Raw genomic sequence first — 72,089 nt, forward strand, 5'->3', positions numbered from 1 at the left:
GAAGCAGAACTTGAGATAAAAATTTGAGTGCAAGTCGTTTATTTGAGAGGTGGTACCAGGAAATACCGAGAAAGAGGTGAGGAGCGAGGAAAGAAAGTTGTATCAAGACAGAGCCCACCGTAGGTGACTGAAGCTTGATGCTTTCTGGAACATTCTGGAAGCCAGGGTACAAAATGCCTTGCAGTTATTCCCTCTGAGGAGGTAGGGACACCAACACTGTCCTTTGGCTGAGGGCTGCTTTCGGAGGCGTGTGAATTGCTGAGACTGCTACCATTTCAATGGCCAACTGGTCTCCAGAGGCACAAAATCCCTCAGGCACAAAAAATGCAGGTGCCGCTGGCCTTGGATGTCAGCGTCATTGACAGAGGTGATGAGGACCTGGCTCTGACAGTGACGGGTACAGAGGGGCTGCCCACTCCACTTCCTTATCAGAGAGAGCTTTGCGTGTTTCTGTCCAAAAAAGGCCCTGACTCAAAAAACTCTGTATCATCTGCCTTCCTGTTTCAATGTCAAGAAAATAATGGAAGAAAATGTTAATGCGAGTCTATACTTTCCCAAGAATATAGTTTGGTCGCTTTTCTTGAATGGTCTTGGGGTAAATCTTTCAAATTGGTAAAAGGACATTTCGTTACCCACCCCCGCACCCCACTTTAGTAGATACTGTTCCATTCCTTTATCGTGGTTTCACTATTTTGATGTGAGATAAGATTAAATCACACAGCTTTTTTTCCCCTCTCTTGCCTATGCTATTATAATTCTATTTATTTTAATTAGAATTAAGTTTTTTATTGAAACTATTATCATTCTGTACTTTTATAAGCTGTGTTTAGGAACTTACAGAGTTTCCATTAAACTAGAAATAATTTCTTTCTTTCAGTCAAGATGCTGTTTGCCATCCAGGCTTGGGTCTGGTAGGTAAGAATTCATTTCAAAGGCCAGGTAAATGGATAATCATAACAAATGGAGCTAAATTGTATTGTTTGAAATTATTCCAGTTTTAGTACCTAAACATTGAACTTTTCACTTTATGTTTTTTTAATGATTACATTCATTGGTCTTTTTGCTCCATGTACTGGCTGCTAACACCACCACCACCACCACCACCGGTAGCTAGTGTTGGATAGGTCCGTGCTCTTTCCGAGTGTTGAAATCCCTCCTTTGTCTTCCCTGGTGGTGGTATCCAGGGCGAGTTGCTTTACCTTCATCAGCTTCTTCCTATGTAAAGTGGACATGATAATAAAACCCAGCTCATCGGTCCTTATATTTATTAAACAGACTTGGTGTCTATAAAATGCTTAGTCCGAAGCCTCTGACATAGGAAGGCACTTGATCACTGTCAGCTTTTTATTACAAAACACTGACACACATACGTTTTATTGATAAAGAAGTGATACTGTTGACTTGTGAGTCCGTATGTGCATCTGACCCTGAATTATCAAGTGACAGATTCATGACTTGAGTGTGTATGTAACACGGAGTTGATAAATAAATGTATATACACATAATATCTGTGAGTCATCTTCTCATCTTTAAGCCCACGGTCTTAATTTTGAAATGTCAATTATACATCAGCTTAATAGGTGCACATGGCAGTGTGTCTGAATGTCCTTTGACCTTCTCGATCAATATTGACCTAATTTCACCCTGAGTAGCTAGCTCTGTTTCCCTGCCTCGGTGTGCAAATGTCTGTGAATCTTCTGAAGGAAATGAAGTCATGGTAACGTCCAGAGAATGCAATGAGATGATTACTCGGAACCGAATCTCTTCCACCCTGTGCTCCATTACCTGCGTTCGTCACTGTGGCTCATCTCTGGCAGAACGGGGAATGGCTCTCCTGTTTAACTCTCAAGTGGTAGGAGGACAAAAAAAAAAAAAGCAATGATAGGAGTAGCTGACAGTGACTGAGAGCTCAGCGTGTGTGAGAACGTCATCGCAGCTTCCTCCACGGAGTCCGGGCCTTCATTCTTGCCGTCCCCAGCTGACAGATGAGCCGATCGGTGTGCGTGAGCACCCAGTGATGCTGAATAAACACATGGCAGTCCCAGCGGTCAGCTCTAGAGTTTGCCACTTAAAAAAAAATATTAACTTTCATTTTCGGGATAATTGCAGATGTACAAAAAAGTTGCAGAGATAGTTCGAGCCCGCCGTTTCACGGTTGCATTTTATTGCCTCTGAAGACTTAAGATTTTACCAAATCCTGTCAACGTTATCACCTCATCTAGCTTCCTACATGTAGCTCTGACATCAGTTAGAGCCTCCCGTTATCTTTATTCAAGGCCCTGTGAGATAATATATGCAGAATTTATTCTTTCATTCGATCAGCAATGATCGAGTCCCCTCTACGTGCCTTAAACAGAGGGTAGTGAGCGATGCAGTCCTGCTGTTTGTTTTTTGCAGAAGCGGACATTGCGCACTCACACGTGCAGTCAGCTGAGTATAAATTTACAGGAAGGGCGGGTCGCATCGGTTTCCCTCAGGAGGTAATGACTGAGCTGGTACTTCACTGGTGAGTGGGGACTAAATGTGAGAGGATGAGGGAGGAGGATTTACAGGCAGAGGGAACATCGACACAGTTTCTGGCATCTGCCCTCAGCTTTCCTTTGATGAGTGTCTCGCTTGGAAAAGTGAAAAAAAACTTTATTTCTTAGAATGCTCGTGCAGGTCCCTTTAAATTCTTCAACTCCCCCTTTTAGGTTTCCCCCGCTGTGATTTTCTCCTTGGCCCACATTCTCCTCCCCAGAATTAACCCGCCCGTATTACGTCTGAGCCCTGGACACGCTTCTGTAACTTCACGTGAAAGCTATTCTAATTATTTTCCTAGAAATACCAATCTCCTCTACTACACTGGTTGCTCCTCTAGAAATACATTTTATTTCTATTTTATCTCTCCAAATAATGAGAACATAGCATTTATGGAGCACCTACTATGCATCAGGCACTGGGCTGAAACTTCTCATGCCACGTTTTATTTATTCCTCAGGACGTATCTGTACGGTAGTATTATTTGCTCCCCATCATTCCTTTAGCAAACATTTATTGGGCACCAACCGTAGCGTTAGCCACCGTTCTAAACCAGAGTCAGCAAACTAGGGCCCATGAGCCAAATCTGGCCCTCTGCTTGTTTATGTAAATAAAGTTTTACTGGAACACAGCCATGCTCGTTTGTTTACATGTTGTCCGTGGCTGCTTTTTTTCTACAATGGCAGGGTTGAGTAGCTGTAGCAGAGACCTGTGGCATTCAAAGTCTTAATATTTACTATCTGGCCTTTTATAGAAAAAGTTTGCTGATCTCTGTTCTAGATACTGGGGATACTGGTGAAAAAAATAGACAAAGGTTTTGCCCTCTGGGGGCTTACATAGCGCTATGAAGCTAACAGCAGAGATTGCTAACGGTTCAATAAAACCATTCCTGGACAATAGCTGTACTACATTTCCTAGCCCCTCCTGCAGTAAGGGGTGGCCATGTGGCAGGTCCAGCCAATAGAATTTGAGTAGAAGTAATTTGGGCCACTTCTAGGCCTGGCGCATAAATATCTATATGTGATGATCTTCCGTGGTTCTTTTAAAAAAAGTTAAAAGTTTTTAAATTACAATTGACATACAATATTATATTAGTTTCAGGTATACAAAATAGTGATTAGACATTTATATAACTTGTGAAGTGATCACCCTGATAGACCTAGTACCCATCTGACACCACACATAATAATTATTACAATTTTACTGGCTCTATTCCCTCTGCCGTACTTTACATCCCCGTGCCTGTTTTTATAACTGACAATTTGTACTTCTGAATCTCTTCGCTTTTTTTGCTCAGCCTCCCAACCTCCTCCCATCTGGCAACCATCAATTTGTTCTCTGATCTGCGAGTCTGTTTCTATTTTGTTTATTTTGTATTTTAGATTCCATATATAGATGAAATCATACGGTATCTGTCTGACTTATTTCACTTAGTATAATACTCTCGAGGTCCAATCATGTTGTTGCAAATAGTGAGATTGCATTCTTCTTTAGAGCTGAGTAGTATTCCATTGGTGTACACATACCACATCTTCTTTATCTATTCCTCTACTGACGGATGCTCAGGGGGCTTCCACGCCTCGACTATTGTAAATAATGCTGCAGTGAACACAGGGGTGTGTATATCTTTTTGAATTAGTGTTTTGGATTTCTTCAGATAAATACCAAGAAGTGGAATTGCTGGGTCATACGGTAGTTCTAGCATGATTCTTCCTCTGGGGTGGAGAGGACCACTGTAAGCTGGAGGCCACCTCTTGAAGATGGCAGTACTCTCTCATTCTGGCCCTGAATGACAGCGTGAAGCCGAGATCCTTCCTCTCCCAACCACAGACACACCGATCTGGACCTACTGAGTACTGCTACGTCAGCAAGAAATGTGTCAATTGTGTTTGAGCATTTTCTATTTTTGGGCCAATTTGCACCATCACCTAACTCTAACATTAGTTAGAGTTGCTCTAACTAATGCAATTCTATTATTATCCCCATTTTAACATTCATTGACTAAGGTATATTCTCTTTCATCCAAAGAACTTAGGTGATAGACAGTTAAGGGTGTTTCAGTGATGTCGAAGATAACCTAGATTCCTTCTCTCTGGGGGTTCTGCCATCTCCTGGAGTGCTGCCCTTGACACCACCAAGCCTGGTTCGTGATTGCCACCTGCAGCAAGGGGTACACAGTTTGTATTTAAGTTCCACTCTTCATTTCCACTCCTATCCTCTTGGACAGTGTGAAGTCACATGGCCACATTAAGCTAAAAGAGAACCTGGGAAATGTATTCTCTATCTGGGTGGCTGTGGGCCCAGCTAACATGCCAGAACTTCTATCATTAAAAGGAAGAAAGGGAGATTGTCTCCTGGGAATGTTTAGCTGTCTTTCATACACACAATGATTACTCAGAACTTACAGCTGGTAGTAAATTAAGTCACTTATAGCCAAAAATCAGCAATTTATAAAAATATCTGTTTTTTTTTTTAATAAAAGAAATTGTGTTTAATTTGGAGGTATAGTATTAATAGCTCAGAGTCACTGAGTGTATTATAAGTAAGAATCTGGGTTGAAAGTTGTATATGTATATGTCTCTCCACTACAGGGAAAGTGTGTTGTAAGTGACATTTTGTAGCTGAGGAAGCTGAAGCTAAGGCTTAGGGAAGTCAAATGATTTATGTAACGTCTAAAAGTTAGGAAGAGACAGATCTGGGATTAAACCCAAGAGAGCTAGCTTCTAGAAGCTGCTTATTTGACTCCATACCCTTTACTGTCTCATCTACGAAGTGAGGATAAAAATCCCTACCTTATGGAGATAAAGTGTCAAATACTGACCTGGAAGAGGACACAAAACGGCTTGTTTATTTGTATTTTGGTAGTTTGTTTAAATATACTCAAATTTAAAGTAAAAAAATCTAAATTAAAAAATGTAAATTCATCCAATTTTAATATATGGCAGTTAAGTCTTAAAGAAAATTGTAAGTAAGAGTGCTTTTAAAACAAATCAAATGTATATAGAGTCAGTATTAGAAGTCCCTCTTCATCGATCTGTTGATACCCTCTGCCCAAATAACACCCATTTCTCTAGAGTGGGGCTTGGCAAAGTGTGACCTATTACCCACCGGCCAACCCCGGCTGCCCTCTCAACCTGCTTGTTTTTGTAAATAAATTTTATTGGGACCCAATCACACCTTTTCCCTTCACATCATTTAGCTTCTTTCACGCTGTAAGGGCAGAGTAGAGTAGTTGCACCAGAGACTGTGTGGCTCACCAAACTGGAAATATTTACGATCCGTCCCTTCACTTAAACAGTTAGCCAACCTCTGCTGTCGAGCTAACTGATGCTTACATTTCACGTCTGTTATTTCAGATTCTTTTTCAGGTTTTTGAATGCGTCCGAGTGTGTATGTATGCAATTATACGAACACATCCCTACACACAAACATACACATGTGCATGCATATATACACACATAAACACACATATATGTTTTTAGCTAAAGGGAGTCCTACTATGTATGATGATGTTCATAATATATCTTGGAGCATTTTCCACATCAGCACCTACGGAGTTACATCGTTATTTTGAGGAAAGCATGCATTTTACAGTATGGATGTACAACAATTTATTTGCTCATTCCTCTACTCCATTGATGAACACAAAGCTTGTTTCCAATTTCTGACAGCCATCTTGAATGAGTCGTCAAAATGTCTTTGAAAACCCAATTGTAGCCGTCATTCATTTAATTTGTATAACGTTAAGTCTTTGCAGCAGGGAGCCTAACTTCATTCCATGCTAGGATTTCTTACACACAGTTAACAGGACCAAAAATATATTCCGCGTTTCAGTTCTTAATTATGCATTATGCACCTAATTAAAATTCACATTGTCAGTAAAAGGTAAGGACTATATTAGATTGTGGTTGTTGGCATCGTGATTAATATACATTTAAGCTTTAGAAATCTGTTGTTACATTATGGTCGATATTCTAGAAAGAAACACGAAGCTTTAAAATGCATTTTGACAGAAGGAGATATGAACTCAGTGGAAGAAATCCAGCTTATTCCAGAACAGATGATAGCTATATATAATGAAAAATGGAGCCAAAAGTCACACCTTAATTTGCGTGTTGTTTGAAACAGGGAAGTTCTTTCTCTTTCTGAACATTAGAACTGTGCAAACCCAGAAGATGGAAAAAACACACGGCATCAAACTCTAGGATAACACTCACATACAATTTTCTATTTTACAAAGTCAAATACCCAAGTTTTACCAATCCGTGGGGCAGTTTAGGTGGGAGCACCTGCTTGGCTTCTTCCCCAAAGCTTTCCTTCCTCTGCGTGGTCACGTTTTCTTACGGAGAGTGTCAGTTTCCTTTTTTTTGACCCTAAAAAGTTTCCCTTTGTTCTGAGACCGATCTGTGGGCTTGACGTGAATTTTCCACTTTGTTTGGTGCGTTTCCATTTATAAGCCGTGTTTTTCTCACCTTCTCTGCTTCACGCTCAGTTTATTTCCCTGAAAAAAATCAAGAAAACGACTGTGAAAAGTTTGTTCACATTTTGAAGTGGCCTCAATTCCTGTACTTCCGTTCCCTCGAATCTGCCTCCCACAGCTATTGACCCTTCGCTTTCTCTTCCCGTTTCACCTTTGTTCACAGCGCATCTCAAAAAACCTTTACTTTGTGATTCCTAATGTTAACTTTGCTCCTTGTTTTTTGTTTTTGGTCTATCTGACCAGCAGCTTCTCTGTGACTGTCCTTCTACCTTGCGCAGTTTGGAGGGACAGATTTAGGTCGGAGGCAGAGCTCTCGTTTCTTTTTTCCTTTTCTCCCTTAGGAATCGGACCCCCACAGGTTATCCAGGCACATGTCCCGGAGAATAACGTGACGTATCCCAACGTTTTTTAAGGGTGACCACTTTCCGGCCAGTGGGGTGTAGGTAGAAGTGCTCTTGGCCACAATTCGGGAGTGTCTTTGCCCAGAGAGGCCACTGGCTGCGTGCTGGCTGGAGTGGGCTTGTGGTGGTTGCCTGTAGGGTGACTTACTTGGACTTGGACATGGAAGCTGTAGCTTTGGTAGATCTGATCACCAGAGACACAGGGGTAACGTGGGCACATCAGTACATGCCAGGAGATAAGTGCCAACGATACCGAAGACCGGGAAATATTACCTGACACTAGTGGAGAACAGAGTACAGCGACAGACGCAGACTCTGCTTCTTGATGTGATGACACTCCAAAAAGTCTCAGTCCTCGGAGGCTGCCCGAGGGGGAAAGAAGGAGAGAGAGAGAGAGTGAGAGAGCGAGCGAGGGAGAGCGAGCACCCAGAATCCTGAGTTGAGGGTGTTTAACCCAGAATGATGGCATTTACCTGGAAGTGACTCAGTTTTCTGCTATTAGGTAGATTGGGGACTTGAGAGAAAGAAAATTAAATCGAGTCACAGAAAAATAAAAAAATTATATCTCTTTGATACTCAAGTTTGTTTTCTGTGAAAATCAGATCCACGATGGACGTTTGGGCTCCAGCAGGCAACTGGGAGTCGTTGCTGAGTTTTCAGCACGACAGTGACATGGTCAGATTTGTGTTTTCTTCCAACCTCCTTTTTCTCAGAGGTTGTGGCCACGTGACGGTCACGGATCGCTTTCATTCCTCTCGTGGAGACGCTCGGCTGTCCTACATATGTCACTATATTTTTGCAGAGTCAGATAGTCTTTCCTGAATTATTTTCTATCGTCATCATTTGTGATCTCCACGATAGCCTGTCTTTATATATTTTCTTCAAAATAGGCTTCCAGTCAATTTCTGGAGAGCGTACTTAGATTCTCTTGGTCAAATTTAAGAACTGCAGCGGGCTCACTCACACACTCGACTGATGAGGAAGGCTGAAAAAATACAGTATGACTTTCATTTGAGAAATGAATTTTTAAAATATGTAGCCTTTCATCCATCTATCTTTTTTTTTTTTCAATTTTATTGTTAAAGTGATGGTGTAAGGATATTAAAGGACTTTTTAAAACAGGAAAAAAAAACATTAACAATGACTTCATTTAGGATTTTTGGTTGACAGTAATAGGAACTGAATTGAAACAATCTGAGATGGAGAAAAACATATGGGCTAAGTCACTGAAAAATCCAGGAATATGGCTAGTTTTAGAAAAGGCTCAATCTCGAGACTCATGACGTCTGTCCGGTATGAGCCTTTCTTTATTTCCTCATTCTCTCTTCCAATGTGTGGGCACCATGCTTGAGAGGACCAATCCTTTGAGCACCAAGAGAAGCAACTCCAGCCTCCTGTGCTATGATTTCGGCAACCCAGCCGAAGCAGGTCTTCTTTCTTAACGTTCAAAAAGAAAAAATTCAAGGACGTGATTCTCATTGGTCTGTTTGGGCTGATGCTTCTCTCTGATTGAATCCAAGGCAATGAAATGACCTGCGGGGGCCAGGACTAGGGCATGAGTCTTACTTTGAATTTGAGGGTGGGTTGACCCCTGGGACTCCGTGGATTAAAGTTAGTGGGAAGATAGCTCTCTCTCCTCCTCCCAGCCCCAAATCAGAGCATCCCATTCTCCAGACACGATGAGCACTTCTGTTCTCTGTGTCCCCTTTTGTCTATGCTCATAAACATCATGCCTTTATTTGGTTATACTTATAGAGGAGATCAGATGTCAGCAAACTACAGCCTAAGGGCCAAATATGGCCTGTTGCCTGTTGTTGTAAATAAAGTTTTATTAACACAGCCATGGCTATTCACTCACATATTGTCTATGGTTGTTTTCCTGCCACGACAGGCAGTTCAGTAGCTGTAACATAGACCATATGGTCTGTAAAACCTAAAAAAATATTTACTATCTGGTTTTTTACAAAAAGATATTGCCACCTGTGGTATATATTAGAATTGAAATTCTGCTTTTTCACTTAATGGTTTCTTATGAATAACTTCATGTTTTCAGGGTATTCATAATTATTATTATATATTTTGACCACAGAATACTCCCGTTGGGTTGAAGGACTCTCCTTTGTCTGTCCCAGGAAGAGAGAAATACTAAAAGTTTCCTATAGGGACCTCTGTCCTCTCGTGCATCTGAGCAAAAAAGCTCCTTTTAGGCGCTTGCTCCATGGTCCTGTAAGATTAATTCTATTGACGTCTTTACCAAATTGTAATTATATTTTCCCTGTAGAAAGTATCTTGAATTCAGAGTCAATGATTCCTTAAGCATCTTATCCCTGATGTCTAGCACAATTAATTAAGTTACCTATTACCTTTGAATTCATAACTTCTGCTGCTGGTGGTACAGATCAAATTCACCGCCTTACTTAAAACTTTCTGTGGTTATTCCATTGCTCTTAGAATAAGATAAAAAGTTCTTAACGTGATGTAGAGGTCTTGTGTAGTCTGGCTTTGACTTTCTTCTGCTCTGGCTTCTTGGCTGGAGTCATGCTGGCTTCATTTCTGTGCCTCAGTTCCCCCTGCTGCTTCCTGCCTCAGGGCCTTTGCACATGCTGTTCACGCTGTATGATCATTTCCCACTCAGACTTCATCCCATGGAAGTTGTCACTGGGATAGGGCCAGGGATCAAAACTTAAGACAGTGCGTAATTCTTCCTATTGCATATGTAACCCAAACATCTTCATACAAAGGCATGCACTCACCAAACATTTATGTATCACCAGGAACTGTTTCAGAGTTATCGGAATAGTGTAGCGGTAAATTAGACAGGTGTTGCCTTGACCACGTGGAGCTTATATCCAGTCGAGGCAACAGACAAGTAATCCATCAACTATAACAGAGGGTGACATACGAAGGGGCAGGAAAAGAGGAAGCAACGTGGGAGTCGAGGCGAGGGAAGCCCCCCGGCTCAGGAGCTCGGGGAAGACTCTCCAAGGCTGTGATGTTGAAGACGACACTAGAAAGATGCAGATTTAGCAAGTAAAGAGGGGTCGAGAAGAATGCGCTCAGTTGAGGCAGCAGCGTGTATAAGCCCCATATACGTGAGATCAGGGATGCGGAGAGGATTTCCGAGTTTGCCAGTGATGGAGGGACCCTCCGCCCCCACTCTCCCTCAGGTGGGAGGCAAGGCGGTCCACCGCTAGGCGAACTCAGAGCCTCGTCCTCGCCGTCACTCCCCAGCGTCTCACCCCCACGTTGAGCTTTCCTTTTGATCCTCCTACTCTGTGCTTTCACTAGAGTCGCTTCTTGGGTTTGAGGACTGGGCTAGATTCTGGATGAATATCTTATGCCTACTTCCTGCAAACAATGACTTAGATCAGGAGGAGTTGGCTAACTTTTTTTTTGTGATGGGCCGAAGAATAAATATTTTAAGCTTTTATGGCTGTGCGAGTCTTTGTCACAACTACTTAACTCCACCACTGGAGAGGAGCTGTGGACAGCATGTAAGTGAGTGGGAGTGGCTGTGTTCCATTAAATCTGTATTTTGAGAAACAGGTGGTACGCAGGATTTGGCCCAAGGATCATAATTTGCTGGCACCCGACTTAGATGATCAAGATATTTTCATATGGGTCTTGATTTACTATTTGGAAAAAAAATTTTATAGTAATGTTTTTCAGATTGTGCTCTATAGCCCCCTGGGGTTTTGATGAAATTGCATAAGAGTCTGAGGAGGTCATGGAAGGCTGAGGGGCAGCGAGAGGGAGGTCACTAACCCATGGCAATCGGCGTGTCCATGAACCTGACATTTTGAGACGCCTGCCTTTGGGATCAGACCTTTCTATATGCATGATTATGAAAACCTAAATGTGGTGGTAAAAAAATGGTGATTTTTTTTCCCCCACAGGAAAATTGAGTTTTTGTGAATAAGCATTTATCATTTCTACAAGGACAAAGTCCCAAAGAGGTCGCTTTCTAGTTCAAAGAAGCAGGAAGATCGGAATTTAGTTTGGCCGTGACTTTTTTGTTTCAAGAGAAAATGATGGCTCTTGTAATGACTCAATTTACTTTTTAGTCAAACCAACCAAGCGATAAGGTTTGGGGTGAAGGTCAAATTCTCATTTTTCTTCTCCGTGAAGGATGCTATTCTAATGACCTTCTTGGGGGCCTTTGCGATGTTCTCTCCGGTAGGGCTTCTTCCTCACTCCCGCTGCGATTAGGAGCATCATCTCCCTCTTCCCTTCTGGCTGTCCCCCGGTCGTACCTCCAGCCTCCGGTTCATAAACTCTTCCCCGACTCCACACTCCAAGTTCGTGGCACCCTCTCGTTATTCTTTCACTTTATAGTGCCTACCGCCACCTCTGTTCCAACCGAGAGCATAAGGGGTGATCTGTTCTGTACCCGTCTCCCCTATCATTGTAAGCACTACCTTGGCGGGGCCATATCTATGTGGTTCACCAGCGCACCGCTGCCGTGGATGCAGAGACGGTGATCAGTAAGAATCCGTCGAATGAAATTAGTATTCGTGTCATTTCACTGGTGTGGCATCGTAAAGAAAAGAGAATGGCACAAATGATTTCGAGAAACAGTCCCACAGTCATGCCAGTTAGGGACAGCTTCTGCCACCGATGACAGACCATGGACAAATAGTGACTCAAACTGTAAGCCCTTTATGGTTTATCGTAGAAGATGCTGTTGAACTATTGAAATCCCTCCTACCATCATGTCTCTCTGCCACCCCCTACACACGCCGTGTTCTTGTACAGGTCGCTGGCTCATGACTCAAAGCAGGATTCTCCGCCTCAGCCTTCTCCAGACTGGGCCCTGGACGCCCGCAGGGGTCACCTGCTCGTTAACACGCTCTGGGTCAGTTTCCTTCCCTTCCCTCTTTACCTTTCCACTCCCCTGCTGCTACCTGGGTTCTCTTCCCTGTAAATTATTCCCACTCCAATACTTGTCTCAGACTGGGCTTCTGAAGGAACCCAGCATAAAATATTTCCTTAATGAGAAGCCTGGTGGTGGACAGTGCTGGGGGATGGTTAACTCAGCAGCTCAGCAAGGTCATTGAGTGCCCAGACCATTCTGTCCTCCCTTCATTCCCTCCTCAGCAGGTGGCTTCTCATCTTCAGGTATGTCCCTTCATGATTGCAAGATGGTCGGTACAGCTGCAGCTAACACATTGTCACGTGAGCACCCAAAGTTGGGATGGAGATAAGAGGAGAAGCAGCAGGTGAAAACGGTCTTTCCTCAGGTGCTTCTTTCCTTGAAACAAGGAAAACATCTTTCTCAGGAGATACTCTCTTTGTGTCTCATCAGCCAGAACTGGATCACATGACCGGCACTTGCTGCAAAGGAGGCTGGGAAGATGACTCACTGGTCTTTCCAGTCTGTGCAGTGGGAGGCGGGTGACCACATTGGGAACAGGCATGCATAGCCACGACGTGCATTTTCCTCTTTTAAAACAGTCTCGTCACAATGGGTGATAAGATTGCTAATCGATTCGTGACTTCGGAAAGGGACTACAACACCAAATGTACCTCCAGAAAGTGATTTTAATCTGTCCGTGGCTGAAAAAGTTTAAATTTTACAGCAAAAGTCTGAAATCTCTGTAAACGACAGAGATGAAAAGGTCTACATTTAAATCTGTTTCCTTAACAGATGGCTTCCAGAGGGAGCTGAGATCAGAATTCACTTTCTGGGCTCAGCCACTCTCCTTAAAGCTGGTCGTGTGGTTTATGACATCAGCAGAGCCCCAGAGTGAATTACAGCTTATCCTTGTATTCACTGTGGTGCCATCTATTATGCCGCTGTGTGTAATGTTGATTAGGAAGGTGTCTTTGATAGCTCAGTGGAGGAAGAAGCACTCTGGTTAGAGAGCTGAATCACAATAATGGTTAAAGACAAAGGTACATAAAGAGAGGATTGGACATTATGGGCCTTTTGCATTTTTTGTGTGTCGGTAAGTGAGAGAGAAGAATAGGATTAGATGGAATCATTAAAAAAGGACACACTCCACGTCCGTGAACAAAGACTTTCCTTTTTCCTCCCCTCCCTCTGATAATTCCTACTTGAGATTCACGCTTCTCCTAAATAAAATCCTGCCATCAACTCGAAGCTGGGCGCTATACACACATTTAACCAACAATTTTTGAGTCTCGAAAAAAGGAGCGATCCATCACTCCTAGCCTCTGAAATGAAGGTCACAGGTCAGAGTTCACTACGACACTACCGAAGGGTTGGTCAGAATCGGTTTTCTCCATTGGAATGTTACTGGGTTAGATAGTGCTTGTAACAGCCATTGGTTGTAGCTGGGATATTTTGTGGATAATAAAATTCTCCTAGAAATGTTATTTGTCAACGTTATTTGAACTGAAAGAGTTGAAGAGATTTAAATAATTGATGTAAAGACAAGCTTCTTCCATAAAATATACACAGCGCTTCTTAAACTTTAGGGTATACCAGATGCCCAGATCTTTTGTAAACTTGCTGAATCAGAGTCTTAGAGGGTGGGGCAGTGATGTCTGTAGTTTTAACAAGCTCTTAGAGGGTGGGGAAGTGATGTCTGTAGTTTTAACAAGCTCTTCCGATGCATCACACCAATGTGCCATACTATTGCCATGGAGCTTCTTTTAAAAAGCCCTAATAATATCCTAGATGCATTTACCAGTTGCTGTGCTAGGCCTTAGGGATTGGACCTCCCCAATATGATAGCTACCAGCCACATGAAGTTATGTCAGCATTAATTTATATTAATTTAAGTTAAAAAAATAGTGCCTAAGTTGCACCAGTCACATTTCAAGTGTTCAGGAGCCACATGTGGCTAGTAGCTGACAGATTGGACTACAAAAATGCAGAACATCTTCGTCTGTGTAGAAAATTCTATTGGGCAGCACCGACTTAGACAGCAAACAAAATAGACATCATTTCTGCCCTAATAGAGGAAACACACCAGCTCCTCCTGCCTCCCTCCAACCCCCAACTCCAATAAATGGACAAATCAACAAATTCAAAATTCTGATTTAGGAGGAAAATGAAGGGATGTGATCAGGACCGATTCCGTGATTTGTGGGGCCCAGTTAACAATGAAAATGCCTAACAAAGGGCTCTTCCCTTGTTAGCAAATGAAGAATTTCAAACTTTTATGGCAGAGCATTAAACCATGTCCCCAGCCCTTTTCAGTAGAGGTTGCACACCCATCCTGGCTGCAACAGATTAAAACCAAGGGAGAGTTAAGGGTATCATCAATACTTCTACTAGAAAGAGACAGTCTGAGGTGGAAAAGATGAGACAGAGCTAGAAATGCAAAGCACGCAGGAGGGGAAGAAGGTTTGGGGCACAGGGATCAGCCTGCACAAGGGACCCGAGGTGGGAAAAAGGACAGCATATTCCAGAATCTGAAAGCATTTCAGAATGGATGCAGAACAGCAGGAGTCAAGGCTGAAAAGCCGGTCACAGGCGGGTCCTTGCATCTGGTAGTTGTGCGGTCAATCCCACATCTTATTATATGTGGTTCTGCTCATGGCTCCATCTTCTGATTCTAATTGTGAGTTTGCGAGCATCCCTAACTAGTAAGGAACCCTTTTGAGACAGAATGAAATTCTATTTTTTATTTTTAAGATGAGAAGAGAGAGGCACAGGAAATTATTTGCTTTGATTCACAATCTGGTGGGGTAGCAGCTTAAGGAAATCGGTAAGAACGCCTTGGGTTCCTCCGCCATGGAGGGCCGGGCCAAAGACTCGAGACTCCCATGTGTCAGTGAGAAGCATTGCCTTGCATATGCTGCTTCCCGAAAAGGTGTTTCATCAACAGAAATGCTGGTTCTCTGGCTCCTGATGTTATATTTAGAAATGACATTTACATTTCCACAGATCAACAGTTCCGTTTGGGTACCGCTCCAAGAGCTTTGCTGTGACAGTGAGCATGCTGGCTTTTATTTTTCCCTGTTTCTCTTTCTTGGCTGTTGGGAATTAGCAAAATTTAGAAGGTATCTGTAATTCGGTAGATGAAAATAGTTGGATATGATAAATTTGTACGTTTTGAAGGGTCAAATGAACCAGTATCTTGATTTTCAAAAGAACTTTGGGGAAAATTTATCCTACGCTGTATTTTCTGTCTCATTCGGTTAAAAAGTACTTTTATAGACTCTCTAGCTAAAGCATTACCCAACCTCCAAAATCCTTTCAAAAAAACTTTTGGAACTAATTTTGAATTTGAAAGAGTTTCTGATACCATAGGTGGCTTACTTGATAGTTCAAATTCAGAGAGAAAATGCTTTTACTTAGCAGTAAAACATTTCATTGAGGCTTTATGTCTGTGGTATGTGTGCGTGCATATTATTTTGTGTCTAATGGAGTTGAAATATTCTAAGTATTACTTTTTGACGTATTTCCATCTTGGCAAAGTAGTTCTGATAGCTACTGATAACAAAGGAAAAGATCAAACATCTTACTTCCTTGTCAAGAGGGCGAAAAAAATGAAAATAGTAAAGATAGACATTGGTGTCCATTAATCTATAAGATTATCGATCTACCTTTGATAGGAACATTCTATAGCCTCTGGAACCTGATCAAGGAAGCCCATAAAATTATGAGCATGTGTCACCATCAGAGGGCAGTGTGCACTCTCTTCAAGAGCCCATAAAAATTATATGTTTTCCTGCCATAGCTAAAAGGATTTGTCTGGCAAAGGGCAAACCCATTAGGCATAAACATTCAGCATTTTTGCTGTTGCCTGTCATAATGGAGACAATGATTTGAAAGTTTTGATTAAACCTGCAAGATTTCCTCTCTAGTGTATGTCTTCAAGCATATACTTTTCAAAGTTATTTTGTGTTTTTAAATTTCCAATTGTGCTAAAGAGACATGAATTAGGCCTGGGATAACTTTTTCAGGACTTTTGTAGGGAAGGCTCACTTTAATTTTGGTGTTGACATGCTCATTGGACTATAGATGGGCGTTAAGTAATAGGTAAATCTTTATCAAAACAATATCCAAAGTTAATTTCTTTTAAAAAAGGAAAAAAAATGTTATAAATAGCTCTAAAATGTGCTGGAAAGTTTTCACCCACCAAAACCTAATGCTAACAGGAAGATTAGTGAAATACTTTTTTTCAGTCCTGGTCTTTCTGAGACACATAGAAGAGAAATCTCTCTATATAGAACATGACCAGTGGCAGGCAAGTGAACAAAGGCCAGAGAACATATTTGTACAAACCTGAGTATTTGCATTTACAATATGGCCTATCGTTATTTTATGGAATATCAGAATTTGATTTATCCGTGGGCATAAAATCATAGTGCTGGAGAGTGGACCTGGAATTAGCAAAATTACGATTGTGTCAACGCAAGAGCCAACACCGGCTCCTGGTTCAGATGCAAGATTGTAAAGGGTCCAGTAGACTTGTCTTTCAAAAAATCCCGCAAATAAATTGTTTGCTTTACAACTGCCAGGCGCAGTTGCATCTGGCAGCGTTGTTTTTCTGCTGACTGCGACAGATTGAGCTCTTCTGCCGGAATTTCTCTAGAGGGCAGTAAGGATTCGAGGCTCTTTCCGTATTTTTCTGAAATGACGATCATCATCGTGCAGCTGCAACGGGCAGGCAGCACCACACATGCTTCTGGGCTGGAGGATGCTGCTGACTGCTTCAGAAAGCATCTGCCACCGCTGCTTCCTCTTATGTGAGAATTCCCCGCGTTTCAAAAAGAAATGTCTGGATTTATTCATAGAGTGTATCTCTGGATACAACATATATGTATGAAAAGTTGACGAAGGATTTAAAAATTAAATGGCTCCTGAGACAGTGCCTTGGATGAATGGGGAAAGGCAGGAATGGTTAATCCAAACAGATTCGCTGGCAGAGGGAAACTCACATAACCCAGCAGTACTCCACCAGGGGCAATTCTGCTCCCAGAGGACATTACAAGACACTTCTGATTGTCACAGCTTGTGGGTGCTACTGGCTTTTAGTGGGTACAGGCAAAGGACACTGCTAGAGACCCTGCCATGCGCAGGACAGCCTCTACAACAAAGAATTCTGCAGCCTGAAATGTCAAGAGCACAGAGGTTGAGAAACCTCGATATAAACAGTTGGGTAGCCAGGAAAGGAATATGAAAATAGATTACAGGAAGTTAAAGCAAATCTAGTTTTTCTGTTCAGGGTGTTAGACTCTGAAGGTAAAAGCCAGGAAGTCTGTGATATTCAGGATGTGTGTGTGTGTATATCTGTGTGTGTGTGTGTGTGTGCGTGTGTGCGTGTGTGCGCGTGCGTGCATGCACACGTGTGGAATGCTTCCTTGTATAAGTGTTAAGTTCTGAGAACCAAGCTAATCTTACATCGTCGGTAAGAGGAGATATTTAAGTGGATTTGCAGAGTGGCAGGAGAACTCTCTTTTGTGTACTGCTGTGGATTTGAGGCCGGTCTTTGCCGCAGTTCCCTGGATGCAGGGCCTCCAGATGCTAATGTTTTTTGTTTTTTAAACTGCAGGTTCAGCGTAGAAACGCTGATATGCCATTACAGAAACGTTCTCTGGGGAAGGAGGTCCTCAACATGGGATTTTTGCAAATGGCCAATTTCAGCTGGTTGTATCTATGGGGGTGATTCTCAAGCAGGGGTGATTTTGTCCCCAGGGGGACATTTGACAATGTCTGGAGATGTTTTTGTTGTTACCAGTTGGGGTAGTGTTGCTGGCATCTAGTGGGTAGAGGCCCGGGATGCCGCTAATGAGCCTGCAATGCGTAGGGCAAACTCCTCCCCTCCTGCTATCCAGAATCACCAGGTCCAAAACCTCAGTAGTGCTAAGGTGGAGAAAGCTTGCTCTATGGTTTCTGGCTTGGCATAATACACCATAATACATTTTCCTTTCTTCCTACCCCAGAATCAAAAGTGTTCACAGTTATGAAAATTTTCCACCCTCCAACATTCCACAGACGACTTGCTTGTAGGAGCAAAGAGTGGGAATTGCATCTATTGTGTTTGTGGGGTGGAGTTAGGCGTTGCCAGGCATTTCAAGAGAGCTCTGTACCCAGAGGCAGGCATTTCAGCAGAGAAAGTGGGTTGGCTGCAGGCCGTGATCTGGGAAACTCAGTTACTTTTTAGAAGACTCAGGCACGAGGGCAGTTTTTTCAAGAGCTAGAAGGTGACATGGCTTGACAGAAGGATCCAGGAAAGAGTGAACATGATAACTTGTCAGGAGATAGGCGGGAAGAGTAAGGACAACATGAGGCAGGGGTGAAAAGCTTGCAGTCGGGAGTTAGACAGAAGGGGTTTGAATCCCAGCTCCACGATTTACTCACTCTGTGGTTTTGGGCAGCCCATTTCATTTCTCTCGATTGTGGTTTTTGCATCTGTAAAACGGGGATAATAATACTCTTTAATTGACCTGGTGTCTGTTAAGTGTTTAGTAAATTCTAGCTATTTCATTATTATTGTTATCATCACTGCCAAAATCACTGTTTTCAATGTTCCAGAACCTTCATTTTTGCAGAACCAAGCTTTTATATGTTTAAAGGCATTGCTTATTCCCTGCCTTTTTTAAAGTTGGAGAAATAAGAATTTTAATGGTATGATTTTTTTTTTTGGTGTTTCTTTCATATAGCTTTTCTTATATTCTAGAGTTTACTGTGCATAATGAAAACAGTTTAAATCATTAGGCAAAATGCAATTGTTTTGGTTATTTGCTTATTCAGATAGAAAGAGATATATTTCTTTTTTGCTGTTTGGGTTAAAATGATCTAGATTTAAGCAAATAATGTAGCAAGTTGAAAAAATTTTCTTGACAGATAGCACTAGAATTTCTTTAAGACATGAAAATTGTCTTTGGGAACATTATTAAGATGCCTTTGGGGCCAAAGTTGAGGCCCCGAAAATCTTCAAGTTGTTGAGAAAAAAATTTCAGAGGAAAGAGAAAAAGTTCTCTGCATGAAACAAAGCGTCATTTGCTTGTTTGGCTTGGGAAGTGGGTGTGGGCAGGTGAGAGACAGAGGGAGGAGAGGAGAAGTGGACCAGCACTAGGGAAGGACATGTGACTCAGATCTGGTCAGTCAGAGGAGAGCATCTCTCAGATCCAGAGAACAGCTCTGGGATGACCGCGTAGAGCCAATCAGCATGAATCCTAGGAAATCTACTGGAGCAAATGGGAGCAAGATGTTCTCTCTCTCTGCTGTACATGAGACATATGCATGTCAGTTTGGGGTTGACAGCAGCCATTTTGTCACCATGAGGAACAAGCTTGAATTAGAACTGCGCTAACTCACAGGGAAGTAGAACCAAGAGCAAAGACTAAGTTCCGATGATGTTGGTTGACACTTCCCCACACTCCACCAAGTCCAAATCAGTTTGTGCTCAAATCGGTTTGAGTTGATGTTTCTGTCACTTGAAACCAGAGGAGTCCATGGCACATGCTAATACAAGGCGGCTTCCAGCTAACACATAACAAAACAGGTCTGAATCTGAAGTCTGGGTCCATCCTACTAGAAGGCAATTAATTGATCTACTACGTTAAAAGATAAAGAGTATTTAAATTCACTTTTTGTCATCTATAAAATAGGAATATCTCAGTCTGGGCTATTCAGACTCTCAGGCTCCTTGAACTTAAAAATGAGAAGCCAAGGCAATTAAAAAATTTCTAACTCCTGAATTGAGTTAGCATAGGTAGGTACCCAGAACTTAATTGGAATATCGCATTTATTCACTTTTTGCTTTGGATTACAGCTCTTTGAAGAAATATCAGTTAGCTACTGGTCCAGTGTGCGGTGCTACTAATTAATTGTTTTAAATGGGAATAAAACAATTGTTTAGAAATACATCTTAGTAGATACAGACTTTTGAGAAAAATGGGGTCATTTGAAAAATGAGCCATTGGGGTGAAAATCTGGGAGACTGGGTCTCTTAGGTATAAACATAGATGATAGAACATTTTCAGTAATACAGTCTGTCTGTCGAGATGTAAATCTGCCCTAGAGTATAATTGGTTGGTATGTTTTGTCTTTAATTTTATGCAAAAAGAATTCATTGAAATAACTCCTCTTTCACCTGTTAAGCTTTTTTTGGGGAGGATATTAATCATTCACTCAGTTTTTTCAACAAATCACCGTGCCACTTCATTTATTTAGCAAAAATGTATTACATGACTATTCTGTGTCAGGCACTGTTCTGGGTGCTCTCAATGAACGAAACAGAAAAACAAAGAGAACTCTCTGTGTCTGGGGGACAGATAATAATAAAACAAACAGTAAAATATATACTGCATGAGATGGTGATGCAGGCTAGAAAGAAAATAAAGCAGGAAAAGGGAGAGGGAGTTCTGTGTAGGACGCCATTTCAAACTGCGTGGCCAAGGATGCCTCAGCGATTAGATGCGCTTTTAAACAGAGGCCTTAAGAAGGTGAGGGAGGAGCTGTGCAGATACCTAGACAGCGGAAATGGCAGGTGCAAAGGCCCTGAGGCAGCACACACCTGGGCACGTTCAAGAAACACCCAGGAGTCCGGTGTGGCCACAGCGGGGTCAGAGAGGAGTGCAGCCAAACGTGATGAGATTGGAGATTCACAAAGGGTGAGTGAGAAGGGAGACCACCAGGGCCCTGAAAGGCAGGGGTCCCCAACCTTGGCACTGGTGACATTTGGAGCCAGGCCATTCTTTGTCGTGAGGGCTGTCCTGTGCAGTGGAAGATAGTTAGCAGCATCCCTGGTCTCTACCCTCCAAATGCCAGTAACATCACTTCTCCTGACCCCACGTGGTAACAACCAAAAATGTCTCCAGACATTGCCCATGTGCTCTGGGGGCAAAATCACCCTAATCGAAGACTTTGGCTATTACCTAGAATGAAATGGAGGTTCGGAGGCGTTCTGAGTTCAGGAGTGACATGACCTGACATGGGTTAGAGGCTTCACTTCGACTGCAATCTCTTGTCTAAACCCATGAAAGAGATTTAAGGTTTCTTTGATTTACAGTTTTCAGCCATGTGGTCTCCCTGCTCACGGAGACAATGGAGTGTTCTGTAATAGCACTAACAATAGAAATAAAATGCAAATCACAAATGTAATCTAAAATTTCCCAGTGGCCATATTAAAAGAGTAAAAAGAAAAAAGTAAAATTAATTTCAATTTACTTTATTGAACTGAACAGATGCAAAATATAATACCAAAATGTGATCAATATAAGAAGTTATTAATGAGATATTATACACTTTTTTTGGTACTAAGCTGTCAAAATCTGATACGTATTCTATATTCGCAGTGCTTCTCAATTTGGATTAATGGCGTGTCAAGTCCTCACTTGCCTTGTTGGTGAGTGGCTACTATGCTGGACTGCAGAGTTTGAGTTCAAGACATAAGACAAAATAGTGACTCATAAGCAGTTCTTCGGTAGTGGCTAAATATCTGATTTTGGCCAACCTTTGTTATGTTTCAGTCTGCCCAATTTTTGGGATAAACCATCACTGTCAAAATTTATTGGTACTCAAGGGAAAATCAAGCTTTCTGTGGGCATAATGCAGCACCATAAATTAAAACAAATGCTTTTAAAAAATTATGATGTTACCTCATGCTTTGATGTAATGGAATGTGACAGGTTGTAATTTTTATTTTTGTAAGATTTCCTCAAATGTAAAGCAGGATGTAAATTTGAGACGGTTCCTCCCGCCCAAGACCTCAGAATCCAGGCTGCGTTTTCGCTGGCCACAGTGGTGTGCCACTGCCCTATGTTGGGGCAGCAGTTTCCAGCAGAGTCCTGAGTCCTGCTGGATGTGGCCTTCGTGTGTTCTATTTGGATTCTAGGTTCATTTTAAGAATCTCCCGGGATTAAGAGGGAGATGGAGAGAAGTCTTTGCAACCTAATCCACTCTATGAGGTTAAATGATTTTGGAACTGGAGTCCCCATTGGTTCGTGTGGCGTGACTGGCAAATAAGTTTTATCTCAAATGCAAACTGAGATTGGTTTTTTATGATTCTCTGGGGTCCTGCATTGAGAAAACTTTTGAGGGTGCCTCTGTAGGCATAATGCAGCACCATAAATTAAAACAAATTTAAGAGAGAGCAGCTTATTTAACCAGCAATGTTGGCTGTGGGCAGTGGAAAGGGTAGTTTATAAGCTATGGGTTTGACCTTCCTGACCTAAGTTGTCTATTTCATTTCTTGCTTCTGAGATAAGCACATAATAAGAGTTTTATTTATTTATTTTCTGGTGTAGGAATAGTGCCAAAGTAGGGGCAAGGGTCCTACAGGTGGGTGGACCTGAGAGTCCAACTCACCTGAAGCAGCTCAGTTGGTTGGAAAGACAGAATTGTGGTCAGCACCTTGCTGAGTAGGAAATGATGCCCAGGGCTACGTCTGGGCATTGAAGCTGGGATGAGCATGAACCTGGAAGCCAGGAGGACTGAGAGAAGACTGGAATGTCTTCTGTAACTGGAGTAAGCAGTCTGACTGGAGAACGAGAGATGGTTGGGCAATGGACTTCATCTCGTGGTAATCCAAATTGCTTGGTCGCTTCGGGAGCGGAGGATGCTGAGGTTGTGCTGGGATTTAAGCGTGAAGAGTCATGATTGATTGGTGATGTCTACCATGAGTGTAGACGTTATGCCAGACACCACACATGCCACATGTTTGCACGCTCCGATTTAGAAGCGTGGGATAGGGGTGGCATCAGTACATTCCCTGGTTGTCTTTGGTGCATGTTTTGTCTTTTCTCTTTACATTATTCGTCCATTGAACAGCCGCTCATTAATTGTCTAGGTCTGTGCCGCGGTTAAGCCATATTCATCCAGTAATAATAAAACGAGTCTCCAAAAAACATAAAGGAGACAGCAGTAAGTGCCATCAGGTAGGTGAAGGGAAAGGGCCACAGGGGTTCAAGACTGGCTTCATGAGGAGGTGGCATTTGAGGAGAGTTTTGAAGACTGGGAAGATTTCAACACGTGGAAATGAGGGAAAGAGCATTTGGGGACAGCACAAAGGGGTGGTGGTCATAGGCTTGCAGGAGTGTGCGTGGGAAACAGCGAGTAGGTGAATTTTGCAGGAGCGACCTCTGCATAGCAAGGACGGTGAGAGAGAAGACGGATAAAGTTGGATGAGGTAGGTTCTCGTGGGTCCCAGGTGCCAAACTAAAGGACTGGAACTTAGAAGCCGAGCATCTGGAGTGATATGGAATATTCACCAGCTTCTATAGTGTAGCTTGAAGAGGCACAAGGTAGGCGCCTCTACCACCTGGCATCCCACCGTCACAGCTCAAGTCCCCAGAGCCTAAACATATTTGATTTTCAAAGGCCGGCAAATCTGCGACAGGATAAAAATAATATTAATTGCGAAATGTCCCTCACCCTTTCCACGTTCCTTGACTGAGGAAGACTCTGGCTCAGCTCGCTTCTCTCTCTTCTCCTTTTCTGCCCTTCAAAGAGGGTCACATGTCACTTAGGTCTTGGTTATGGAGAATAAGGAGGAAAAAGAAGGAAGATGGGAACAGGCACTGGGTGAACTGAGCTGGAGGAGCGTTTCAGGCGGACGGGGGGCTGTGTGAGGCAGTGCGGGAGACAGGAAGACTATTGAGGGGTCATTTCTTGCAGCTGAGAAATACAAATAAGGGACTGGTGTAATTCTGAAATCACGTTTGCTTGTGTGCAAAGTGTTCCTTTAACTGTGACACAGATCAGGGCTGCACAGGGTGGATCCTGGGTCCTGACTTCAGAAGCATCATCCATGGAGGTCACCTTTAGGTTCTCATCCATCACTAGGAAGACATGCATCCTACATAGGAGTTGGGTCCTAAAGTCATCACCGAAGGGACAAATTCTCATAGAGTCAAAACTACTCCCTAAACTGTAACATAAAAACAGCATCTTTCAGCTAGTCCAAGAGAGCTAGGCCTTCTTCCGCAGTTACTACACATGCCATTTCAAATTGGGTCGTCAAGGATGCCTTAGTGATTAGGGAGACTTTTAAGCAGAGGCCTTAAGGTGAGGGTGAAGCTTCTTTGTTGGGACCTTGGTGAATCTATGGCATGGCATTATCATGAACACCCTCAGACAGCTTTATAGGACTACGACATGGTTTGGGGGTGGTCAGGAAACTCCCACCGCGGGCTGCCCACAGCCCATCCTGTCATCATGGAGAAGAGCATGAAGGATGATTTTGGTGGTCGGGCCAAAAAACAAACTAGAGTTAAGATGTATTCTTTACTTCCGGATGTGCTGGTTCCTAGATTCTAAATAAAACAGCCCTGGGAAGCAGACAGCATGACAGATGCAGAGGTGTCATGTGTGTGTGCCCTTCCTCTGGAAGCCAGCTAATAATTTCTCATTAGCAAGAACAAGTGGAAAAGGTTGCTGTTCCACCAGGAGCCTGCTGAATGTGATAATGGAAGTCCTTCCGGCCCCAGCCATGCTCTCATTGTGGCTGGAGACCAACCCTTGTGCCTTCCTGTCCCAGCCTGGGTATCTATGTGACATTCTGGAAACTGCATAAACTCTGCATGGCCATGGAAGAAGGAGGACCCCTCTGCCCCCCAGAACACTGGAATCGAGTGCACGAAGCATGCTCCCCAGAGCTAGAGCCATTGAGAGTACGGCCCCACTGCTTTCCTGCTAAATTCGATGTGGCCATTAGGGAGGTAGCTGGCAATTTCTTCCTAAATGCCACCGTTTTCTGTTCTCTCATTTCACTCCAGCCTTTTTCTTTCACATTTCGAGTTCCCTTCTATCCTGCTCTCCCCCGCCCCCCACCCCCGCCACCCCAGCTGCCTTTGTGTGGCTGCCAAACCAGGCTCGCGCTTGCGATGGGAGGAGAGGTGATCTGTCGTCTTCAATGCCGACATCCGCTCTGCGACTTCCCTGGCAGAGGGGGCTGCTAGAGGCATGTGACGGGCATGTCTCCCCTGTCGGAGGCTCCCACCATTCAGCTCTTCATCAGGCGGTGTCACAGGGCCTGCAGAAGCCCCTCCTGATGAGCAGCAGGTGTCCTTAGAGGTTGACTTTCTTGGGGAGAGCTGGAAAAAATAAGCCCACAAGCATGACCACATCTTGATAATCGGAGAGGGCAGAAAATTCTTCTGTCCTTAGAAGTCCTGTCTCTTTAGGTTTCAATAGTTTGTGTACTGCTTAGGCAAGAAAATAGTAGGACTTTTCCTGCAAATTCTGTCAGTGGCCTGATTTTTTGTATCCAGCGGTGATATTAAAACTAGTGAACCATAGGCGCCAACCAATCAGAAGAGAAACCCAGTCAATCAGAACAGATGCTGGGAAGAAACAACGGGCACCGCCTTGCCAGTGCCTGCCAGGGAATGCAGCCTTAAATGCGCTCCATGATGCTCGTGTGTTCTGTGTGCCATTTACTCACACAGCTGTCTCAGGGACTGTTGGGGTCCATCGTATAAGCTGTTAACATTTGTCAGTTAAAATTATATAAAGCAAAGGAGAACAGGAGAAAAAAGAAATCTAAGTAAAGCTGGCACATACACCCACCGGTCTGTTTAATACTTTACGCTCCAAACTGGGCGCGAGACGGAATATGAGACTTCGCTCTCCCTCATGTCCTGCATCTCAGAGTGGGCCGCCCGCCCTGTCTGCTGTGGTTCTAGCATGTAAAGAGGCTTGCTGGCCACACCACGTGGCCTGTGAAGGTGAGCTGCAGGGGAACCAGGAAAGCAACCATCTGTTTCGATTCTATAGAAAAGCGGTCTGTGTTGGCTCGTTGGGGGATGGCGTTCGGGTGCAGATGGTGTGTAGGTGTAGACATGACACCCTTTTCAAGCTAATTTTTAAGGGCGACTTTGACCATTTGTCATTTGTCCTTCGTCCTTCTTGTGCTACCTCTGGAACCCAACTCCCGTGCAAGCTGCCACTTGCTGTGTTTGCATCTTGTGCTCATCTAACCAGCAACATTTAGAAAGTATTGTAAAGCTGCCTTCAAGGAAAATGAAAGTCAGCCTAAAACCGTGCAAAAGGAGTCTCTTCTTGAGGTCACTAGTTATTTCTTGTTTTTTTTTTTTTTGTTTTAAGACCAAATAATCCCCACGTTTCATCACGCTACTTCTTCCCACTACAATAAACCAAGCGAAGCCCAGGTTTCCGAGGGCCTCCAGCATCCTGTCCACAGAGGAGCAATAATACGGATTCCGTGTTCGACATCTGGATCATCCATTTCCCTTCTCCCTCATGACTCTCTTAGTCCCTTAGTCTCCGCTTGTAAACAAACCCAAAATTACATGGGAGTTTAAATTAGACTTTCATCCAGATAAATTGCCTCACAAATCTGGAAGGAGAAGATTGATTTTTAAATTTAGTGGCAGAATGAGGGCAATTATGGACATACCATATTTTATTTATTTACGTTTGGCTTGAATATTTTGGGCAAACTTGATTTTAAACCTAGTATCCCATCTACAGTTTTGATCTTAAGTGGATTCCAAACAGAATGTGTTTAGCAAGAAAATCATGTGTATGATGTTTGCTGAACAATACTAGGCCTTTCAGAATAAGAACATCCATTTATTATTTACCTACTTTAAATCATAAGAAATTGGATAGAGTTTCTTTTTTTTTGGACTCCCGAGTGGATTTCATAGCTAAAAAAGTAGTAATAAATACAAAAAGACAGGAAGAAAATTTAGTTTCTCAGTACTAAGTGGGGTACTAGTCACCAATATTCAATAAGACTTGTTGATTTGATTTAAATTGAAAAGAGAAATGAATAATTGGCATTTCCTGTATTGGTGACCGCTGTGAAGACTGAAATACAATTTCTGACGAAATTGAATAAAGGTCAAACTCTAAAAGACCATTGTATATATTTTGAAGTAACGAGACCAGCAACGTTTAAATACGATATAAGGAATACACATCTATATTACATAAACTGTCACCTAATTTTTTAATAATAACAAGTACTTAAACAGGTACTAGAATAAAATATGATTCCCCAGGTGGAGCCTTGGAAAGCTGAAGTCATCCTAATACTTCTATGTTTCTAAATACGATGGTTTCTACTTGTGAAGTAATTGACTAGTTTGAAAAATAACTTTGAAATCCACACATTTATACATTGATTTTCCTTAAAAATAAATTATAATTAAGAATGTGTGTTTTTTTTTTAAACAAACGCACACATGCAGCTTTACTCTGCTTCCTGATGAATGAAATCCATTAGCTCAGTTGCCTTTTTGCTCACATGGTAAATTACAAAAAAAAAAAAAAAATGTGCTTCATATGTTCATTCAGAGGCAGTCTTCAGGACTGGATAAAGTTTCTTCCAAGGAGGACAGCAAGTGACAGCCTTGATCTTTTCTTTTAACCATCCAGTCTTCCTTCCTTCCTTCCTTCCTTCCTTCCTTCCTTCCTTCTTTCCTTCCTTCCTTCCTTCCTTCCTTCCTTACCTGGAAAAAGGAAGCCATAATAGGATTTGTCTACCATGAAAAGGATACAGGGTCTCCTGGAGGGTTCTGCACACTTTCCTGCCCACTTCTCCTCTGGTCATACCCAAAGTTCTCACACCCACTCACATCTCCTTGACTTTGCTCATGCCATTCCCACTTGCTGGAATATTCTTTCTGCTAAATCCTACTTGAACTTCAAGTTGCAGCTTAAGCAACTGGCAAATTGGTACCCCCCAGGCTGAGTTAGGTGTGTTGACATTCTCATTGCCCTCTGATAACTTGTTGCTACTTATTATTCTACCAAATGCATCTCGCCACCTAATCTGCGTTCTTTTGAAGGGCAGGGAATTTGTCTTTCATCCTGTTATCCCCAGCATCCAGCAGAATCTAGAACATGGTGAGGCTCAATTAGATAGTCTAGTCAGTATAATAAATTATCTTCCAAATGCTTCTATTCTTTAGACGGGGCAAAGTGTCTGGAGGAAAGGGTTGGACTGTGCATATCTTGCCAATAGTGCATTGCTTTATTTCATTGCTTTGGTTTATTTTCCACAATAATATTTACTTTTTTTGAATATCAAATAATGTATTTAGAAGAAATACCACTTACTTTTTTCTTATATTTTCTTTAAATATAAGAAAATATTTAGAAAATTTTTTTTTATCATAATAACAGCTAACATTTGTGGACTACTTCCTGTGACCCAGATAACCTTGCCTGAATAGATTCCTGCTACTAAGGGCCTACAGGTTGCTATTTAAATCTGGCTTGGATGCATTCAATTGGCTGAAGATGGGTCATGTGCTTGTACCCTAGCTGCAAGGGAGGCTTATAAATGGATTTTAGCTTTTGTAGTTGCAGGTAGTTGCTATTTCTCATCAAGACTCATCGTAGGAATTCACTCAAGTATTTGAAAGAGGGTTTGTACTTGAGCCAGGCAAAGAATCATGGGAAATGTCCATTGTCTTATAAGCTGTAGTAGGTGCTTTCAGTGTCCCAACCCTGTCCTCTTGCCTTCAACACTTCATTGCACACCGGCTCAAATTCCAACAGCCAGGGCCTGCATTTTTCTTGCTGCTGGAGCCTGCTTTATACTGGATGCCAGAGCTGCTGAGAAAAATCCATCTCGAATACTCAGCCATGGTAACTGCACTGATAACGAACTCTTTATTGACTGTCTCCACTTTCCCCTCTCAGATCCTCACTCACCTTCTAGTGTTTCCTGGGATCACATGCAAAATAAGCTACTGCCACCTACTCGCCCTTGAACCAATTGCGGCCGTGGGAATAGAAAGTTCTTTTTGGGTCAGCCAGGATCTTGTGCCTAACTCTCTAACTTGGACCTGGGGCAATCCCACTTAAAACACGTGGACCGCAGATGACGGAGGTTTTCCAAAGGAGATCTTGGGGGAAATTACCGAAATAAGAGAGAATAGATTCTGAGCAGAATAAAAAAAGAAAAATCCACTAAACAAATGTTGGTCAGCAGAATAGACAACTCCACTGGGGGCTGGTGGAGAGTTACAAGAGAGGACTAGAGTCAGATGCCTCTGAGAACCAGAGGGGAATCAACAAGGACAGTGAGGGGGAGCAGGAAGCCAGGTAGGACACTGGCTTAATAAAACGACTGCAGGTCAGAATTACATGCCACTGAGCTTTCTCAAGCGAGCCTTTATACATTTCTCATGCTCTGATCTAGACCTACATGCAAGTTTTAGCCAGATACTGTTCTCACACAGGAATCACTAAGAATAATAAAACTCTTATATTACGAGCTGTGAACTTACAGGAAATTATTGAAACGTGCTTAACTCTTGATCCTTACAACCAAGAATTTTCAAAATGCTTAAGCCATTTTCTCATAATTTTACTTCTTCTCGACAAAGTTTTTTGAGATAATTTTTATAGAAGATGCCATATACAAATACATTGGTTCGAAATGGCAGAGGCTTTAAAAGATTATAATGGATTGATAGAGTGGGTCACTGCCTTACATGTTTGGCATAATGCCCAGAGAAAGAAAGTAAAAAAAGGAAGAAAGAGACAAAAGTTGGGATAGGACAGGAAGTGTTTTAGCTCAGAAAGACCACCATGGTAATATTCAATGGAAATATCACCTTTCGGCTTTCAAGAGTGCCCTTTGTCCTTGTGCTCAAAATATATTCTGGTGGGAAAACACTCCAAGAACTGTAAGGTTTATGAGAACTAAGAAGAGCATGTAGGTACACACGTGTGAGCAAGTGTGTTTGTGTGTGCATGTTGATGTTGAAATAAAAAGCATATTGTGAGCATAAAGTTGTCTCCAGTTAATATCCCAGGAAAGATGAGAAAGGTAGTAAAGATAAAGACCTTTGTCCTCGAGCAGTTGGTACCGGTCTAGGAAACCCAAACTCTGCTGGCTGTCAACATAGTGACACTGTCCTTTGCACACCGGGTGAACTCTTTGGACGCCAATGAATGTGACTCTTCCCAGCATAAACTCTTTAAAAAATGTATCGACTTAACAAATACAATTTTAATTTGGGCGCAGTGCAGTGATCTGGTCAATAAGGAGCAGATGTTGCATGTCGAACCCTGGGAACACAGGCCAGGGTTTCGGAAGCGTGCCCTGATGACAGCCACCTGTTATTTGCTAAAAGTGCAGTCTTCGGTCTTACCTTGGAACAGGTGTGTCAGGGTCTTGGAATTTGTCTTTTCTTTCTTCAAATGGTTGAGTCGATTTACACGTTTAAATTTAAATTTTATTTATTTTTGCATAGGTGATATATGTTTATAAGTGTAAACTCAAAAGATTAGAAAGGATAGAGGGAAATGTAAGGCTGGTCCCATACCTGATTTTCAGGATTCTTGTTCCCTTCAAAGATGCCTGACCCTGCTAGAGACATTTAATATTTGCATACGGAACATTCTCATTCTCTCGCTCTCCCTCCCTCCCTCTCCCTCTCTCTCTTCCTCTCCACATATGACAATATATGACTATCTATACACACATGCACACACATGTGTATATAACTATTAGAAAGACTAGAAAACCATATACTTGGTTCTGATTTTTTAAAATTCAATCCTGGGGACAATTTCATATACGTACAGTCAGAGTAATCTTGTTAGTTTTTAGCCATTGACTTGATACTTCAACATTGATCAGTCTGCTACTGATGGATATTTTAGGTCATCTCTAATATTTGCCTCTGAAAGACATTGTCACCATAAATATCCTTGTTATCCTTATACATAAGGATAACAACCCATGTCAGTTGGTCTTTTCTGTTTCAAGCCATGGAAAATGATCTCTGGCTTATTGAAACAGAAAATGGAATTTATTAGAGGCTCTACAGGTGGCCAGAGGACCAGAGAACCAAGAAAGGGGCCCATATCAGTCTGTGGGAGGAACTTGTGTCATGAAGACACCGCTGTCAACGGGGCTGGGCCCGGGCGCTGCCATCTGCAACCTGGGTACTCTTTCACCGGAAATGGGAATCAGCCAGGATCACCGCCACTGCCACTTCTGGAAACCGAATGTAGCTCTGCCACTGCTGCTGGTACCTTTGCCGGGGCAGATTATGCACAAGCCCTGCTTCTTTGTGTCAGTAGCTCCCCAGAGACTCGATTCTTGAAGCCTATGGCATGTTCCCAAACTACAGACAGGTCCTGAAGAGTGAGAATGAATCTGCTCTGGGATTTTGTCCCTAACGTCTGCCTGTAAAAGGGTCAGGTCCTTAAACAAAAGCGGGGGTGTGTCGACTGGGTTTCTTCCTAAAGCCGACCCTTTTCCAAGGACTTGGGTGTAGGGAGTCTGTTTGGAAGGTGACCCTGGGAAGCACAAGGGAAGGAGCGGGGAAAATGAAGGAGACGAGGAAGGGAGAAAAGTCAAGAGAAGATGCGTTCGTGAGAGGCTGACCGGTGTGGGCATCGGGGCCTCAGTCCCAGTGGCCGCTCTCTGAAGAACTGGGTAGAACAAGCTTCGGAACCGATCAGCCGAGTGGTGGGGATGTTGGCACGTGGGTCCTCTAACTCCCACTCTTCATTGCTTGAGTGTCGTCTTTACAGGGGCGTCCGCTGAGTACCAGAGAAAATTCCCAGCGAGAGAGTCATGCCTGCTTGAGGTGGGATGCTGTCAGTGTGCTCAGAAAGTGTCCAGCTTTGCTTCCGGGAGACCTGGAGCTGGGCCATGGTGTGGGGGCAGGCATCAACAACGTCCGCTGTCATGAGTTCATGTGTTGGCCAGCCAAAGATGAGAGTCTGGGATGACCTCGGAAGAAGGAAGAAAATTAACTTGTCAACAAGAGAGTAAACACGAGTATGGTTTAGTCACTGCTGAACCAGTGCCCTCTTGATGTATCTGATCTCTAATGAAGAAGGCACAAAAGTATTGATAGTATCAGGGTCAATATTATTAGAAACTTCTAATTTGTTTACTATTGATGGATATCAGTTAATATGAGGGAATTAGACACAATGTTTATTTTATAATTATCAGTTTGTGGGAATACATTTCTACATGCCAATTTTTTTCCCTCAGCAGTACTGATGAGTACACACGAAATTGTGACTGCACCATTAGGTTTGATGAATCCATATAATTGCTGCACAAATATTTTGAATTTAATTGCATGTAATGTAGTTAACACTCAGTTATCAGTGCCAATAAGGGGAGCAGTGGCATGGATAATTCGAAACAGTGGAAAACCCCAAATCAGTTATGTGAGACTTTGGAGGTCCATATTTGACTCAGGACTGCAGATTCTCCCTTCTAATTACATTTCTTTTTAGGCTAGTTGGAAAATTTATTTTCATTTGGTCAAGCATGGGCCAGTGGGAAAGGAAAGTTGTGGAAATGTACTCCTGGTGTTGGTAGAAGCTGGCATTAGAAGTTTTCAACAGATAACCACATTTAAGGGATGGAGAGTTTGCTGGCTCAAATCTCATTAAAGTGAGTCAGATGGTTTCTCTTCATGGTTCATGTACGCTAAGTCCCAGGCACTATATTAAGTCCTTTACAAAGATGACCTCATGCCTTTCTCAAACTATCTGTAATTAGAGGACGTTGTATGGTGTAGAAGAATGAGACTTCTAGAATCAACCCATGGAAGTTTCACATCTTAGTTTCTGCCAAATTATTAGTTGTGTGAAATCGGTTCAAGTTACTAAATCAGATGAGTTTCCTTTTCTGTCAGGAATCATACTGGTCCAGCCCAGCGTTGTTGATGGCCCTGGTGACTAAATGAGATAATCTGCGTAAAGCATGGTGACTGGTTTATTACTATTATGTCTAGTCCATTTTACAGACAGTTAAGTTTCAAGGTCACCATTCAGGGCTTGTGCTGCTCACTCCCTAATCTGAACCCTCTGGAACAGTGCTCCTCAAACTTGTGAGTGTTTGCAAATCACCTGGGAACCTTGTTGAAATGCAGATTCTGGCTCAGGTCAGGGATAGGGCCTGAGGTGTTGCATCTCTAGTAAGTTCCTGGATGACTTATGCTGCAGACTCATTGAACGCACTTGAGTAGCAAGGCATTAGAGAGTATGGACCAAATATTGTAATTTTAGCTTAATTTTCTCCTTTGCATCCGCAAGTAGGTTCAGAGAAGAAACGTCGCTTTCCGTCTGCTCTTCTTTGCCATATAAGGTCCAACTCAGGTGCTAGACTTCCGTGAAATCTTGCTGGTCACCCAGGCCCCTAGGGTGTTTCTTTTCCATACAATTGGCTGAGTTGAGAGAGCAGGTTTGGAAAGGGTTTGGGTGTCAGCAGCTCAATTCTAGATGTGTTCCGTTTCTAGTTGCTGTTATAGTCACCAAGTTTTTGGAACTGCTGTGGACTAAAGACAAGCAAAAGGAAAGCATGTAAACACATGTTGGGACCTTCAAATTTAATCATCCTGCTTTCAGAGAACTGTGAGTCTTCCTACAGTGATTTGAGAGGGGGTGGAGAATTCTCAGCGGTTTCTGGCTTGCTTACAAGTTTTCCATAGATCTGTAAACCTTTTCGGTAAAGAGCTAGCTAGTAAATATTTTAGATTTTGTAGGCTGTTTTAGTCAGCTAGAGCTGCCATAACAAAATACCAAAGACTGGGTGGCTTATATAATAGAAATTAATTTTTTCAGAGTTTTGGAGGCTGGAAGTCTGAGCTCAGAGTGCCAGCGTGGTCAGCTTCTGGTGACAGCTCTCTTTCTGACTGGCAGATGACCACCGTCTCACAGTGTCCTCACACGGTGGTGGTGGTGGGGAGGGGCGGGAAGGGCTGAGGGGTGGAGAGAGAGCGAGAAAGAGAAAGAGAGAGAGATCTTATATGGATTAGGGCCCCATTCTTATGACCTCATTTAACCTTGATAACCTTCTAAAGACCCTCTCGCCAGATAATCACACTGGGGCTTAGGATTTCAGCATAAGAATTCGGGGGCAGGGGGCACAATCAGTCCATAGTATGGGCCAGTCTCTGCCACAACCAGTGCAGTCTATTGTTGTTGTGGTATGAGAACAGACTCGGTACATACACAAGTGAGTGTGGTTGTGTTCCAATGCTACTTATTTACAAAATAGACTGCAGACTGGATTTGGCCCCTGGACCCTAGTTTGCTTATTTCTTGGGTCATGCCAGTCTATAAACATGCTGGGTGCTAATAGATTGGTTTGCTCTGAGGAGCGAGGGGATAATACTCTATGCAAAAGCAACACACAGAGCCTGGCATAGAGTAGGTGCTCAACATATATTTGCTTTGTTTAATGCTCGAGTCGATGTATACTTTGTTCTTTAAAAAAGAACGTGGCTACCTGTTTCCCTAAATTGTCACTTCCTGTTCTGCCCTCATCATTCTCATGCCCCTGGTATTGGACTCACAGCCCCTTCCGTTGCAGTGAGATTGCATCTGACAGGTGCATTAAGGTCTAAAGTCAGTGTTAAATTGGTGCTTGATGCAAAATCTTTGTGTCACTGAATCATCCCTACCATGGCTGTACCAATTCTATTCCCACCAAGAGCGTGGGCTGTAGAGAGAGTGTCTGGATACCAGAATTCTGACCACTTATTCGTATATGTATCCCTACATTCAGGACAAGAGAGAAGTCAGTCCGTTCATCACTTGAACCTGGGGAAAAAGCTAAGGGCTTCTCTGTGGTTCTGAAACTTTTGCTGGAACAATAGGTGAGGAGTTTTGTACAGGACGATGGAATCTGGAGTGTTTGGACGGGTTGATAAGATGGTGATTTATTTTAATGTGACTGCCAGGGCTGCAGAGGGATGTTACTACTTTGAGTCCTGTTAACAGAAAAATATTAAGCCCGTTCCTGATGCCTTCGTGCCTCTGATGGGGAAGATACGATGTAGAGAAAAACAAGATTTTTTTTTACTAGAAATATTACTTTGCATGCTTCTCTTTCATTGTTTTGTGTTGCTGGGAGAAATCAGAAGAAAAGAAACTCGGTAGTGAATGGCGGGAATCGTGGGGAAAGATGGCATATTTGGGGTCTGCAAATGGATATTGAAAATGCAGAATAGCCTACTGATTTGTGGTTGTATTAGGGCAGGTACTAGAACTGCTGGTGCTACTAATGGAATTTTGAACTTCTCGATGGATATGATGCTGTGTGCATAAAGCATGTGGTCACCAGAATACCCTGATCCCCCCCAAACCAAAACTACCTCATTCCACTGTGCTAGAAGGCTTAAAATTTACTGCAAGGTGGAGCCTTTCCTTCGTAGAAGAAAGTTTCTTGGTGAAGCAGAAAGAACATGGACCTTGGCTTCTGCTAAGAGCTTAATGTTTTCTGAGCACTGTATTAGTTATATATTGCTGTGTAACAAATTACCCCCAACCTTGGTGACTTGAAACAACAACGGACATGTATTATCTCACAGTTCCTATGGGTTAGGAATTCAGAAGTGGCTTGACTGGATAGATTAGGTTTGAGGTCTCTCAAGAGACTGCAGTCCAAATGTCACCCAGGGCCGCAGCCATCGGAAGGCTTGACTCTAGTAAATGGGAGGACCGATTTCCAGGAAGGCTTACTCGCAAGGCCGGCATGCTGGTGCAGCTGTCGGTGGGAGGCCTCAGTTACCCTCCATATGGGCCTCTTCACAGTGTGATGGAAGGCTGAACTCAGGTTTCTCTGAGCGCATGGGAGGCAGTGTTAACCCCAGGGTGAGCTGAGACCAGGGCCTACGCTACAAAATGGTTTATGACCCTGTCTCAGAAACCATACAGACTCATTTCTACAGTATCCTGCACTGCTCAGCCCTGTTTACTGTGGGAGGCTGTACACAGGGCGTGAAGGCCAGGAGAATAGGATCACTGGGGCCGTCCAGGAGGCTGGCTACTACTGCACGGCTCACTGTGCATCAGACACTGCCTCTACGTACTCGACCTCACTTGCTGTTCAGAGGAACAGCGGTGATACCAAGTGGAATTTACTGCCACGGGAAACCGAGACTCAGAGAGTCTCTCTAATTAGTCTAAGGTCACACAGCTAGTGAGTGATGGAGCTGGGATTGTAATTCATGCAAATGAGTTCCAAGCCTAGAGGTTAATACTGCCTCCCATGCGCTCAGAGAAACCTGGGTTCAAACCCCAGCTCTGCCCATCACTTGCAGGTGATCTTAATAATGCGCCCTGACTGTGCTTGTGTAGAACAGACGTAGTAACAGTCATGATAGCACAGATGCAGGGCTTGGCATGTCGAGGTAGTCAGCAGACATTTTTTTCCCCTTCTTTTTCCATCCCCTTCCATTTTCTAAGCTGGGGTACATGTGTAACAGGTAGTATGAGAGAAATATTTTACATAATACAGGTATGACTTTTTTAATTATAAGAGTTACATAATATGGTAATGTACATTTGGAGAAAATAATTATAATTGACAGATCACTTAATTGCATCTCAGTTTTGATATCTGCAAAATGAGCATGAAAACGCTTATCTCTTATAGTCGAATGGATTAAAAAAGATAATGTATATTAAGGGCTGAGCAATTTGAAGTTCGTAACAGGCGCACAATAATATCGATTATTATTAGCTGTGATCGTGTAAAGTATTCTGGGAAATATGGAAGTGGTAATCAAGGTTAAAAACTGGAACCGTAATCACTGGCACTCTCTACAGTTTTTGTTTGAAAGGAGAATTTCGCAGCAACTCAAGTTCCATTTGAGATTATGACCCAGTGATAGAGGAAGCTAAGAAGGAAATGAGATTTTCTCTTAGTTATGTTAATGGCATCTGTGAGAATTAACTTTTATAGTCGCAATCTTGATAAGGTAAGATGTTTCAAAAGCAGATGTTTTTATATTTAAGAAAACTGGTCGGCTCCATTGGGCACATAAAAGTGCTTTTGAAAAAATTTCCCTTCCCACTCTGAGGCTGTCTGACTGTTGCAGATGCAGACATTCTCTCTATGAGCTTCTCTGGGTACAGATTCACACCAGTCTGGTTCACCTTAACTAGAGCGACTTACTCTCCCACAATTTAATTTCCAAGCGCTAATGCAAAACAGGCTTGTTTGCTTTGACAGGCAGCTACAGGATAAACAGAACGGGGTAAATTTATATAGTCAGCTAGCCCTCTGCCATTATGACTAACATGGCTTAACAGGAAAGGAAATGAAGACATAAAGATTCCAGACACCATGAGATTTCCCCTGAAGAACATATTTCCAAAGAATCCTAGAAAACAGAACCAGGAAAGGCTCTTAGAAGACCGGAAGAATCAAGTATTGATTGAGATATTTGTAATTTGTTTCCTGTCTTTGGCAAATAATTTGATGTGGTTTAGAAAAGTCACTGAATCTTTATTTCTTTCCCTCCCCTCCCTCCTTCTTTGATATTATTGCCGGAGGCATTCAAATAACTTGGGAATAGATGGTCATATTTCAGGATGTTAAGTCAGTGGTTTGACTTTCTCTGAATTTGAGGTTTTTTAGCTTAGACTATAATATTAATGATGAAAATAGTTGGTGCTGAGAGAGGATAATGTGATTTAAGACATAGTGTTTTTCCTTTCATATGATATCAAAGGCAATGTGTATTTTTGAAAAACATAACAATTAAAAAAGGAAAAGTAAACTGTGGATGTAAGAAGTCATCCTTTATTCCTGTTGACGTTGGTGATAGTTTCGAGGATAGAGTGGCATTCATGGTTTCTGGTGGTCTGTGCCATTCCCCTTTCTAACCGACGATTTTCTCTCGTGGAGCTGTGTCCCCCCTAATGTGATCCTGGCCTGAGGAGCAGGGGTCTCCTGAAACAACCTGGACTTCCCCGTCACAGGCAAAGATGGAACGGACATGGGAGAATCACTCATGCCGTACAGCACGCCCTGGGATGACATTTTGTTTTTGCCATTAACACTTCAGAGCAAATACTTTTTACCCGATGCATTTCCTCGATATGAGGTTGGAGGCCAAAGTCAGCATGAAAGACCCTGAAAGTGTGGTGTGAAGTTGGGCAGCTCACAGTGGACGTTCAATAAATATTTGTTCAAGGAATAAATGAAGCATTGACTGCTAGTAACTCTTTTGATGGGCATATAGTAAACTCCAAGTCTGCATTCACCACCAGAGACTACAGAAAATTACTGGATAAACAGTTCCAAAGTTAGGTTTAGGAAATGATGAACTACTTCACCTTTCATTTCGTGTCCATTCTTTCTCATTTCCTTTTGACGTCCTCTGGTTTTTCTTAGAAATATGGTTCCTCAGTATCTGAGCTGAAAAACATGACCTTCCTTTGCCATTTTTACTTTAAGACTCTAGCCCTCTTTCTAGAAAAGACTCGCTGATGCATTCTGATGTGTTAGCGACTACTAACAGTATTTATTTTTGTATTTTGCTTCAGTAGGGTTCTCCTGCATCAACGCTTGGGCTTAAAGCTCTGGCACTGACAGGGTTGCTGTTTGGGAACCTGTAGTCATCACTACCTGAATTTCCACTTCTTACTTCTTTTATCCAGTAGATATTTTCTTTCAAGAATAAAGATAAGAAAGCGTCGAGGTATCCGTCACAACAGGCTTCAATGCCACGATCTCACTGTGGTTTAAACAACAATGTTTATTTCTTGGTCACGGAAAGTCTGCCATGGTTTACACAACTTTTCAAGGCATCGTTCACTGATGCTGCTCTTCACCTGTATGTCAACAGGCGCCTCCACACTCACCTGGGCGGGAGAAGAGAATGTTGCACAATTGAGCCTTGACTTTTAGATGCATTTGCCTACATTTCATTGGTCAAAGTCATCACGTGGGCCCACGTCACTTCAAGGAGAGAGGAAAGAGCAACCCCATCAAACGCTTGGAGGGAGGTTTGGGAACGCTGCTGGACCAGCAGCTGCCATTCTTATTCTCTTGGTTTCGGTGGGGCGAAATAGGACACGAGTATTAGTGTCTCTGGTACTTTTGAAACCGGATACTTGAATTCCACATGGGATTTGAGGTGGGGTTCATTCGGAAGAAGAGTTTCGAAGGTCTGCTTTTCCTTTTGAGTGGGTACCTACCCAGCAAATGTGTTAAATAGGGGCATCTGCTTAAATTCTCTCAGCAGAAAAGATTTAGTCTCTCCAAGTAATTTCAGTTTTCGTCAGTATTCTACTGCCAGAATTCTGTTGTGGCACTTTGGAGGACTTTTAGATTTTTCGAGAGAACGGATCATGGAGGGGAAGCTCTTGGGTAAGCCCAAACCTTTGCTGTTTTCTCTTTTGAGATGCGTTGATCACTGTGTAGGAAAGAGGTGGACCCCTGTGTTCATAAAAAAAAAAAAGAGAGAGAGAGAACAAGAAAGAGCTGCTTTTGTTTTCAGTTTAAGAGTCTTTCTTAATAAGGAATAATGAACATCAACACCCAATTATTCAGTAAACCAATTAAATTAAATTAGCATAGCCAGGGAAACAAAGGAGCAATCCTTCAACTTCTCCATTTATACTATAGACTCAGCAGTCACAATACAAGGCAGAGTGGTAACAATACAGTCGGTAAAGACAATTAGTATTAATTTTTCATTTTTTATCAAGTTAAAATGTTTAAAGCATCCCCCCCACCAGTAGACAGTTGAGTATACTATTTCCCTTTTGTTTCCAATCACGATAAAATTGAGAATAAATGAGTTTTTTGCACCTTTCATGTTACTGGGTTTTGTCCAAGTCTGTGTCTTTGAAACAATTTTAGCCAGTCTCTTTTGGAGTCCTACCCATCGCTCAACCTAGTTAAGCTGCAGCAAGGATGGGCCATCCCAGTGGAGTAAAGAATGCCGGCTTTAGAGAATGGTCTCAGGTCAAGAATTATGATTGCTCGAGGCCTCCAAGATCTAGTTATGGGTTTCTGCAAACCCCGTGGGCTCTTATGATAATGCTTTTCTCCACTGTTATTGTTATAAGGCATTGAATCAGTCAGATTCATGAGCAACAAGAGGTCAATGTCTGATTGAAATTCATAAGGTCAAAAAGGAAACTAAAAATCAATTTATAAGATATGAAGATTTAGGTTCAAACTATATCCATGAGCAATAAAATTTCACATCCATAAATGTAAGAAAATCAGTTATTAAACTTGAGGGGGGCAAGAAGACTTATTAAGTTTTACACACACATAAGGCAGCTAACACATAATTTTATCAGACATTACTGAAATCCTGTGTGTAATATAAGCGATGATGGGCTAAAATGCTAAATGGTTTAGCACTAAATTATTAAGTGATGTATCCCTAAGGTATTAAACAGAGAGAAAATGCAGAGCAGGTGTCTCTCCTAGCAAGACTCGATCACTAGTTTAAGTGCATATTGATAACAAATGCACTTTGGAGGGAAAATAGTATTAGTAATATTTTCGCTGCGTGGAAGCCAGGTGTCAGGATGACTAAAAGCTTCTACCTGACAAAGAAATGTTCATTTCATTTTTTTTTAAGGAAAAAAATTAATCATGATAAATGTTAGGTCCCTATGGAGTAAAAGGGGGAATTCTGGAGGGATTTGAGCATTTTGTCTCTTTTCTTTCTGTCATCTCTGCGTGTAAAAAAAATAGAACTAATGGAAAAGATCTATCTACATTATGCAGTAAAAATTGAAATCATGAGCACGGTTAGTGTGGCAAAATAAAAATACAATTTTGCCAGTATGAGTGCAAAGAAAACTTTATGAAAGTAAACATTTGGGTAAAAAATTCTAATCTTTTAGAACCATAGCACAGTTTATAACTGAACTCTTGATCTCTATTTTGTCCTACCAATAACAGAAAATCAGAACCTTCTTCTGATGGTCTATCTGGTCATTAGAGGCTCTGGCTGAAAATTAAAGAGCAAAAATGTGTGTTTGTGAGTGAGTCTCCTTTTGTCTCTCTAGACAGGATATAAACCCAAATGTAGCTTCCGGTAGGTTTATGGACACAAAGTGCTGACTGGATCTCTCTAGCCCTGAGCGTTAGATAAGATTGGCTCAAGCCTCACTCCATACACTGGAAGTTCAGAGCTAGCTCCCTAAATTTCACCAGTTCTCAGGAGGCTTATATATATTTCTCTGTCACCTTGGATATGAGTGCTGTGTTTGCCCCCTGACTTTGGTTTATGAGTCTCCTCCCCATCCTACCATGCTTTGACTTAGTTAGGCTCATGTGTTGAATGAAAAGCCATTTTTAAATTATATACATACACACACACATGCATACTCACCACTCAGAGAAATATAAATTCAATAGGTGCATGAAAGTTCACTCAGTCTTCATTTTACAGCTATGAAACAGTGCTTGCAGAGGTTCAGTAAGTTGCTCGAGGCTAAGCAGTCTGGACACGCAGCTGGGACTCCAACGGGGACCGCTTCTAAGTCCATGGTCTTATCTACTTCCTTCTTCTAGATTTGATATCTCCCACTGGTTTAGATAGAGGCCAACAAACTATGTTCCACAGGCCAAATCTGGCCCTCCATCTGTTTTTATAAATAAAGTTTTATTGGGATCCAGCCATGCCCATCCGTTGATATATTGTCTATGGCTGCTTTTTTTTAAATCACAATAACCAAGTTGAATAGTTGTGACAGACACTGCACGGCCTACAAAGCCTAACCTCTTTCTTTGTCTCTTTACAGAAGAAGTTGTTGATTCCTATTTTAGATGGCAGACTAGTATTTTCTCCTTAGCTAGTTTCATGAACATGAACGGGTGTGACATGATTTTAAACAAAGGGGTTCCATGATCAGATAAGTTTGGGAAATGCTAGGTCAAGCAAAGTTAAACAGGCTTCTTTCCAGAGCCTTTAATTTATTGACTGCATATAATTTCTCTTCACGAAGGTGATAGAATATATGGCATAATTTGAACTCAGAACTCGGGGTGTGTGTGTGTGTGTGTGTGTGTGTGTGCATCATAGGACACATCTGAGAAAGGCTGGGCGGGGTCATAATTTGGGTTAGACAGAAAGGCTGCCATTAGAATGCCTGGGTATTCCTTGGAAATGTGGCTAGAGAAAAGCAGAATTTTTCATGACCTGGGCAGAAGCTAATCTTTTTTGACTTTGTAGAAGAAAATGGCCCACCAGATACAAGTTTGCTTGTTTTTATTTTCCTTCCTACAAATCTTTTTTGAGCCTTTCTGTGCTTACCAGCTATAAGTGACCCAATAGATAAACAAGAATCAAAAGATTGTTAATAAAATTGGAAATGATAGAGTTTAGTTATTTAAGTTAATAACATTTTATTAAAAGAAAAAGATGTGTTTATGGTTGTTACATTGTAGTTGTATTATGCAGTTATTTTTCTGCCTAATGGATTGCTCTTTGTATAGTAGAATTATATACAGTATATTTCATGGTGTTCCGTGAATAATGTAGTTTTCAGAGGCTTTGGGAGGTTGGGACAGCAGTATTCAACTCAAACTTGATAAGCTACTGATTTATGTAACAGACCAGGAGAGGATATGGCTTCAGGCATGGTTGTTACAAGACCTCAAAAGACATTACCACGTTTCTTTTCTCTCTTTATTATTTTGCTCTGATTTTCCCTGGTTGATTTATTCTCATGGGGGTAACTAAGATTATTGGCATTGCCAGTTCACATTGTGTCTATAGGTAAAGATTCCAGCTTCATATCATTTTTTGAGAATGTCTTTGATTGGTCCTGCCTGGTTCATTTGCCCAACCCTGGACCCACCACTGAGTCCAGGATGAGGTATTCTGATTGGCCATAATCAGCTGTGTGGCAAGAAAGAGAGACCCCATGTGTGACAGTCCCCCAAGAGGGAGAAGGAGAAGTTCCCAAAAGGAAAGAAAAGATTCTTTTGCCAGAAGAAAAGGGAAGGGTTATCAAACAGAGAGAAACCACAGAGCTCTATGACTGTAATAGAGCCCCTATTATTATAGGAGGCAGAGACTGTGGCTGGGGTCGACGAGAATACTAGTTTAGAAAATAAACTAGGGGGCCCCGATAGAATGTAAGCTCCATGAGGACAGAATTTTTATTTATTTTGTTTGCTACTTGTAAAATAGGGCTTGGCACAAAGAAAAAGCTCATTAATTGAGTGAATGGAGTATTCTACGGGCCATGGGGATAGCAATGAACTGATAACGACGCTCATGGATATCTGGGTGTGAGGTGGTAGATTATAAAAAGCCCACAATTATCCACTCCTTCCCAGAAGAGGTGGTGGCTATTTTCTCACGCCCCTTTTGCATCTGGGTTGGGAACCTAACCTGCTTTGGACAATGGGACATCAGCAAACACTACCCAAGCAGATGCTTGAAAAGCACCCATGTATTGGGCTTGCCCTCTTGCTGCCCTTGGAACCCTGCTGCCACTTGAACGAGCCCGAGCTAGCCTGCTGGAGGTGGACAGGCCACGTGGACAAGAGCTGAGGCCCCGTAGCCCACAGCCAGCCAGCCGGCCCCACAGCTGACTCAGAAACCAACCTCAGACTCACCCGTGAGTCTCAGCCAGGATCAAACGGGCCCGGCCCAGATCTGCAGAGACTCCCAATCCCACCTGCCAATTTGCAGACTCACGAATCGAGTAAAAGTTCTTGTTTTCCACCGCTGAGTTTTGGGGGGAGGTTTGCCATGCAACACAAACTCCCCAATATCGTCAGTTAGGTTCTCACCTGAAGAGAAACGTCATCAGAGTCTAACCCTCTGGTGACCAATTCTTTCCCTTTTATTGGTCTCACTTTAAAGCCCAGAAGGTTTAAAGTCCTCAAGTTCATACCTTGGTTTTTCCTTCCCACCTCGGTACTCAAATATATGTCTAACATTTGCATTTTAATCAGTCTTTCTATAAACCCTGCCAGATTTTCAAGGGAGGAGGAAAGAGAGTGTTTTATAATTATTAGTATTATTTTACTGTCACGTATATATCTCAGTTAATGCTGACATGATTGTTCTTGCTGCTGTAACCTGAATTAGAAATTTTCACAGCCAGGTATTGATCATTCATGTAATTGGATGGCAAAGGAAAAACAATTTCCTCTCTGCCTTTCAGAAATCAAAACCGTGAGGATAAAGGATGAGGCAAATAAAACATCAAAACATACGAGGTATTTTAGGAGGCAGTCTTTATTATTATTTTTTTCCTTAAAAAGAGAAGCTATTATTGTTTAGGGAGTTTCTATTATAATAAATGTCAATAAAATTGTTTGTTCAGGAGTTAAAAAATACATGCTCATTTGAAATGATTTCCAGGTAAAGTTTTATAAAATTACTCTTGCTTTATTTTACTATGTACACTTTTATATTAAAATATAAATTATATTACATAGCATTATAAATTGTTATTAAAGTGAGCTGCAGCATAACTAGCAGAGAACTTAAATATAACTGTAAAAACTGAAATAAAAATCTATTAATGCAATAAACCTACTTAATAAAAGTAACTTTCATATTCAAAAACAAAATATTAAGGCCTGCTTCAGATCCGAAAGTCAAAAATGAGGGAATAAATTAGTGAAGGTTAAGAACCTTGTAGCAGCTGACTAACAAAGCTCTAGGGGATTATAAAATTTCATGCTCTTGTAATAAAAAGGATAAAGGATTGGCTAGAAGACCACTAAAAGTTAAAATAAATGAACATAAAGGAGATGAAAAAGTCTGACATGACTGAGACCACTAATGTGGAATGACTAAAGAGATGGTGTTAAAGTGTTAGAGGCTGGAATTAAATGTACAATGAATTCTGGTCGTAGATTAATAGAAAATTATAAAGGTAAATGAGTTCGGTTTCATGGTTTCAGAAAACTTTATATATCCCATTATTTTCCTTTGCACTTGAGAAGAGGCAGAGTGAGACAAATTAAAATCTGGCATAAACCATATTGGAGTGGGTGGAAGTGCCAGTTATTCCTCAGTGCTCGTCCCCTCTTATTTCCTAATGATTGACCTTTAATTGTTAAGTGGCACGTGGAAGCCCCAAACAAAGGAAGATTTCTCAGACCCCTTGCTCCTAAGTGGGACCGTGACCCTGAGTTCTTGTTCAATTAGCTATAGTGACAACCTTTAAGAAATGTATTGAAAAGGAGGTGGTGGATACTTCTTCGTTTTTCCTTTCCACCTATTCCTTCTGATTATTGGGATGTGGATATAACAGCTGGTGCCCCAGCAACAGTTTTGGGCCATGAAGTGATAATGGGAATGGAAACTATACATGGGGAAGAAACAAGACAGAGGAAGACTCGAACCCCGGCACAGTGCAGCCTCTAGGTCAACCCTAACCTTCCTGGTGCCAGACTTAAGCTTTGTCCACTGCTATTTTGGGTTTCCTATCCTTATAGTCAAAACTCATCTTGGCTAAGACGGAGTGGGTTTCTCATATCTCCAGGTAGAAAAGTGAAGATTGATATTGTGTGCGGCAATTAGCGAATGCATAAGCCAGTGGTAAGTAACTTCAGGAAAAGTCAAGAAAGAACAGCTCTCGTGTTGGAAATTGGGGTTGGGCATCTGAGGATGGGACCATCATATTTACTGATGCAGATGCTGGAAATGAAGAGTTCACCATAAGCCAAGGTCTGCTCCAGAATTCAGTACAAGGACAACCTGGTGGTGGCGGTGAGATTTGTCCTAAAGCTGGAATTGTATAGAAAGAACATTGTTATTTCGATTGCATTACGGATCAGTGTAAACAGCTGTTTTGAAAAGTTGCTTTTAGTCATATTTTCTTAAGATCGAGAAAATGTCATTTAATGAAAACAAGGATATTTTACCATGGTTTATTCGGGGTGACTCTCGAGGATAATGGATTGTATGTTGTGGGAGGCAAGCTCGAACCCTCCACGGTCTTCCTCCCCTGACCCCATCATGGCCCCGCCACTGCTATGAGCATATCTTGTCTTATTTCTCTTTGCCTTAACCTTTCCTTACTCAATCTACCGTAACAGTTGAAATGGCACTTGGTTGCTCTTAAGGAAATACCCAGTACCTTTGTTATAGGTAGCATTTGCCCTTGACCCAGAGTAGATTTTCTAAACCATTAGAACAACTGCTGACCTATAGAGAAATTCTTCTTATGGTCTGAAACTAATGATGGTGGAATTTTCCCAGAACTGTGAGAAAAGCACCTTATGACCGTTGTTTTCTCATGTTCTCTAGGAAGCTTTCGCACCTGGTGCCTCTCCTCTCTGCAACTCTCGTCTGCTCTGGGTACTCACCGGGCACCCTCAGCTCACACTCACCGCTGTCTTTCCACTTCCTGGGCAAGTTCTGCCCTCCCCTCCTCGCTCCGTCCTTTCCTTTATTACTCCCTCTCCCCCGACCCTCTTCTCTTCCTCTCTCTCTCCTCCCTTTCTTCTTCCCCTCCCTTCTTCCCATCACAGTATTTATTTAGTATCTACTCTGTGCTATAGATTTTCTAGCACTAGAAAGATGGCAGGCAAGAAAACACACAGAAATAATACACCCTTTCATAGTTTTGCTAACTTGCTTTGCCCTGGAAGGCCCTTGACAAATAGCCATTTATAACCTTCGCCGAGGTCCAGTTTCAAGCTATTAAAATGAGGTTGGGGTGCAGAAGGTAGCCACTTAGTCACAATCCAGGAGTCACATGATTTCCTTGACCTCTACTGTTCTCACTTACCTGAAAGCTCTTGTGAGATTAACAACGACAACAACAACAACTAAAAATATGCTTTTGGTGATAGATAAGAGGTGAATAAGATCCTACGCATAATGAAAGTGAAGGCCAATCAAAGTTGGAAGGAGATAATTCAGCTAGAAAATGGAATTTAAGATAAATTGAGGAGTGGAGAAAAGTATTTGAAGGATGGCCTGGATCCATAACTTTGTTTATAAATGAACATAGGAAAATATTTTGGGAAACACAGGGCAGAAATTGTATATTAGAATCGAGATAGATACCTGAAAACTCAAAGGGTGGGGAATGAAGTGGGCATTGGTAACATGGAAATGCACAAAGGATGTGTCTTTACTAATAAAGGGTTGGTGTCACTTAGGACAGGCTAGATTATGCAGGAACTAACAACTCCCAGCTCTCAGTGGCATATACAACCGAAGTTTATGCAATAAATTCAGTCGATTGTCTGGTTACGGTGGGGAAGGCTCCACTCCCAGTAGTCACCACGGACCTGGATTGAAGGGAGCGATGCTTCAACACGGACTCTTGACACTGTAACAGTGGACCCGAACGTGGCTTTGTCAGCCAGTTCCGGCTGCTGTAACAGAGTACCACAGACTGGGTGGTTTATAAATAGTAGAAATCTGTGTCTCGCAGTTCTGGAGTCTGAGATCAGAATGCCAGTATGACTGGGTTCTAGGAAGAACCAGAGTCTTCAGGTTGCAGACTGCTGACTTCTCGTCATATCCTCACTTGGTGGAAAGAGGGTGAGCTGGCTCTCTGGCCTCTTCTTATAAGGGCACTAATCCAATTCATGGGGGTGTCACCCATGTGATGCAATCATCTAAAGCCTCCACCTCCAAATACCACCTCACTGGGGACTAGATTTCACATATGAATTTGGGGGACACAAACTTTCGATCCATAACACTGGCAAATTACTCATCGTCTCGTAAGGCTTCCACCTGGAAGTAACATCTATGACTTTTGTCCACATTTCATTGGCTAAAGCAAGCCCCATGCTCATGCCTACTCTCGGGGGAAGCAGGAATTGTCAACCTACTGTGTGTCTGCAAAACAGCATCAGAGCCCAGTGGTGAGCAGCACCAACGTCTACTGCAGATCGCGCACTCGACCTTTCAGGACGTCATTTCTCACTGCACAGGCAGCTCCTTAAAAGCAGAAACATCATCATACAAGTCTCTGAACCACCCATCTCTAGCCAAGTGCTTGGCACATAGTAGCTTTTCAGTAAATGTTTGTTGTACCGAATTGATCTCCACTTCGCGTACTTCCTGAAACCTCTCATGATTTATTGGTAAAAATTTCACCCTTAATTAGTGAAAAAAGAAACTCTTTCTATGAGTTTATAAATTATTTACCTTACAAAGCCCTTCTGAGCTCTTCAAGCACACTGTAAATAATTTACGTTTGTACTTGTGTGATTTCAAATTTGTTTATTAATGTTATCTTGGAGACAGAAAACAACCTCAGTGAAACCACGCTCGTATTTTGCAGATCATTCGACATAAGGAAAAAGTGCTTTTCTTCTCATGTGACTATTTTACTGACCTCCCATCAGCAGGGTGTGAAGTCCTAGTTCTTCTCCAACAGTAAGCAAATATTTCTGCCGAGCTAAGCTGTGGCATTCACGCATTTACCATTTATTGAATTCCTACCAGGTCCTGAACTAACAGAGTCTATGCTGCTCAACTTCTCCAGCGTGGACTCTTCTCCTGAACCTCAGCTTTGTGTCTCCAGCTGCCCTTTCGATATCTCTGTGTGGAAGCATCTCATAGACACCTCGGACTTGACATGCTTAAAACCAAACCACTGATTGCCAGCCTCCCCGCTAACGGCTCCAGAAATCTTTTTTCATCTCCCCAACTGGAAACTCCATCCACTCCGTTGCTCACGTCAGAAACTTTACACACAGCCTTGACTTTGTGTCGTTTCTCACACCCCGTATCTAACCTTCTGAGATCCCGTTGGAGCTCCGTTCAACATACATCCAGAATCCGACCACTTCTCACCATCTCCGTTGGTCCCGCCAGAACCCGAGCTGCCATTATTGCTCGTCTGGTTTATTTCTACTGATCTAACTGGGCTTCTTGTTTTCACCCTCAGCCCCTACACTCCACTCTTTGCAGAGTACCCAAAGGAAGACTTTCATAGTGAAAGGCAGTTCTCTGCTCAGAACCCCTCAGTGGCTCCCATCTCGGGCAAGAACACGCCCAAGTCCTCCATAAGGTCCTACATGATCTGCATCCCACCCTCCAACGCGTCTCCAGTTCCATCTCCGATTACTCTCTCCCCTCCTCCACTCACACTCCTCAGGCCACGGACAGCTCCCAGCTTCCTCAGAGCGTTCCAGGCATGCGCCTGCCTCAGGACCTCTGTGCACGCGCTCTCCTCTGACCCCGACTTTCTCCCAGATCGACACAGGTCACATTCTTCCATTTCCTTCGGTCTCTGGTCACATGGTACCTGATCACGAAGGACTTCCCCAAACGCTAACTAATAAAATGACCCTTTTCCTCAACTCCTACAGGCATGTCCTTTCTCCTTTACTCAGATTTCTCTGTATCTATAACCCCTGTCACGGTAGGTTCTACTGTGCATTTACTTTTTTTTTTTTTTTTGGTATGTCACTTCTTTCTACCTTTCCCAGAATGTAAAAACTGTGAGGACAGAGGACTTCATTTATTTCAGTTCTCTATCTCCAGCCATCAACTAGGGATGGCATGGAGTAGATGCTCAATGAAGATTTGCCGAACAATAAAATGAATTTTACGTCTATGTAATTTTATTGTTCACTAGTTGTATCTCGTCAATAAGTATCAGCTTGCCAGCTGAACCACAGCTCCTTGAGGGCACAGGCTAGTGTGGATTCTTTGGGAGTCTCCGGATTTCCAAATGCACAGCTGTCAGGGAGTAGTTGCTGCTAGTAGGGTTGGTTGATTTCTTCAGCGGCTCCGAGGAAGTTCCTGCAGAACACGAATCTCTCGAGACAGTCTCTGAACCCTAGTGTTCGTGGTTTAGAATCTTGCTACTCAGAAGCACAGCTGCAGAACCTCGGGCCTCATCCCAGCCTTACCGAATGAGAACCTACATTTTAACATGATTAGGGCCGTTGCCTCTCTCACTTTGATATCCATATGAACCCCCTGGGGGTCGTCTTAAAATGCAGACCCTGCATTTCCAACGAGCTCCCTGAGGAGGCCGATAGTGCTGGTCCCTGAGTCGCTTTGAGTCGCAAGGGCCCCGAGAGTTTGGGAAAGGCCGCGTGCTCTGTCCCCTCTTAGATACCCACAAGGTGCATCCCCGTCGCAGGCTCTGAGAAGTCCTGCATTTACGACATTTTAAGAATCACTGTCAAGTCCAGTGTTTCCCAAGCTTACTTGGTGACACCAGTGAACACCACCAGGACCGAAATTTCTGCGCGCGCACTTCGGGCAGGCACCCTCGCACTATTCTTCTTGGTTTTCTTCTCTTGTCCTCTCTCTGGGCATCACGCTGACTTTAAAAAGCTTTTTTATTTTAAAGATCCGTCTTTCAGGATGACCTTGGCTAAGCCCCGAGACAAGGATTCCGGTCTCAGTCCCCATCTCCCTCGATCCGGTGGGTTTTTCCTGAGTTGTTTCACACAGGCAGATCTTTCCTGCACAGAGGCCTCTTCTCACTTGATTTTTCCTGCCTTCTAGACATCCTTCAGGTCTCAGCTCAGGTGCCCTCTCCTCCGTGAAGCCTGTCCAGATTTCTAGAGTGGACCAAGCAGCCCCTTACCTTCACCCCACATCTCCTGGGGGGACTCAGGGTGCAAGGTAGACCTCTGCTGAGGACTTATCCTGCTCCCTGTGATGTTTGTTTAGGTTTATGTCTCCCCAACAAGATCCTAGAAGGTCCTTGAGGGGAGGTTCAAGGCCTTCTCATCTTTGTATCCTGGAAGTGAAGTGCGTATTAGGTAATTATCTGCATCGCTCTTTAAAACCAAGTTGAAAACATGACCCAAACCTGCCCTTAAGAATCTCCCACTAAAGGCAATACTAGTGAAAACAAGTAAAGAACTGAGCAGGGTTGATTTTTAAAAATAGTTGGTGTGAGGAGCTCGGAGAAATATCAAAAGCCAGTCTCCCAACTGTGTGTAATTTTTCAAGCCAGAAGAATTAAATTTTAGGAAGAATAAAGTAGGGATGGATTGAAAACTGTCTGAACAATTTGAATATAGACTATTTTGCTGCAGGGGACCAAGTAAACAGAGGACAGAGACTCCAGAGTATAGAAGGTCTGGTACTTACTGAAGTAAGGGATACAGAACACTGGGAGTTTTATATGGCACAAGGATGGATGTGTACTCCTGGTTTCAGTAATATGCAACAATTTGGATTAGTATTGAAAAAACATCTGATTTCCTACTTAAGCTCATACTATCATAAGTTTTTTGACAATGTTTTTGTTTAAGAAAAAAAAAAGTGAGGCCAAAGAAAATTTGTAAAGAAAAAATACTGTACGTGGTATTTGGGTGGCTGGTATACCAATGACTGATGCCAGAAAAGCAGCATCTTAAGGACCTGGACCAGCGATGAGAAAACCAGTTCCCAAGCTCTTTGAAGGCATCTGTTGCTTAGGGTAACTCCTCAGCCAACAGTGGCCATCCTTCATGTTTGCATTATGTGATGCTGCCCCTGGTCATAGCTGATTGGATCAAGTGTGTGCCCCTGACTTAAGCTGGGCCAATCAGAGTCTCCTTTCTCTCCTTTCAGGGATCCAGGAAGACCCGATGAAGGTTCTGAGTAGGGTTTGTACAGTGGACTTGGTTTGTCTGGGCTTTCTCTGCTTTACTATGTGGGTAGAGAGGTTGAGACAGCTGTGAGGGAGGGAGACGGAGAGGAAATGAAATAGATGCACGTTGAAAACTAGGAATGAGAGGTAGAAGGCCCTGGTCACTCTTACTGTCCAGGTTCCAGCGCCTTCCTGGTCTGGCTGCCTTTTGACTCTCGGGTTTTATGAGATGCCCTGGCCTCCTGAAAATAAATCGCCATCCACTGACCCATTTCACCTCCACACGGTACCCTCAGGGTTATTTGAGTTATTACTGTTCCTTGTAGCAAAGACCCTCTATCAGTGAATATTGAGCAGGTGTTTTTCTTTCTCTGGGCCTCAGTCACTTCATCTGCAAAATGGGAGAAGCTGGTTAGCGTTTTCCAAAATGCAGGATGTGCCCCGCTGGAGACGGATGAGATGATCTTAGATATCATTTAGATTCAAAATCAAATAATATTGACCAACACAGTAATTCCTCTTCTGAGTGTCTTCCGGAAGAAGACATTATATATATCAAGGAGAAAGTCAGTTTGATTCGAGTATGTTTTTAACACTTTCCTAATGCCCGTTAATCAATCTTTTCAACAAAGAAAAATGAGACATCAGATTAGAAGCCATCAAAAGCCACAATTAAGCTAAAAATTGGTATAAATTTTTAACATTGAATGTATTATTTACTGTTATTATTATTAAAACACTTTTAAATTCTGATTTTTCATTTATAGTAGTAGATAAAACTTCCTTTGAAAATCACTGAAAAGAGGAAGAAAAGGAATAGTTACTCTATAGAGTAGAATTCTAACTATAAATGTAGAATGATGGAAATAGAAAGTCACCATTTGGCAAATAGCACAGTAATAATCATTGCGGGCAAGCACTATCAACAGACGCTAACATTAGCGGGTGAAATTAAGGTGAGAAACGGAATATTTGCACAGCCTCAAAGAATCTCCCCACAAGGCACTTATTAAGTACAAAGAAAGAAATAGTAACCCGACAGTGTGGAAACTCCCGATGGAGCCTCGACCGACTGATCAAAGTCAACGGCACAGTGTGTACCTCATGATACAATACTCCGAGAAGGACAATGACACAGCTGTGGGATGCTGGCCGGAAACGCATAACTTCAATCTACTCATGAAGAAACGTCAGGCGGACTTAAACCGAGGAATGTTTTACAAAAGAACGAACTGGCCAGTGCTCTTCAAATATATCCAGGTCATGAAAGAAAGAGAGAGGAACTGTCACAGACTGGAGGAAACTAAAGAGACCCAGACATGACACGTACTATGTGATCTTGGGGTAGATCTCGGACCAGAAAAGGGATGATAATTTGAAGAAGACTTCTAAAATACTAAGTATTGTGTCGATGTTAATTTCTTGCTTTTAGTAATTGGACTATGACCACATAAGATAGAAACATTTGGGGAAAGAGCATATAGACATACTATTTTTGCAATTTTTTTTCTAAGTCTGAAATTATTTCACATGAAAAGCCTAAAACTCTAAAATAATATTTTATTTCTAGATCAGTGGTTCTTAATTAGTAACAATTTTGTACCCAAGAGGACATTTGGCAATGTCAGGAGACAATTTTGGTGGTCACAAAATTGTGACAATTTTGGCATTTTTGGGGAGGGGTGCATCCGTTTTATAGACGAGTGGGTAGAAGCTTGAGATGATGCTAAATATCCTAGGATAGCTTCTAATAGCAAAAATATATCTGGTCTAATGCCATTTATGCTGAGCTTGATAAACTCTTCTAGGACAACTCAATTAAAAAAATATATACATATAAACAAGAAATGTTAAGAAAAATAACAGGATAAGAGTTATGTGAATATTATTGTGCAACTGTCATGCAGAAGTCTAAGCCTTGTTAGATTCTGCTCTCTACATTTACACCTGGGTCTAATGTTTTGAATTCTGTCGCTTCAGGAGCAGTGCCATTCAAGGTTAGAGGTGCCAGGTGGATAGCTTTGTGACCGCGTGCCACGAGTGGCCATCATTAGTAAATTATTTTCTTTCATTTTTCTGGTCCAAAGTAGGCGCGCCAATCTGACCATTTCTAATGAGATATAGGATGATACCGTGTAGATGACTTGCTGTCAGCCACTGCCTGGTGGGCTTAGTAAAAGAAACCATCCTTCATTAATTAACCTTCACTTTCTATGTAGATTCACTCATTGAGATGCAGGTAATTAAACCAAGGTCATTTCAAGGACTGACAGGGAGAAAACAGCAATTGGAAGGTGGGGGGATTTTTTGGGTAGAGGACTGAGAATTCTATTTTTATCCTGGTGTGGAACTGCAGAGTCATCTTTTCTTGACTTTTAAACAATCTAACCTTTTTTTAAGTTGAATATCTCTTAAGTTCATCTTTAAACTGTATCACAAGAGATTTTAAAGATTTAGGTTATAGGTACCTCCTGTTGGTTTAGAAATACATGTTAAGGCAAAATTTGAGGATGGAGGAAACCATGTAAAGGAAAGGAAATAGAATTATGTTGGAGAGGGGAAAACAAAAATACTTCTACAGGGCGAAATTGCTATTATTGGTTAGTTTGAGCTACACATATTCTGAATTTTATTGCTTATAACATTTGCCCTCTATGATGTATCATAGCAGTTAAGACCATGGATTTAGAGTGAGGTAGGTGTGGGTTTATGTTGCAGCTCTTCCATTCATTTGGACCTTGGGAAATTCCTTTCACTTCTTTTCCCTTGATTTCCTCGTCTGTAAAATGGATTGAATGCTGGTGAGAGCCAACCTATTACCAGTATCGTTCACAGGATTCAGTGAAATATGGCCAGTGCATTCACCAGCTGTACATTCCTGGGGCGTTCAGAGGAACGATGGCTACCTCTTAAGTAGTGATTGTTATATGCCAGAAACTATTCTAAGGGCTTTATTTAGACCAACTCATTTAAGCTTTCCATCAGCCCTCGGAATTAGATACTATTATTGCATCCGTTTTATAGATGAGGGGGCTGGGACACAGAGAGGTCAAGGAATTTGCCCTGCATAACACAGCCACAAGTAGCGGAGCTGGAATTTGAAACGAGGCAGTCTGAGTCTGGAGTCTGCATTCTTTACGACCATACTGGACCATCTCAGTAAATTGTTGGCTTTTACTATTAATTTCATCCCACGTCATGCCCACTCAGGAATACTTTGCTTTTGGGAAAAGAGATAGCCTTTGGAGGGTAGAACTAATGAACTCTTCGAAGCCAATGATAGCTCTATCACAAATATCACTAAAAGGCCATTTTTATAAAAGTTACCTAAGAGCCGCTGAGAAGCAGCGCCACCTAGTGGGAGGCTGAGTCATGACAAGACAGCGTTGACCGCCCTGTGGGAAGTTGCTGTGGATTCTCTTTTCTATCCTGGCTCCTAAAATTTACTTTAAAAAAAAAAAAAAAAGGACGTTTGCCATGTCAGAGTCTCAGATTCATTTTAGATTCTGACATGAATGTATTTGGAACTGAGATGTCATATTTAAAGTTACAATATTACAATAGAAACCAATGACGTTTTGGCTTATTAGTACCCCTGAAAGGAGATTGTATGAATTTCTCAGCTTGCTTGCTAAGCACTTTAGTCATAAAGATGAAATGCTTAATTTGTTAAACATATACAGAATCAGAAGTAGGGCCATTCAGTATATCTAATATCGCTTGCAGTTATTAAAGTCAGTTTTTATCTGTTTAAACAGGTCGTAAAAAAGTAAAATCTGAAATAAAGGACTAACACTGTCCCTACTATAATACTTAATACATGCTCAAAATTCTGATTAGGAATCAGGGTAAACCAGAAGAGAGAGAGTAACTTAAAATGTAGAAATAAAGTTTCAGCCCGAAGGGCATTTGTATTCCAGTTAAGGTTGGTCCACCTTTAAATGACCCAGTGTTTTTCATGAACTTTCACCAAATCCACATCAAATAGGAATTCTTCAGATACACACCCAGATACTCACCTAGACGTTTTCTAAAAACGGAGGCTCATGGCTGTCCCCTGAGTCCTCCCAACTAACTCCATGTAAGCTGAAGGAATTGATCTAATTTCTGACACTTTTGTTTCTCTTATTCTTCCCATTATTCTTACTCTTTTCTCCAATTCTTCCATTTTGTGATATCACAAGATACAAACAGACTGGCACATTAGAAGCCGACCTTTGGTTCCTGTAACATAAAAGTAAACTCCTTGCCTTATGGGAGATGTACTATTTTATTTTTCTAAAAATTAATTTATTTTTAATTATTTTAAAATTAATGAGTACTACTGCGTGATTTTGTATAACTCAAGTCATGGAGACATGTGAAACCCCCGGCACCCCCTCCTTCTCGTGTTCCGAGAACACCAGTGATAAGACCTTGATGCGTGTGAATCTCTTCTGTGTCTGGGTTCATACAAAGATACACAATCATATAACCTCGCTGTGTCTTGGTATCATGGTTGGTAAAGCCGGGGATAATAGTACAGATCTCCAGTCTCTTTCCCATCCTTCTGAATCTTAACAAGGCTCTGAAGATCAAAAGATTTTTCATTGCTTATCAGGAAATTAAGCTGATCTCAACCGACGCGAGGCTATTTATAGTCAGTATTCCTCCCGTCCAACATGAGGATTCAAATGTTTTAATGCAGAAACATCCACGTTTGTTTGTTTTTATTAAAAGGTGCTGTCCCAGAGCCCACTGTGGTCATTAGGTATTTTCATGGTGTGTGCTTCTGGGGGAGGCAGCCCCCCCAAAGACCCCCACTTCCTGTTATTCTCTCGTATCAGCTGTCCCATGAGTGTGAGCTGGATGTCTTAGCCTGCTGCTGACACATGGAATATAGCAGAGGTGAAGGGACGCCCCTTCTCAGGTTAGATTAGATGGGATGTCACTTCTGTTGTGTGCTCTCAGATCGCCTGCGCTGGAGAAGTTGGCTGCCACACTGTGAGATGATCTGCCTCTGGCAAAGTGCAGGCAGTGAGCTCAGGGGAGCCACACCCTCGTGGGGGGATTAGATGGATCTCCCTCATGTACTCCGTAGAGTTTTTGTGCTAATTAAATGGCGTAATCCTTAGGAACAGGCCTGGCACATGGACATGGTCAATGAATGTCAGCTGCTATTGATCTTACCAAGAATTTTTTCCTATTTATTTGTTAAATGAGATTATACTCACTGCCTCAGTTGTTGCTGTTACTGCCTTTACTTATTCTATAACTTCCCTACCTGCTTTTTCTCCATTTAACAATATATATATTTTTCCGCTTAGCAATATTTTACACAGAGTATTCCAGGTAAATATATATATACACACACACATATATACATATGTATATATACATATATAGTATATATATATATGTGTATATACATATATATATATACACATATATACATCTATTTAACTCATTTTTTTAATCAAATTCTCTACTGATAGACAGTTATGCACTTTCTCGTTACTTTTGTTTCGGTCACTCCAGACAAGGCTTCAAAAAACATCTTGAGAATATTTTCAACTCAGCTTGAGTCATCAAAATTCAGTATTTCCAAAGTCAGGTTTCTAGAGGTATAATATACATACAATAAAATTCAGCTCTTTTACTGTACAGTTCTACGTGTTTTGATACATGTATATGGTCAGGTAACTACCACTGTAACCAAACTTTGTAAGAATTCCATTATTCTCCACACAAATTCAATTTTGCCTAATATCTTTTGTTTAAAAAAATAGCAACTAAAAAATAACATCAATGCAATATTTAGGCTATAACCATGTAAACCATCTCTCCGACTCCAACGTTAAAAGAAATATCTGGCCAAACTAGAATGGCTCTTTAATTACTCTCAAAATTTTAAACCTTTGTCAAAAGTGTTTGAGCTTAATTAAGTTAAAATATTTCAAAGGGAGACCAGTTGTAATAATTTGTTTATAACACAAGCTTCTCTTTGATCATGGATGTTCGCTTTTATAGAAACCCTGTTATCATTCTTGGGATAAGGGATAGAGTAAATTAACTTTGTGTTGGAAAAAACAGAGGAAATTAAAGAAGTTCCTGAGGTGAATTGCTTTATTAATAACAGGAAAAAAAAGTGTCTTTATTGAGCCAGTGGGCTAGTGGAGTAGTTGATAACACAGAGAGTCTGTGTGGGAATAGTGCGAACTGCTTAGATATTATGCATACAGTTTATTAAGGAGATGGCTAATGGGCTGAATAGTCCCTCTTTCAGGCCTCCGTGTGAACCATCTTGGCTCCTGCAAACGACAAACGTTGCCTGGAGAGAGTGAATGTAGTCAGCCTGGAAGAGTCCTCTTCTTAATCTGGGAAGAAGAGTGGGTGGGCATCCTCAGCCAGAGGGAGTTCAGTGCCCCTGTTCCAAGTTCTCTTTTCAGAAGGTTCTTACTTGCTTCAAAGAGTAGTTACGTATTTAATTTCACTGTACTTAAAAAATCTGAATTTCAGGTTCTTCTTGTCCCTCCTACTATTTCCTTCCTTTCCTGGGCTTGTTTTCTTTTTGACACAAAGATAGCTATATTGACGTTAGTGAGAGAATACCTGGAATGCTCAGAGCATTCTGGGATGGAGCGAGCTAAGATTTGCATTAAGGTATCAGCAATGAGGTACTATAGAGAAAAAGCCTTTTTTTTTTTTTTTGCTAGTTTGTTAACTAGTGAAAAGCTGTGAGCTATTCGATTTTTACTTACCTTCCCTGTAACTCAGTTTTCATATCCGTAAAATGGGACTCATATTTTCTTCACGGGATTATTGGAAATAATCAAGAGAATTAAGGTGTGTGACAGGAGTCTGAAAACCTTAAAGCGCAGTATAAGTGATAGAAGAAACACTCGTGGAATTTAAATCGTAGGACTTGGGTTGGATCGCGGATCTGTCTCCCTCCGGTCACTTAACCTCCCCAAATCTCATATTCTTTACAGATGACATGGGGGTGATACTTTCTCAGGCGATTGTTGTGGCTTTGTTGGAGTTCATGTATGTTAAAATGCTCTGTAAATTCTAAAGCAGGAGTGGGACTTTTTTCTGGAAAGGGTCCGATGGCAACTATTTGAGGCTTCGCACTTGTACTGTCCCTTGCAACTATAGGACCCCCCACCCTCCCATCCGCAGTTTGGCTCCCCGAGGTTCAGTTACCTGTGGTCAGCTGTGGTCCGAAAATATTCAATGGAAAATCCCAGAAATACTTCGTAAGTGCTAAATCGCGCGCCGCTCCGAGCGGCGTGATGAAATCTCGTGAGGCTTCGCTTTCTTCTGCCTGCGTCTCTGCGCTTCGCGTTAGTTACTGGGGAGCCACCTTGCTTCTCAGAGCGACTGTCGGTGCTTGTGCTCGAGTCGCCCTTATTTTACTTAGTAACGGCTCCAAAACGTAAGACTAGTGAGGCAGGCAATTCGAACATGCCAAAGAGACGCTGTAAAAACGCTTCCTTTATGTGAAAAGGTGAAAATTCTCGACTTAATAAGGCATTTTATCATCTCGCATCACCACAGAAAGGGTGAGTACAGGATGATAAGATATTTTAAGAGACCATATTCACACAACTTTTCTTACAGTATAATTGTTTTATTTTACTACTAGTCATTACTGTTACTCTTAATATGCCTAATTTATAAGTTAAATTTCATTATAGGTATATATGGACAGGAAAATGCATAGTATATGCAGGACGTGGTACTTTCTGTGGTTTCTATCTGGACATCCACTGGGGGACTTGGGCGTATCCCCTGGGGACTGCTGTACTTAATTCTGCCTTTGGCGTGCAAAAGCAGCCACAGAAAATACTTAAGTGTGTGGATGTAGCTGTGTTCCAATAAAACTTTATTTACAAAAGCAATCCTAGGACTTGGCAGGCCACATCTGGCCCTCAGGCCATGGTTTCCCAGCTCCTGTTCTAAAGCATGCAATGCAGCTTTGGTGAAGTCTAATAGTGCTTTGAAAGCAGTTGATAACTACCGCTCATTTATTTCGTATCTCGGGTTGTTATTCAGAAATGGGATGATGTTCTAGTTAGTAGAATGTGATCTCAAATGGGAGTATGGTGGGAAATATGAACTATTGCAAACATGGAAAAATTTATTTGGATACATACCTCAGATTTGTACACCAAGAGAAATTACAAATGATTTAAACAGTTAAATGTTGTCGGGGAGAAAAAAGAAACCATAAAGCAGAAGAAACCGCCAGATAATTGTTTTGTAACTTTGGCCTAGGAGTAGAGGTTTTTAATCCAGAAACCATAAAAGAAAAAGATTGATAAATTTTAAGCATTTTACTAAAATGTATATGATCAAAATGACCGAAACAAAATAAAACGTCAAACGACAATCCAGGGAAAATTGCAACTTAGAGCAGAGACCGAAAGTTAACCTTTTAATGTATAAAGAGTCCCTAGAAATTGATAAGAAAATGACCAATAACCTAAGAGGAAAATGGTTAAACAGACAGTTCACAGAAAAAGAATACCATAAACTTTATGGCATAAAGGGAAAGCCGAGAGAGAATAAATGCTAACAGAAGCCCTGATGTTTGGAGCCACTGAATTATTTAACTCTACCAGTGCCTCCTGACTTATTACGTGACATAAAAATGGCTATTGGCTAAAGGCCTTAGTTTCACAAATATGTAACAAACCCTACCACCCTCCACACACCCGTGGGCCACTTGAGTGTTCTTACATCATGGTGTCTGGCTTCCCACAGAGCAAGTAATCCAGGAGGGAGCAAAGCAGAAACTGCAGTGCATTTTAGGACCTAGTCTCAGAAGTCTCACTCGTTCATTGCTGCACTGTCTTATAGGTTACACAGGTCAGCCCTATCCTGTGTGAGAGCAAATGACACAGGAAGGTAAGGATCATGAGAGGCCATCTTGGCAGCTAGTTACCACAACTGACGAGATTTAGTTTTTTCTCTTGTTGCTCTAGGTTAAGCTCAGTTACAGGAAAATAAAGAAAATCACAGTTGTCTCTGGGGTTGTAAAATTTCTACAACAAATTTCTCTTAATAGGCTTGTGATAGGAACCTCGTCACAGATAGTTAGAAAGTGAATGTATCTCCTAATGAAATCCTACTGTGAAATTTCTAAGAATTTTTATTGTGACTGGATTTGTATGTTTTGCTAGGTAAGCAGGGGTACATTTTATATCATATTTATACATGTTTGGAGCTCACTTTGTCAGGCAAGCTCACTATCTCGTAAATGCGAACCTGAGAATCTACAAGCAAAGCCAGATTTTCTCTTCTCTATTTCCCATGCTCACTCATAATTTTGGGCACCATCTCTACAAATAAATGATTCATCAATTAACTCCTGAAATTCCCCCTTTATAGAGCAGGGCCTGGATAATATTGTCTTGAAAAATCTTCACCGCAGGTGTAACTGTCACCCAGTGCAGTTGTAGCAAATCTCAGTGATTTTTTGTGAATCATCTAGATTTAAGCAATGAGCATCATGGTGAACTCACCGGAAAGAATTAATTGCAAAATGTGCCCCAAGTAGCTAAGTAAATTAACTTGCTATATGGGATTATAAGTGTTAAACCAATTAAATTTTACAGAGCATCTGTCAAAAATAATGATTTTTGTTTTTAGAGTAGTTAATATTAAGACATTTCTAAAAGTAGTTAAACACAAGACCAATAGTCTAGTTAGATGGATTCTAAATTATGTCAAGAAAATTATCATCATAGTGTTAGAAGACCTTTGTCCTTATTTCTGCTGTAGGATCTACTTATTCCTCCAAGAAATATTCATTGAGGACCTACTATGTGCCAGGCATTGCACACAGCAGTACAAAGATAGACAACCCCTAAATGGCTTTACATGATTAGGATAATTAGGACAAAATTTATTTCAAAGTAACAGGGAGATGAGAGTACGGGAGGGAGTTTTAACAAAGCTGCTTTAAAAAAAGAACTCCTTCATGTTATTTGATTCTCTAAAAGACCATTCCTGATAATCTTTTTAATTAGTTTTTAGAGGAATACATATGTATATACAGAAACTCATACATACATACATGTGTTTTTTCCAGATTATTATGAGCATTTATAGTGTTTTTTCAGATTATTATGAGCATGCATTACTTTTATGAAATATTATAAAACAAAAAATAGAAAGAATATGATATATACCTATAATATCACCATATAGCCATTGATAATATTTTATTTCTATCCAGATTTTATTCTGTGTTTTGAGAAATGCAGAAAATTTAAAAGAAATTGGCATCATCCTAAATTTGTTATTTTGTAAGCTTTTTAAAATATCCCACAAATCATCCACGATAATTTTCCAGTGTCATTAAGTAGGCTTAGAATATTTTAAATGGTCTCATTAACTAATTTTTTGATTGTTGCCAGGTTCTTACTATTATAAGCAATGCTGAAACAAACGTCCTTGTAAATAATCCTTGTGTGTGTGTTAGACACATTCAAGTTAGGAATGGATATAAATAGTTTAATATATTTTAAGAAAACTGATAATTATGGTTCCTATTTATACTTCCACTAGCAGAGTATGAATACTTGTCTCAAGGTGGTACCCTCGACAAGGGTAATAAATATCTTTTTTGTTCATGTTTGCCAATTTTACTCACATTCTTTTATTTTGCAATTATCTACTACAGATAGTTGAGATTTTTTCATGTTTATCTGCCATATGTGTTTTTCTTTTATGAATTGTCTGTTCATGTTCTTTTTTCATATTGCAAAAGGAGGCATTCTTTTTCTTGTTGCTGATAAGTAAGAGTATGCTGTTTGTTAAGATCATAACCTTTATCGCATATATTGCAATGCCATTTAATACCTGACAGTTTGCCTTTCATTTTTCACATATGGCATTTATGACACGTGTATAACTTTAATTAATTAAATCACACAATTATAAATTAAAAAATACATATAAATTAAAAGTTAAAAAAATTCTCAAATTTGTTTTATTGAATAAATTTAATTTGAAATTGCCTCCTTCCCCCAACTTGCCACATTTAATGGCTAGTTTATAATTTCACACTGATTTAAATGTTGACTAATTACGTATTACATTTTTTAAAAATTTATTTTTCAATTACAGTTGACATACAATATTGCATTAGTTTTAGATGTACAACATAGCGATAAGACATTTATATAACTTATCAAGTGATGTACAAAAATCTATGCTGAAATCGTCCATGGGTTTCCTACTCAGATTTGATAATAACTGTCATCTAATATTAGTCTTTGTGCTCACTTATTACTCTTCTATTTCAAAAATGTCCAGTCTTCATTTATTGACTTATTCTTCTAGACTGTTTTTATTGGCTTCAGAGACTTTCTGAAATTAAGCTCTTGAATTTATTGGGTTTGGAGACAGACCGAAAGAGGAAATTGATTCGGAGGATAAATGTGGCTTGGAGTTAGACCTGGACAGGTCTTGACCACTCGCATGGTCTCATGGTCCACCTCTTGGCAGAACTAATAGCCCTTTCTCTGTGGTTGCCCGTTCACCGAGGATTTACTTTCTGTCAGGCTTATACATCTCATTTGTTTTATACTGGAGTGCATAACTAATTGCAGCAGGAGAGGGAGTGAGAAAGTGACTCAGGAGTTTATTACAGTTTCCCAGGAAGGAAACAAGAGCCTTGGGCTAGGGTGGTAGCCACAGAGAAAAGCACTGGCTACCTTGAAGATGCGAGGGTTGAGACATATCCTGGCCAAGACTTGCTGAGAGACAGGAAATGAAGGATGAGGAGAAGAGATAAGTCAAGAGTTAAAAACATTCTAAAAGTAATACCTACTTAGTGTAGAAAACCTAAAAATAAAATAAAAGCATGAAAATAAAAACAATCTCTAATCCCATTATAGATGTTTTAGTGTATTTCCTCTCAAGCTTTGATATATTGATAAAAATGAAGTTAACTTTCTGACTCTTGGTTGGGATTGATTTAAACCAGATTTGGAGGAGGGAGTTGGGATAACCTCCCATAAAATAAAGGCTAGGTACCATTTTCAAAATTCATTTTGAAGGGCAATTTGACGAAGCTGGTGTTATTGTTTAGGGGAGTTGAAACTAAGGTAGAAGGTGAGGCTAATGAGCGTGGACTAAGAGAGATACATATGGACTAAGATACCATGGGCAGAGGAAATAAGTGGCTTCAGATACGAGCCCTTGGCTGAGGGTCTCAGTTATACACACTCCTATGCCCTGCGTTGGTTATTTTCATGGCGTTTTCTCACATGCACTAGTCTGTAGGATGCTCAGAGATGAACAACAGCAAGGATTTCTTAATTCGATGCTGTTTGTCTAATACTGGTGAGGTTACATAGTTTACTTATATCTATCATTCTATCTTTATACATCCATTTCCATTTCAGTATTGAGATAGTTGTGTGTAGGGGTGGGGTGGGGGAGGGGGAAAGCCTGCACTTTTCATCGACATTATATCATAAACATTTTCTGATAATTCCTAGCATATTCTCAACATTTATTCTGTAACTAGTCAGCTTACTGAACTTTTATTTCTAATTGTTTTTCCATTGATCCTTTTGAGTTTTCTAGAAAATGGTCATATAATAGGCAATATTTTTGTCTTATCCTTTCCAGTAATAGTATTTAGAATTGTTTTCTAGTCTAACTTTATTAGATAGGTTTTTAAAAAATGTTTAATAGTCTTGGCAGGAAGAGAAGCTTTAAATTTTTTTTTTTTTTTTGTCTTGCTTCTAGTTTAAGCATGATGGCTGTTAGGGATTTTAAAGTATGATCTTGTCTGTTAATTTGAGGTAGACATTCTTCATTGTTTCAGAAGTTTGCTTTTATCTCAAGTTTATGAAGAGTTTATCATTGTTCTTTCATAAATTAATCTTAAATTTTATCTCATGTCCTTTGAGATTAAGGTGATTAAGATTAAAATGCTGTTCTGGTTTATATTTGTATTTTAAGTTTATTTTGAGCTCCAATAATAGTGGTTTTAGGAAAACAATAACTTTTATTTTAAACACGTGCAAATTTGTTTCTAAACTAGTTATCGACTGTCCTCTCCACTTTAGATCCTGTGGTGAGTGCCTAGCATGCAACAGGGAATAAAGCGGATGTGGTTCTCTCCCTACTGGGTTAATAATCCAGGGTGAAAAACAGAAAACAAAAGTTTGATTTTTGAAATTTGCTGCTTTCTCGGATGTGATTTTAGGTGGCCTGCATTCGTTTTAGAAGAATAGAGTTCTAATTTGAAACTGGAAGACAGTGGAATGATAAGACGCAACACAGAGGACCTTGTGGTTTTAGGATACACTTGCCTTAGCATGGAAAAGACCTATTTAAATTTAAATATTTTCAGTGATATATTTATGACTCTCGGACAGGCAATGCCACCCAAAGTACATTACTTCACTGATGTTTGAGGCACATCGATTTCCCCCAAATTAGCATTTCTGTTTTGATGTTTTGGCGAGCTCCGCTCACGATCGTGTTGAAAGTAGACATGAATCCAGAAAAAGACGTTTTCGTATTTTTAATGCAAATGATTTTCTATTAAGAGATGACTCTAATCCCTAGATCCTGCTGTGATAGACACTGATAATTGCCTGGATATTACATATACTCCCTTCTTTTATACTAATAAAAGTCTGATTTCCTTTGGGGAGGAAATATACCCATCTAAAATATTTACATCCAAGACTTCCTTGAAGCTAGGGATGGCCAATCCGCCTAATTTTATCTAGTTAGATACAAGCAGCAGGGTTTCTGGGATAGGTTTTGCAGAAAGATTTAGAAATGACTGGCACATTCTTTACGACTCTTGGCTCCATTCTAATCCCAGAACACAGTCATGATGCCTGGAGATTCAGTAGCCATTTTGTGACTATGAGGATCAAACACACACTCTAAGAATGAACAATCAACGTGTAGAAACCTTGATCCTTGCTGATATATACATGCAGCTGAAGAGTTCAGAATTGTCTACCTCTGAATTTCGTGTTACCTTAAAAAAAAAAAAGACCTATGAGTTATTTGAGTTTTTTAATTTGCTGCCAAACACTTTTCTAAACAATAAACAAACATTTAGAAATAAAAAGAAGAAAAATTTGCCACAGGGTGGAGCTACCTCCATCGAGACAAATTTTATAAATGAAACTGCACATATTTTCAAGTACATGTCCCTGAAAACTCTTTGTAAGTTTTCGAGAGAATATAGGAATAGGATATTGGGAGAGCATACAGAGTAAAAGGAACCCCAGTGATCCATGCCATCATTCTAAAAGAAAAACTCACCTCTAGCATTGAGTGCTTGGCTGCTTTTCAACTACTGGCCCAAGATGAAGCAGCAGTGTTAACATAATGCCTTATGTACTAAGCGCCTCACGAATAGACCGCTCTTGTCGATCACACAAGCAGTTTACCTGTAAGTCCTAATAACTCCTTCAAAGGCTCATACCAGTTAAAAGGATTTTTTTTTTTTTTTTTTGCAATTCAAGTGGTATATATACCTAGTGAACTGTAAACACCGCTTGCTGCTTCTGGTTTTCATCTCAAAAAAGCAGGATACTGTGTCATGTGTTGTAGATTTAAAAACTCATTTATGCAAGGAAAATCTTTCTCTTAAAAGTTGCCCATTATTAATTGTAGTATATTATTGATACTTTAAGAAACACAAATGACTTTTAAATGTTCCCTTTCAGTGCACCTCAATGGATGGCACACTCAGTGAATGGGTTGTTTGAGATACCACAGGTAGAACGTTAGGTCTTGGCCATGTGAATAGGGCCAAGATGAAAATATCTAGATGAGACAAAATTCAACAGTCTATATTAGATAAAAAACAAAACAAAACAAAATACTATGAATGGTCACTGAGTCAGCTTCACAGAATTCTTAACAACTGCCTTCGGTTGTCAGGTTCATTGAAAACCAAGCTTTTAAAATTCATGAAAACCAAGTTTTTAAAGATTTTCCTATGAAGAGGAAAGACCGAAGTTTGCATAGTTCCTGGCTACACGGCCACTCCACATGAATCAACAACGTACTTCTGGGATAGGGTGTAGACTGGCAAAAAATTTCTCAGCTGAACATCTGTTTCAGCCAAATAAAGAAGTTTCTTAGAAAAAAAATTGTAACCATGGCCATGAGAATATCCTTATCAATTCTTTATCTTTCTACAGGCACAGACAGGATAATTTTTTAAGAGAAGGATGAGAGAGATCCAGATGTTCTCTCTCCAGAATAGTGTCTTGTAAAAATGCGTTTCCGGGCTGTTTAGCTTATTAACTAATCACAGAGGAACCGAAGGTCTCTCAACCCATCCCAAAGGCCAGACTTGCAAGATGACACTAGGAATTTCTCAAGGCTGTTGGAAAAGAACGTGGAGGAAAAGAAAAGTTTGCAAAGTAAGAAAGGGCTCCTGCTTACCGGGCACCTGCCCTACTGGAGGCACTCTTCGAAGTGCTCCGAGTTGTTGGTCCATGCAACACTGTGAGGAAGGTGCTGGTGTCTCTCTTCTACTGATGGAGAGAGAGAGGCCCAAGTTTGTGACCAGAACGTAGCTAGTGCCTGTCCATGAACAGGTGGGTGGATTGGAGAATCTGCATTCTCCCACGGAGCCATACTGCCTCGGTCTCATTGTAGACATCTCAGCCTCATTGGGGAAATGCCATATGAGCATGTGAAATGCTGAACAGGGATACATTACCAAAGACATGAGAATGCAGGATGTAATTAATTGGCAAGCGAGAGTTAGGAATGGTGATCTGTCGTGAACCAGAGCAACCTGGAAAGGCCTGGCCTCTCCGTAGGACTTAGACAGGTCCAGATAAATTCTAGGCAGGCTGAAAGGTGTGACTCGTGTAAATGATAAGGGCAAGGTGTGCTCATTGCATCCTTAGTAGATCTATTTGAGTACAAACCTGATAAGAAAGTCTCTAGTGTGTGCTTGGGGCAGGCCAGATGTGTCAGGAGTCAATACGGAGAGCAGCCATCCACCAATGGCTGATGGGGGTTGGAGGACAAATACTTTATCTTCCTCACCTCTTGGGAGGCCAGTTCTGAGGTTTCCAGGGGCACTGAGCTCCAGTTGCCTGCAGCAGTAACCTGCTTATCGATGCCATATAGCACCCCCCATTCTCTATATCACTTTCCCACATTGCTTACTAGTGATTACTGAGATGACTTTCCAAACAAAGCTCTGTTCCAAATCTTTGTCTCAGGTTTGCTTTGGTAAGAACCTAGCCTGATCTTGATTCCAAAGCATTTGCAATAAACATTTATTTGCTAAAGATTTCTATAACGACACAATCCTAACCTTATCTTTATGTGAATAAAATAGTTCTGCCGAGTTATTAGTATGCGCCTCAATACAACTGGCATGCAAGGATTATTCTTAGGCAGATTTTTGGTTCTGATTATCCTGAATTAGAAGTTAAAAACTGCAGTGATTAATACAATTTTAGACAGCATGCTTGCGGGAATGGTTATTCCTTGCCCTAGCATTATTGAAGTTGAAATACAGAAATAGATTAAATAAACAAACCTGAGATTGCATCCTTCCTCTATTAAACAAAATATCAGCAATTTTGTTCCAGCAAAATAACATCATCTGTCACATTAAATTAATGTTGGGAATTTAAATTTTATTGGTTTTGTAGTTGTGTTTGAATATAATTTGAAAATTTATTCTGGATTTATAGTTATATCAAAGCTGTCAGTATAAGGAGTTTATAACTAGCTTTATGTTTATACATATTGAAATTAAATTATAATGAATTTTTAAAATTACATCGAGGGTCCATGAGAATATATATACATTTTCCTTTATAAAGGAAAGTACTCAAGCCCAAGGAAAAACCTCTTGAGGTGATTGGGAGGCACCGGAAGGTTTTGATAAACAAGGTAACCTTGTGAAAATGGTGCTTCAAGACAAATTAGTGGAAGACAAATTTAAGTGGAGAGCAGCAGTGCCTGGAATCTAGTAGAGATACAAAACTCTTTGCTGAACAAAAAAATGAAAGAAAACCAAGTTATAATTCTGCCGCATCAAATGATAAAGATATATTCTTCCTTTCTTTCTTTTTATCTATCTGTCTATCTGTCTATCTATCTATCTATCTATCTATCTATCTATCTATCTATCTATCAATCAATCATCTATCTATCTAATCTGTCTAACCAGGGTTACTGGAATTAGGAAACAGATTTAAAAGAATTTCGTGACTTTTCGTATGAAGCAGAATCCTGAGACAAGAGTTCCTATGCAAGTGACTTATTTATTAGGGCTGCACTCCCAGGAGAAGCCAGAAAAGGAATGATTTCAGGTAGAGTCCGCCAGAGAGTCACTGAGGCCCTACTTCACTGGGGAGCCCCGGAATATAGGTTATACTTCCGAGTGGACTCCAGTTTGAGCCCAGGCAGCTGAGCTTCCACGCTCCTGCACCAGCCTCTCACTGGTACGGCTGCCCTCTGGGATGTCAACTTTTAGCTTTCTGCAGCCAGAGAGCAGTCTTCCAAGGGAGCAGCAGGTGACAACCTAGAGAGAAGCTAAAGCACCCAAAGGCCTGGGGACAAGCACACAGAAATGTGAGGAAGGCATCCAGGTGACTTCCGTGCTCTGACCTGTGATGTGACAAATGGACATCTCATTAACCATTTGAGAGGGGTCCTGGGAAAGAGATGATGAGTCACAACCACTGGATTTTTAAAAAGAGCGAAACACTTTGAATCCATCTCCTCGGCCACTGCTCTACTCCAAGCCGCCGTATTTTCTTAGCAGGGCCACATCTAATGTATATGATGATTTCATGATTTCGAGTATCCTGCCAGAGTTCAATTCCCCCGATTGTCTCAAATGTTTTTTAAAAAATTGTATCTGATTAATATTTCTCTTAAAGTTTTTGAAAAATCAGCCATTTCTCCCTGTGTCTTTTACCTTCAGCACGGCATTTTAGGTGTTTTATAATGTGGGATTGCTCTGTTATTCAAATATATTAAAATCTGCTAGACGAAACAAGAAAGTAAATGGAATGGATGAAACTCATAAGACATTTAAAGTATCGATAGTAAGTAAGCTAATGGCTTATGAGGTACAGGGGATATAGGCTGTGTTAAGAATAAATAAAGAGTTTGGAAGAATCTATGGCACACAGGTAGAATTCATGGGATATGCTGAATGTAGAGAGTAAGTCTTAACCTATAAGAATGATAAAAATAGAATAAATGGAATGTTTGATGGAACAGATGAGTCTTGTAAGTAGCGAGATGGGAAGACCGGATCAGAATGAACCATCATGACATGGGCTGATAGCCCACGTCTTAAACTGAAGAGAGACAGCATAGTCTTGTCCCTGCCTGTGCTCTACCCAAGAAGCGAAGATAAAACTCGTAGCTGCTCAGCAGGCTAATCGGCTAGTGACAGCTGTGGACAGGCATATTTGTCTGGAATGGAGCAAGGGTGTGTCACTGATCCCAAGCATCTTCCGTCTGTGGTTCCCATGCTCCAACCTCAACTCTGGTCCTTGTAACCCCACTGTAGGGTTGGGGGAGGCTGGTGCATCAGAGAACTCAAGTGCTGTGGTCCTTTCTCTTGCTTTCACTCTATTCTACTCCATCTATTTCCTCTTGCTGCTTCCTTAAAACTTTAAAAAAAAAGTCTTAAAGACTTTAGTTTCTCAGAGGAGGTTTAGGTTTATAACAAAATTGAGAAGAAGCTGCAGAGTTGTCCCACATCCACATACCTCCTCCCCCACCACAGCACAGTCTCCCCCTTTATCAACATCTCCCACCAGAGTGGGACGTTCGTTACAACCGATGACCCTGCAGTGACACATCATATACGCCCATCAGGACAGGATCATACAGGGTAGTCTCAGTGCCCTAAAAGTCCTTTGTGCTCTGCCGATGCATCCCACCCGTGCTGCTACCCCTTTGCTTCTTGATATGTGTTTAAAATGATTTGTTAAGCTGTGATTTGTGCATCTGAACTTGGTCCGTGGCATTTTCTGTTCTGGGATCTGGCCGTGGGCTTGGGGTTTGCCACTTTGTTAAGGTGATTTCCCATACTTCTTTGGTGCAGCCTCATTTCAAGACACTGTGTGTAACTCCTTTTGGAAGTGACCTAATGCTGGACCCTGTCGGTCGCTGATCTCATTTCCTTGCCACCTCCACCTCTCCTGCCCTTTTACTTGAATCCTAGTTTTGTTCGGATTTCCACAACTTCCCACTCAATCAGTTGCCTCCAGGGGTGCCAATCCCACCCCAGTTCTCCAGGGAGCCTGACTGGTGAAAGGTCTTCCCAGTCATATACCCTTGCCAGTGGCCCGCTCAGGAATGATCACTTGACATAATTCTGGCCAATGAATTGTGAAGGGAAGACTGCTGGGAGCGGTGGTGCTGGGAAATTTCTGGAAAATGGTTCTCCAGTTCTGTGGGAAGAGACACTTCACAGAAAAGGAAGTCTCTCTTATCGTTCTGTACATTGAGCCAGGAAGTGACACGAGCCATCTTATCAATAGCCCCATGGGGGCGGGGGGTTGAGGGGGTGCAGAAAAGTGAGTGATGGACAGATCCCACCTTGCTCATGAAGATTTCTCTGGGCTCCTGAATCAGCCCACCCCAAGGCCCACATTACCTCCCCTCTTTCTATTGTTAAGATTTCTTCATTCTTGAAACCAGCTTGAGTCCAAGTTTTCATTTCTTGCAAGTAAAAGCATCTTTAACTAAAACACCTTCCAAAAGCTATGGTTTAAATTACTTAAATGAGTCATTTCTTAATAGATGATTGCAGACTATGAAGGCTAGTATCATTTTAGGAGTTTCTTGAAACACACATTACAGGACTCTTCTGCGAACATACTTAACTTCAGGCTTACTGGGGCACCTGCATTCTTTTACATACTAAGGCATTAGAAATAATCGCGTAAACTGTGTGAGATTAAGAAAAATTATCCAAAACTTGAAAATAAAGCTAAGGATGGATCCATATCTTTTATCGTGAATGTCGAACAGACTCACCCAAGAATTATTTAATATCTAGGCAAATGCATCTGTGTTCAATTTGAGTTGGTTAGAACCAGATCATTTAAGCTATATATGTCAACTTGTAGATTTCTGCATGGGAGAAAAATAACTCCAAATTATTACTGTTTGGTGACTATAGAACATTTCTCTGTTCTAAATCTCTTAGCAAATTCACTTCAATATCCTTTTGACCAACATATAATATAAATCTGCATTCTCCTTTGAATCATTCTTGCTGTTGCATTGGTTCCTTCATTAATTAATGAAGTGAGTAAAAATTTTGACACATGTTCATTCATTATTTGTATGCAAGTCATTCTTTCAACTTCTTTGAAGATTAAACTTTAATGGGATTCTTTTGTTGATTTTTCCTTCCCAAGGAGACATCACATGATTTTTCGTCATTACCAGTAACAGTTGTTTATCTTGAGACCTGCAGGAAAAAGGTAAGTAAAGGGCTAATTTTTCTATTTGTGCAAGCGGCTATTTGTATGTTTCTAAAAGAAACACTACTGAGGCTATCGTG

Source organism: Pteropus medius, unplaced genomic scaffold, assembly GCF_902729225.1.
Source record: "Pteropus medius unplaced genomic scaffold, Ma_sr-lr_union100, whole genome shotgun sequence".
Taxonomy (NCBI): domain Eukaryota; kingdom Metazoa; phylum Chordata; class Mammalia; order Chiroptera; family Pteropodidae; genus Pteropus; species Pteropus medius.